Source organism: Triticum aestivum, chromosome 3B (assembly GCF_018294505.1).
Source record: "Triticum aestivum cultivar Chinese Spring chromosome 3B, IWGSC CS RefSeq v2.1, whole genome shotgun sequence".
In the NCBI taxonomy this organism is placed as follows: domain Eukaryota; kingdom Viridiplantae; phylum Streptophyta; class Magnoliopsida; order Poales; family Poaceae; genus Triticum; species Triticum aestivum.
This window is the reverse complement of record NC_057801.1, coordinates 492,618,161-492,690,249: the sequence shown is the minus strand read 5'-3', so window position 1 is coordinate 492,690,249 and position 72,089 is coordinate 492,618,161.

Genomic DNA, 72,089 nt, shown 5'->3' with positions numbered 1-72,089 from the left:
GCTTATATAGGAGGAAGAAGTACGTCGGTGGCCGCCCGAGGGGCCCACGAGATAGGGGCGCGCCCTACCCTCTCGTGGCCGCCTCGGCTGCTTCTTGACTTGCACTCCAAGTCCCCTGGATCACGTTCGTTCCAAAAATCATGCTGCCGAAGGTTTCATTCCGTTTGGACTCTGTTTGATATTCCTTTTCTTCGAAATACTGAAATAGGCAAAAAAACAGCAATACGGGCTGGGCCTCCGGTTAGTAGGTTAGTCCCAAAAATGATAATAATGTGTAAAATAAAGCCCATAAACCTCGAAAAGGGGTAATATAATAGCATGGAACAATCAAAAATTATAGATACATTGGAGACATATCAAGCGTTTGGATGAACAGTGAGCGGTGGGGGTGGATGAACTTGACCCCATGGTGTTGCCCTCAGGATGAACAGGACCCCGATCGATCGAGCCGGTTGGGGTTGGATGAACTTGACCCCGTGGAGGGCTGGATGAACAAGACGACCCCATGGAGGGCTAGATGAACAGTAGATGGTGGAGGGGTGGATGAACAGTAGCCCGTGGAGGGGTGGTTGAACAGGAGCCCGTGGAGAGGGGTGGTTGAGCAGTAGCCGGTGGAGTAGCGCGTGGTGGAGGCTGGATGAACAGGAGCCCATGGATGAACAGTCGCAGGTGGAGGCTGGAGGAGGTCGACGGTGGATGAACAGTAGCCCGTAGAGGCTGGAGGAGGTCGACGGTGGAGATGAACAGTATCCCGTGGAGTCCCGTTTTGCGGTGCGCCACACCCCTCCCGATGAACAGGACCCCCGTTTCGACCGTAGCGCTCCAACAGAAGTCCGTTTTGCGGTACGCCACACCCCTCCGGATCAATAGGACCCCGTTTCGATTGTAGGAGGTCCAACACAAGTCCGTTCCCTCCATTTTGTGGTACGCCACACCCCTCTCGATGAACAGGATCCCGTTTCGAACGTGGCCGATCGAACACAAGGCCGTTTCATCCGTTATGCGATACACCAGGCCTCGTTTCCATCGCCTATTCCATCCAAGCCGGTTGGCTCCCACGCGTTCCGTTGCCTCCCGATGAACACGACACATTCCGTTGCCTCCCGATGAACACGACGCATTCCGTTGCCTCCCCATGAACACGACGATGACGCAATTTCTCCGTTCCGACCCAGCCATGTACATGAGCCCTGGCCGTACATATGCGCGAGTAGGCGTTCGAGACCCCGCCCATATGTACATACGTGGCTGTATTTTCTTTCTTGCACACTGGCCGCTGTACGTACGTGTACATGCTACGTGCGCACCTCTACTACGACATGTGCGCGCCTCTACATCCACCAGTATGTATGTTCACGTTCGCGACCAGAATGACAATGCTATGTACGCTTCGACCAGGTGGGTCCCGACTGTCAGGCACTTCCTTGCGTGCGAAGATGTATCTGGTGGGTCCCAGCAGTCAGGGGACGAATCGTTTTTTTTGCCCGGACGCACTTCCTTGCGTGCGAAGATGTAGCTGGTGGGTCCCAGCAGTCAGGGGGGAAACGTTTTTTTGCGAAAAAGGGTGGACCGTTCGGTGGGCCCCCGCTATCAGGTGGAGGAATAATTATTTTGTGCATAATAAAGAGGCACCTTTTTGCGGCTGTCATGGACCCAACTGTCAGCCTCTCCACGTATAGTACTCTTCCGATGGAAGTCGGTTGTTCACCACATTGACCATGCCACGCCGAGAGCACCATGATGATGGTCGATGACGAGGCCTAGGAAGGGGACGATGCGGAGCTGGGGAAGACACGGTAGTGGATGCCCATGCGGAGAGGAGTACGAGGGTTCACTGGTTCGGCTGCGGTGTGAGGCTGCCATCGCCGCAGAATAACAGGGGGTGTGGGTGAGTAGAGGGATGGCCTGGCCAGCAGTGGGAGTAGTAGGAGGCGGTGAGGCTTCCACGGCATCACAGCCGGCCACGGGAGGTAGGAGCATGTGGCACAACCGGTGCTGCTTTGGGCGGCTGGAGCAAGAAGACCAGAGATTGAAGAAGCACTACGGCCGTTGGATGGACATTGTACGGTCACTGGAGCTAGAATCGTTCATATTGACTAAAGTTGACAAAGGCCTTCGTCCCAGTCAACTTAGTAGGCCCACAAGTCAGCCTCCCACCAAGGTGGGTCCCAGCTAGCGGGGGAGTATTCATTTTTTTGTGTAATAAGGAGGCACTTCTAGTGGGTCCAAGCTGACAACGGGGGGAACATTTTTTTCACGAAATACGGTGGCCCATCTGGTGGGTCCCAGAAGTCAGGGGGAAATGCTTTTTTTCGCGAAATACTGGTGGCCCGTCCGGTGGATCCCTGCTGTCAGGTGGAGGAATAATTATTTTCCGCGTAATAAGGAGGCACTTCCTTGCGGCTGCCATGGACCCAGCTGTCAGCCTCTCAATGTACAGTACTCTTCCGATGGAAGTCGGTCGTTGACCATATTGACCATGCCGCGCCGAGAGAACCACGACGGTGGATGAAGGCGAGGCCTAGGAAGGGGACGACGCGGAGCTGGGGAAGATGCGGCAGTGGATGCCCACGCGGAGAGGAGTACGAGGGTTCACTGTTTCGGCTGCGCTGCCGTTGCTGCAAAATAACAGGGGGTGTGGGTGAGTGGAGTGGAGGGATGGCCTAGCCAGCGGTGGGAGTAGTATGGGAGTGGTGAGGCCTCCACGACAGCACAACCGGCCATGGTAGGCAGGAGCACGCGGCACGATCGACGCTGCTTTGGGCGGCTGGAGCAAGAAGACTAGAGGTTGAAGAAGCACTACGACCGTTGGATGGACATCATACGGTCACTCAAGTTCGAATCGTTCATATTGACTAAGTTAACAAAGCCCTCCGTCCCCGTCAACTTAGTAGGCCCACTATACTGGGTCCTAGCTAGCAGGGGGAGTATTCATTTTTTTGTGCGTAATAAGGAGGCACTTCCTTGCGTGCGAAGATATAGCTCGTGGGTCCGAGCTGTCAGCGGCGGTAACGTTTTTTTCGTGAAATACAGAGGCCCTTTCGATGGGTCCCAGATGTCTGGTGGAGGAATCATTATTTTGCACTTAATAAGGAGGCATTTCCTTGCATGCGGCCGTGGACCCGCTGTCAGCCTCTCCACGTACAGTCCACTTCAGATGCATGTCGGTCGTTGACCATGTTGACCACACCATGCCGAGAGCACCAGGGCGGTGGATGACAGCGAGGCCTAGGAAGGGAACGACACGGAGCCAGGGAAGACTCGGCAGTTGTTTCCCACGCGGAAGGGAGTACGACTGTACGAGGGCTTACTGGTTCGTCTGCCGTCGCCGGATAATAACAACAGGTGTGAGTGAGTAGAGGGATGGCTAGGCCAACAATGGGAGTAGGTGGGGCGGTGAGGCATGCACGGCAGCACAGCCGGCCACGGGGAGGAGGGAGCAGGCAGTCCGCCGGCGCTTGTTTGAGCGGCTGGAGAAGGAAGAGGAGAGATTGAAGAAGCACGATGGCCGTTGGATGGACATCCAATAGTCACTTCTTGTGCATCAACCTTTTTTTGGAAAGCCTCAAATCTGTGGAAAACAACATACATGCCATCTGCCATTATTTCTAATAATTTACAACCCATTTGCTAATTCTTACGGTTTTTTGGAGCCCATATTCTTTTTGTTAGCATTACAGCCCATATTGTGGCCACGGTTAAAAAATTATATGAAATTTTGCATATGTCAGTGCAGTCTGAACTGTTTTTAATCCCGAAATTTCGAGTCACATTCAGACTGATTTTAAAAATAAATGTATATCAATATAAAATCCAATAAAATGTCCACGCATAAAAATCAATGCAATTTAAAATCTCAAAATGAAAAAAGATATTTGAAACTAATTGCCGGTTTGATGTGTTTTAAAAATGTACAACCCATTTCTCATTACTGATAGGCCACTTTCCTGGCCAGCCGAATGAAGCTCTCCCTGTCTTGAAAGATTTGCAGCCCAACATGCCTGACAAAGCGACTTACTTGACAAATCACAAAAAAAACTGGGCTAGCCATTTTCAGAAAGAAAAAAAACCACTGGGCTGGTCTTTGGTAAACATAAAAGAAAAGGTTGTCTAGACAGGCCAGAGTGTCCTGCTCAGCCCAGTTGACACCCTGCTTCTGTCTCAAAAACAAATTAGATAAATGCCACTCCAATTAAGGCCATTCATAAAAATGCCACTGCAATTTTTGCAAACTTTGAAAAAAGCCACTCCAGACTTCGAAAAAATGCCACTAGAAATGGCATTTTTCAAAGTTTTGAAATTGCAGTGGCATTTCTCGGAAACACCAGATTTGGAGTGGCATTTATCAAATTAACCCAAAACAAAAATAACTGGGCGAGCTGCTAGGTCCCTGGTGTCAGCCGCTCGTTGTGCAATTCTCTCGTTTATTGACTACGTTGACAATGGCATGGGACCCAGATGTCAGAAATCCATTAGGAGGAGCCATTTTTTTATTGGCTTGAAATAAGGAGGCACTTGCTTGCGTACTGCCATGACCTTGGCGGGTCCCTGCTGTCATCCTCTCCATGTGCAATCATCTCCTGATTGTGTACGCGTCAACTTGGTAGGCCCACAAGTCAGCCTCTAAACCCGTGGAGGACAAATACAACCCATTTAAAAAAAATAACAGCCCATTCCATACGTTCAAACGGAAAGTTCAACATTCAGAGCAAAGTAACAGGTCTGATCCACATATAGAGTACTGAACTTCCACGTTGACAACCATCATAGCCAAGTTAACTATCTACTCCCACTAATACTCTAGTAGCGTACAAGTACTAACTTACTCTTAGCTAACTAGACGATGCGGTACACGCTAAACGCCGGCACTAGCGTCCTGCGCCTCGCCTCAGACTTACCAGAGGTGCAATAGGGCATGTTGCTCACGCGCGTTGGCCATTTCCATGTCAGCGTGGTCCACCAAAGCTTCGGCTTATAAGCGGGAAACCCACTTCACGAGCTGGTAGTAAAAATCGGTGTCGTGAACGCGTGCGTGCCCGACAGCCTCCAGGGCTATTTTCTGGTTGCCGGCCTCCACGTAGTCAGCCCAGTTGCGGGCGCTCTGCTCGCTACTCAGAGTGTCGGTGCGCTGCTGCTCCATGTCCCACTGGCGGCACAAATCAGCGATACGCTGCTCCTCCGCCAGGCGGTTGCGCTTCAACAACTCCTGCTCCTCCGCCAGGCGGTCGCGCTCCAACAAGTCCTCGATCTCCGCATTGCCATCTAAAGACAGATAGAATGCCTCCTCCCTCCGTCTGCCTTCCGGTGAAAAACCGAACACTAGTTCCGGCGGTGACCGCCTCCGGCCTTGCCTACCACAGACGGGCGGGGGCATGGCGGACGTGGCGAGAGACGTCGGGCCGATGGGGGCTTATGAGGATATGGCGAGTTGGGTCACGGTGACACCAGAGAAGGCCGGGAAACGGTACTTATAGGCAGAAGGTAGTGCGACGGTCATCGGAATTCAATGCATAAGCAGGCATGGCTTAGAGCGCCAGCTTGCCATGGAAAACTAGAGAAACTAAAATTATGACTGGGCCGTCCCGTCCCGTCTGGGTCGCACGCCGACACGACGGTCAAACGAGTGCACTCGAATCATCTCCCTCCTTGTCAATAATGATTCCATAGATTTAAAAAGTCCGCAACAATTAAAGCGCATCTTTTTTGGCATTAGTTAGCTGCCTTAATTATGGTCAGTTGCATGTAGGCACTCAGAATCGCTCGCAGCCAATACGCGGAGCATCATGCAACGAGTCGCAGTCGAGGGCACGCATGCGGCCACTTAAATCGCTGGAATTAATTAGGCTTAAAGTTCTGCATGCCGTTAATTATTGACATGCCTTGGTCTTGCTGCTTTGCTCACGGGACTAATAAACCCGGACAGAGGGAGTACCTTGGTTGGAAAGAGGTTTGAATTAAGCCCTGCAAACCGGAAAGGAGGTACTAGTACGTGCATGATCCGCTATTTATTCGCGTAGGATCGAGTAGGTCGTTTCTTGAATTGAGCCCTGCAAACCGGAAAGGAGGTAGTACGTGCATTATCCGCTATTTATCCATGTAGGATCGAGTAGGTAGGATAGTGTAGCTTGTCAGTTTCTTCAGAGGTAGGCATTTTTATTCAAAAAACTGCCACTTCGTATCTTGCGTCGCAAATAAAACTGCCAGGAGCGCATTAGTAGGCTAGCTAGTGATCGATCAGTAACTTGTAAACACCGAGTGAATAGAAATAAGTAAATGTTAATGCATCTCAATGATTCACAGATCATATACAAATATGTAGCTCCAAAAGCAAAGATCAGCCACTTCGGATCTTGCGTCGCAACTAAAACCAACTAGTACTATTCCCATACATAAGATCAACATGTTAATGCATCTCAATGATTCATAGATCATATACAAATATGTAGCTCCAAAAGCAAAGATCTAGAAAAAACATTTGTTCTTCCTACTAACATGGATGCTTCTCTTGGCCAACATTCAGTACAGACTGAAAGACATTTTTTTTGTGAAGTCTACAATTCCTCTTGCAAACTTAAGTGGTTTCACCAACAGCTGGAACCATGAGAATGAACCACACATGATGGAGGAACATCCACTGCAATATGATTTGGTCTTCTCTCGATCATACGGCGAGACTATTTTCGGAACACAAACTTTAACTTAGGCAAAATGATGCCCATTGTATAATCAGACCAAAGCAATGAAGCACCTACTGTTGGCCAATAAATAGTACAGTACTACTTTTCTGCAGTCCATTAAGTGACTATCCAATCTTTCTGTGTCTATTTTCTAATGGCACTGCATGCAGTGACTATACTATTCTTTTGTGCAGTTCAACCAAAATTGCGGTCACTTTGTTTGTTTGCCAAATAGCAACGGGCAGACATCTCTGTCTGCACAAATATCAAGCAGCTAGTAAACATATACCACACCTTGTATTTTCGGTTTAAACATGTCTCTTCCGCTTAGCATCTGTCATGTTCTGCACTGGACAATTTGATACATTTATGTTTTGCCCTGGACAATTTCATACTGAATTGATTTGCTGGTTCAGAGCAGAAATATAGCGCCTATTCTTCATCAGACCAAGGATATCCATGTTCGCAGTGATGGAAGAGGTGAAATTGATACAACCGAAATTGAGCATCCAATCATGGAATCATGTCCTGCACCTTCAATGTAGGTCCACCCTGTCAATAAATTCACATGCAAACCACTAGTATTACAATCTAATGACAGTACAAAAAGAGTAGCAAGATAGTAGCAAACCATGTCCTTCGTAATGAACAACTCATAGTGCCAACAATTGGATATAAAGGTTTGGAAGAAAACATGCTCCTAATGTTGAACCAGTTGGACTTTTTGTGGAGTTCCACTAAAATTGAGCATCCCTGTTTGCATAGATATTGAAAGTGTAATTACTGTAAAAATGACACTAGTTGAAGCATAGACTCACAAATATAAGCATTGCAATTTCTTAATGGAAAAGGTAGCAAGATTGTTTCTAACCACCTGTTTGAAGGAATAAATAAGGCCAAAGCGGCTGATGTCAGAAAGGCATATATAGTTCTTTTTGAAAGAATGATCGACTCCCGACCTTTCCTCTTCTTTTAAGCATATTTTGTGCAGTTCAACTAAAATAAAATGCTATCACTGTCTTGACAATTCAGTGACACTGTACAAAAGGAAATGACTTAACATTACATCATGATGTCAGGTATGTAGTCGACAGGCATTAGAGACAAACATACAGACCTCCTCCGATAACATAATGAACATTAATTTTAACAAAGGTGTGACTAGCTTTACCGGGATAATTTGAGTGAACTCTACACCCTATGTTCCTTAATATAAGACGTTTTCACAGTTCAATTTAAAGTACCCAAAAGTCTAGTATTTAGAAAACCAGGTAGTAGTTTTCTTAAGCACATATCTGGGAAAGCTTGCCACACTTTATTTATATCCATACACTAATGCAACACCATTCTAATACTACAAATATACACTAATCCAGTGGCTAGTGCAACAGTAGAGTAGTTAGTTTATTACAGGGTTCAGTATAATGGTTTTACTGAACATATTTCAATAAACTCTAGCACTGGAAGATTTCTATAAGAATTAACAATACAAAATGTAAAGGTAACAAGTTTCAGCATTGGTATACTAGCTGTACATGAGCATTAAACCAAATACAAAAGTCTGAAGGTAACTAGCATTATTAACTAATGACATATAAAAAAATTGCAAACCATGTACCTCCAAGGTAAATATCATTTCAAACGCGTGGGGACCTTAAAAATTGTTATCCCAATCTTGATAATCGATCACACATAAAAACTTGATCGAACGAATCAAGAGAACAGCCGGAGGAGGAGGTGCCCACTCTTGACCTTTCCTCTTGTCTTCATAATTTTTTGTGCAGTTTAACCAAAATAAAATGACATTAGTGCCTTGGCATTTTGGTGACACTGTACAAAAAAATTAACTTATCTCATGAAAGTGAGGTATGTAATCTATAAGCATTAACAGTGCAAAAATCTGAAGGTAGTAACAAGTTTCATCGTTGGTATACTGGTTGTGCAATAGCATTAGAATGCCTTAGCTGAAAATTCTTTAATACATCCACAATCAATAGCCAACCCTAAAATAATCCAGTGACATTAAATGGCATTGCTTAAATTTATCGGTGGCATTAGACTGAGTGCAGCACTAGTTAAATGTGGCATCACTTTAGCAGTAGCATTGCTTGACTTGACTGCTGGCGTTATACTAACAGCAAAAAAGTGGCAATAAGAGCATGGGAGGCCCATTCGGATAGTGGGCACACCAGTACGATGTACCTCCACGGACGCAGAGTGGCGAGGAAGGTATGGTTGCCCAGAGCAACAAATATCCAGGCAACATATGTGGATTACGTCCCATTTTTGTTCTCTTTAGCCACCTTTTTCCTATGTGAGGACAACAAACCGATTGACCTGGTCATTCTCTATTGCGTTGTCATGCCTTTCTACCCTTCTTCAACCAAGGGACACGAGACTTGTTCCTTAGCTACTGATTTTCCCCTTTTCAACCTAGATGCGGGTTCGATGCCTACTCTCTTGGACAATACAATCTCCCTTCCTTTCCTTATTCAACCCAGACATGGATTAGTCTACATGAAGTAGGGTTTCCTTTAATAGTGCAAATTAAGGTTTTCGTCTGCGTGGCCAGCAGAGCAGAGGATAGCAAATTGGGAAGATGGTGGAGTGGAAAAAGATCCACATGCAGCGACGTGGCAGATGGGGAAATAGAACAAGGGTATGGTTCGAAAAGAGGTAGCATACCTGAGGGTTAGCGGGAAGTGGCTTCGCTCGTGGTCATCGTCCTCCGCACACACTACGGCAGCGAGCTTGGGGACGGAGGCCATCCCGCACGGGAGCTAGGTCTGAGAGGACGGCCTTGTCGTCAGTGCGTGACCTCGCTCGCCGATGACGAGTGCGTCAATGCTGCACGTCCTTTTCTTCCCGATGGATCTATGACCACCGGTGAGGAGGGAGAGAGAGGCCATCTTTTTTAGATCTGGAGAGAGGGTGATAGTGTGAGAAGCAAGTGGGCAGCCCTTAGCAAGGAAGCGCTGAAGCTGCAGCCTATATATCTTTTTTATACTACTAGTACTAGAGGTGGAGTAGTGGTAGAGTAGTTTATATTTTCTCTACGTACAATACCAGTTAGTCGTGCTTCAAAACTGAACGGCACGCCATTAAAAAAAATAAAGGTCGATAACTAATGTGGCACCTCAGGCCAACGTGACCAGATCGCATTTTGCACGAGAAATTACACACCATGTTTCGTTGACATGTGGTCCTGTTCCAACATATCAGTGAGACGACGGCGAGTCCTTTTCTACTAGTATTTCCGAACGGACGTGTAGGCCGGGGAGCCTCTTCGTGTACCGTGGCAAACTGGCAACTGTCCACTGACTCTCGATTTGGAACTGCTGTCGCACACTCTTCCTCTCTCCTCCATTTGGCTTCACCCTTCCTTCTGCCATTGTTTGATTGTCTTCTCCATGGAGGGAACAGGCCGGAAACAACCTTGTTATTCTTGCCCCCATCTGAAATATGACGTGGTGGAGGAACTCATTGATCGGTGCGACGTCATCACCTCGACTAGCATGGCAGGTTCGTTCAAGACCATTCTCGACTCAACTAATAACATCATTACAAGGAACCCAAGGGTCAAGGAGCGGTTTGATCTCCCCTATCTTCTTCGCCGTGACCCTGATGACTGGCGCGGGGACGACAAAGGCCTCGCCTTGTGCAAATTGATGCCACTTGATAATGATACATGTGATGTTAAGATGCCATCGCTTGAGGGTAAGGCTTGGGCAGGCGCAAATGGAGATTGGTTTGTTTATATTGGGTCCAACTGCGAGTGGGAACTTGTGAATGTGTACACTCGTCACCGGGTTCCACTTCCAAAAATCTCAGCAGACTACCCAGAGGTTGAGCACACCGGTATTCTATGCACGTTCAAATACGATCATGGTGACTGTCTTCTACGGAAGATAGCAATTTGTCGAGTTCCCAACCGCTCTTGGAATTACAAGAACTATGTAGTTGTTGCTATCTTCACCAAGCTTGTTGCCATCCTTCGTGGTTCAACTGGATGGATATTGCTCAAAAATCAGTTTCTGTACACGGATGAGTATTGTGATGCAATTCAATACGAGGGCCTTGTGTTTTCTTCCACCACTCATGGCACTATTTTTGCATGGGATCCTCGTAGTTTCGGTACGTTTGTCTTCCACCGTAATTATAATTGTTTCATCCACATGCATGCGGGTTAGCAAGTTTCCCTTTACTAATTAACCTTCTTCTTGTGTTTCCAAGGTCCTGTGAACATTCCACCACCTATACTTGAAAAATTTTATAACTAAGGGGGAGATGACGATGGTGATGATCACAAGCATGAGGACGAGCAGCGCCCATATACTTAGTGGCGCCTCGCAACTAATTCCGAAGGATCACCTCTTCTTGTCTGTATACAGCCCACTGCTGATGTTACTACTAAGGAAGCAGGTGTAGTCTCCCATGGTCGCACTCTCCGGACCTATTCCAACACCCGTTGCATGGTATTCAGGATGGCTACTAGTGTGGTAGCGCCAACACCTTCTCCCTGGTACAGAATTGATAGTCTTGGAGAAAACTCGCTCTTCCTTGGACAAAACTATCCAATGATGGTGAAAGGCGATCCAACTACTGTTGACACAATGTTACTACCATTTATGAGAAGCAATTGTATCTATACCTCGGACATTTCGGTGGTTCCCTACCCTGGTACTGATATAGTAGGCCGCTTCAGCCTAGATGATCAGTCCTGCGTTGGTCTCGAGATCGACAATGGATGGCCCTTCCCAGAGAATCACTTGTGGTTCAAAGCAAGTGTTTCCAACGCTGAGGATTGGTTGAGTTGAAGTTCATTTCATTGCTTGTTATTTGTTGTGTGATGAAAACTTTAGTATTTATAATGTATCCTCCTTGTCAATGTGGGTTGATGACCTGTTGTATGTAATAAAATGATATGCCTGTGATAAACTTACCAAATTTATGAATGGTTTTCGAGTCGCTTCTCTGAGTGAGTGGTGCGACAAGGCAAAAATATATTTTCCGAATACATAATTGTACGTGCATTGCAACAGGTTATCGGATGAGGCCAATCAACAATAATAGTACACTATTTGTACTAGCTTGACATGCTTCGTGCGTCGGGCGGGTGTTTTTACTGTAGCCATATGTTAATGTGTTCATTGTACGTAACCAGCACCTCGAATCCTCGATACTACTAGTTAGTCCTGGCCATGGGAAGCCCGTCCCGGCCGGCCCGGCCCAAAAAAGCCCAACCCGGCCCGGCCCGATGCATCCCCGGGCCGGGCTCGGGCCTAGTTTTTGAGCCCGAAGGCCCCGTCGTTTTTGCCATTTTCTGAAGGTCGGGCCGGGCCGGCCTGAAGCCCGATGGGCTTTTACGTGCTCGGGCCGGGCTCGGGCCCAGAAACACATGCCCGATGGCCGGGCTGGGCCGGGCCCGGGGCTGAGTTTTTTGTGTCGGGCTTGGCTAGGCCCGACTCGAAGCCCGGCCTAGCCCGAGGTTTGGCCAGGTATACTACTAGTACTATATATAAGTAGTAGGAGTAGTAGGGTGGCATGGGCCAAAACAAGCATTCACGTCCAAGAGTACGACACACTCCACCAGCACGACATCCATCTGACACCATATTTCTTGGAGTCTATGCTAGAGCAATCTCTTCAACCTCGTTGTTTCTCAGCCATCGCACGGCGGGCGAGGTGGGGGTATGCCGATAGTCGGTTTCCTCAACCGCGGTCCCACTTGTAAGGCCAACTCCAACGCACAACCCCAAACGGACCTCCGTTTTACACAAACTCCAACGATAATTTTGACTAGAAAAGCAAGACCAAAGAAAACAAGAACCACAAGAATACATTTTAGAAGATATCCAACTTCCATAACTGCTCCTGAAAGTTGGATTAGTGCCTTCTCGATGCATTCATTGTTGATCTGCGGAGGCTCGATCTTGCGTGCTTCTTTCTTCTTCGAGCGTAAAGAAGCTTCCTCGCATCTAGTCTCATGTCTAGCCTCTATTCTAGTATCAACAAGTGCACTAGTCTCATCTCTAGCCTCTATGCTAGCTAAAAGTGCTAGAACATCTACTAAATTGCGCTCTATCAATATATCGATGTACTCTTCTTCCCAATACCAAAACTTGCACCCATTCTACACACTAATTTTTTTAAGTTAGCACAACTAGTCTAATCCGAGAGCATAAACGAAGATTTGGTCGGGTTCTTCCTCCTTTTGCTAACACGTGGGACATCCAGCATCCAGGTCGTGTCATGCAAGAAAATAGAGTGGTAGTTAAAAGCCACCTGATGTGCATCTTGGGTTAAATTGTAAATAGAATCTTAGTACTCTTGAGTAACTCCAAAAGCGGCCACCGAAGATATTTATTGGATTTGTTTTTCATCACCAGCACATCGAGGTTAAAGATGTGCAGGTTCAGTGGGTCCTCTTGCGTTTTCACTAACATGTGGGACCGCATGTGAGCAAACAGACGATGGGCTCCGCGCGTCCGCTGGCTGGCTGAGAAGAGAGATAGAGGAGGGTTGAGCACGGACTCCAGGAAATTTGTTCTACATAACCAGCACCTCGATATAGGCTCGATATAGTGGGGTGGCATGGGCCATAACTAGCATTCACGTCTAGCAGTACGGCACACACCACCCACACGAGTCCCATCCGACACCAATTTCCTTGGAGTCCGTGCTACAGCCATCTCTTCTCCCTCCTATTTTCTCAGCCATCGCACGGTGGGCGGGGTGGGGGTTTGCCGATAGTCGGTTTGCTCAACTGCGGTCCCACTTGTAAGTGAAAATGCAACACCGCACACATTCCCCCTTGAGTGTCATGCCGGACCAACCGTGTCGGGGTGCGACGCGAAGACGACATGCTTTTCCTTTTGAACTTGTAACTTGTAAAATTTGGTTTTGCTCCATGGCGCGACCGATAGATAGAAAATAACGATTTTGCCTAGAGTAATGAGAAGTTTGGTTCTGGCGCCGTTCATGCATGGAGTACATATGAAAATTATGAAGTTGATTCGAAAGGTAAGATAATTACTAGTAGTACCATACACTACTACATGGATTTGACGCAAAGATAAACATACATATGGATCCATCAACGACATCCTCACGCCCTAGTGCGCCGGGTCACGAACCGACGTGTGAGGAGCAGCGGCGTTGGCGGTGAGCTCAACATGCTTCTGAACAATGCCGTCCAAGGTTGCCTTGTGGTCCAAGAAGGCCAGCGTCCTATCGTCCTCCTCTTGCATATAGTAGTCCTTGTGGACGATTTGCGCATAGACGTGGGTGATTATGTCGATGGTGTCTTGCCGCGCCAGGCGCTACGCGGTGAGCGCGACCTCGAGGTGGACATTCTCCGGCGCGACGGCGGGCAGTCGCAGGGCCACCAGTGCGTCGAAGAGGTTGTCACCATAGTGTCCATTGAGGGTGGCGGGCATCGCAGAGCCTGGGCACATCAGCTGGAGGCATACGTCAAAGTCGTCCGCGAGCTTCTTGACGACGGTGAACTTGTCAAGGAAACCGACGAGGACCTCATCGAACAAGGAGACGAGGCTGTCGTCCAAGCGGCCCCTCGCCCTGGCGGCCTCAAGCAATACCTGGAGACGTTCATCGGTGCCGAGCCGCAGGCCGGCGTCGTGGACCATCTGGCACAGTGATACGTCTCCAACGTATCTATAATTTTTTATTGTTCCATGCTATTATATTAGCCATTTTGGATATTTATGGGCTTTACTTTACACATTTATATCATTTTTGGGACTAACCTACTAACCGGAGGCCCAACCCGTATTGTTGTTTTTTTTTGCCTATTTCAGTGTTTCGAAGAAAAGGAATATCAAACGGAGTCCAAACGGAATGAAACCTTCGGGAGCGTGATTTTTGGAACGAACGTGATCCAGAGGACTTGGAGTGCAAGTCAAGAAGCAATCGAGGAAGCCACGAGGGTGGAGGGCGCGCCCCCCTACTGGGCGCGCCCCCCTATCTCGTGGGCCCCTCGGGCGTCCACCGACCTACTTCTTCCTCCTATATATGCCCACGTACCCCGAGAACATCAAAGGCGACCACGAAAAACTATTTCCACCACCGTAACCTTCTGTATCTGCGAGATCCCATCTTGGAGCCTTCGCCGGCGCTCCGCCGGAGGGGGAATCGACCATGGAGGGCTTCTACATCAACACCATAGCCTCTCCGATGAGTTGTGAGTAGTTTACCACAGACCTTCGGGTCCATAGTTATTAGCTAGATGGCTTCTTCTCTCTTTTTTGGATCTCAATACCATGTTCTCCTCGATCTTCTTGGAGATCTATTCAATGTAACTCTTTTTGTGGCGTGTTTGTCGAGATCAGATGAATTGTGGGTTTATGATCAAGTTTATCTTTGAGAAATATTTGAATCTCCTCTGAATTCTTTTATGTGTGATTAAGTTATCTTTGCAAGTCTCTTCGAATTATCAGTTTGGTTTGGCCTACTAGATTGATCTTTCTTGCAATGGGATAAGTGCTTAGGTGTGGGTTCAATCTTGCAGTGTCCTTTCCCAGTGACAGCAGGGGCAACAAGGCACGTATTGTATTGTTGCCATCGAGGATAAAAAGATGGGGTTTACATCATATTGCATGAGTTTATCCCTCTACATCATGTCATCTTTCTTAATGTGTTACTCCGTTCTTTATGAACTTGATACTCTAGATGCATGCTGGATAGCGGTCGATGTGTGGAGTAATAGTAGTATATGCAGGCAGGAGTCGGTCTACTTGTCAGGACGTGATGCCTATATACATGATCATGCCTAGATAATCTCATAATTATTCGCTTTTCTATCAATTGCTCGACAGTAATTTGTTCACCCACAATAATACTTATGCTATCTTGAGAGAAGCCACTATAGAAACCTATGGGCCCCGGGTCTATCTTTTATCATATAAAACTTTCAATCTACTTTTATTTTCATCTTTACTTTTCCTTTCCTTATCATAGAAATACCAAAAATATATTTATCTTATCATATTATCTCTATCAGATCTCACTTTCGCAAGTGGCCGTGAAGGGATTGACAACCCCTTTATTGTGTTGGTTGCAAGTTCTTGTTTTGTTTGTGTAGGTGCGTGGGACTTTTGAGGAGCCTCCTACTAGATTGATACCTTGGTTCTCAAAAACTGAGGGAAATACTTACGCTACTATTGCTGCATCACCCTTTCCTCTTCAAGCAAAACCAACGCAAGCTCAAGACATAGCAAGAAGGATTTCTGGCGCCGTTGCCGGGGAGGTCTTCGCTCAAGTCAAGACATACAAATTGCCCATCACAAACTCATCTCCCTCGCATTTACATTATTTGCCATTTGCCTCTCGTTTTCCTCTCCCCCACTTCACCCTTGCCATTTTATTCGCCCTCTCTTTCCCAATCTCCTCTCTCTCTTTCACTTGCCTTTTTGTTTGCTTTTGTGTTGGATTACTTGTCGCCATGGCGCAAGATAATACCAAATTGTGTGATTTCTCCAATACCAATAATAATGATTTCCTTAGTACTCTGATTGCTCCTCTTAATGATGTTGAGTCTTGTGAAATCGATACTGCTTTGCTGAATCTTGTTATGAAAGATCAATTCGCCGGCCTTCCTAGTGAAGATGCCGCTACCCATCTAAACAATTTTGTTGATTTGTGTGAGATGCAAAAGAAGAAAGATACGGATAATTATATTGTTAAACTAAAGTTATTTCCGTTTTCAGTTAGAGATCGTGCTAAAGTTTGGTTTTCGTCTTTGCCTAAGAATAGTATTGATTCATGGAATAAGTGCAAAGATGCTTTTATCCCTAAATATTTTCCTCCCGCTAAGATCATCACTCTTAGGAACGATATTATGAATTTTAAACAACTTGATTATGAGCATGTTGCCAAATCTTGGGAAAGAATGAAATTGATGATTCGCAATTGCCCTACTCATGGTTTGAATTTATGGATGATCATACAAAATTTTTATGCCTGAATTTTGCTTCTAGAAATCTTTTAGATTCGGCCGTGGGAGGCACGTTTATGGAAATCACCTTAGGAGAAGCTACAAAACTCCTTGATAACATTATGGATAATTATTCTCAATGGCCCACCGAAAGATCTACCAGTAAAAAAGTGCATGCTATAGAAGAAATAAATGTTTTATGTGGAAAGATGGATGAACTTATGAAATTGTTTGCTACTAAGAGTGCTCCTCTTGATCCCAATGATATGACTTTGTCTACTTTGATTGAGAATAATAATGAATCTATGGATGTGAATTTTGTTGGTAGGAATAGTTTTGGAAACAATGCTTATAGAGGAAACTTTAATCCTAGACCATTCCCTAGTAATTCCTCTAATAATTATGGAAATTCCTACAATAATTCTTATGGTAATTTTAATAAGATGCCCTCTGATTTTGGGAATAGTGTGAAAGAATTTATGATCTCTCAAAAGAATTTTAATGCCTTGCTTGAAGAAAAATTGCTCAAAGTTGATGATTTGGTTAGGAACGTTGATAGACTCTCGCTTGATGTTGATTCTTTGAAATTAAGATCTACTCCTCCTAAGCATGATATCAATGAGTCTCTCAAAGCTATGAGAATTTCCATTGATGAGTGCAAAGAAAGAACCGCTAGATTGCGTGTTGATACGTCTCCAATGTATCTATAATTTATGAAGCATTCATGCCATTTTATTATCTATTTTGAATGTCTATGGGATTTATTATACACTTTTATATTATTTTTGGTACTAACCTATTAACCGGAGGCCCAGCCCATATTGTTGTTTTCTTGCCTATTTCAGTGTTTCAAAGAAAAGGAATATCAAACGGAGTCCAAATGGAATGAAACCTTCGGGAGCGTTATTTTTGGAACGGAAGCAATCCAGGAGACTTGGAGTTGAAGTCAAGGAAGCTTCGAGGTGGCCACGAGGGTGGAGCCCCCCTACTGGGCATGCCCCCCTGTATCATTGGCCCCTCGTGGCTCCCCCGACTGACTTCTTTTGCCTATATATTCCCATATACCCTAAAAACATCGAAGCGAACAATAGATCAGGAGTTCCGCCGCCGCAAGCCTCTGTAGCCACCAAAAACCTCTCGGGAGCCCGTTCCGGCACCCTGCCAGAGGGGGAATCCATCACCGGTGGCCATCTTCATCATCATGGCGGTCTCCATGATGAGGAGGGAGTAGTTCACCCTCGGGGCTGAGGGCATGTACCAGTAGCTATGTGTTTGATCTCTCTCTCTCTCTCGTGTTCTCTCTTTGGCACGATCTTGATGTATCGCGAGCTTTGCTATGATAGTTGGATCTTATGATGTTTCTCCCCCTCTACTCTCTTGTAATGGATTGAGTTTTCCCTTTGAAGTTATCTTATTGGATTGAGTCTTTAAGGATTTGAGAACACTTGATGTATGTCTTGTCGTGCTTATCTGTGGTGACAATGGGATATCACATGATCCACTTGATGTATGTTTTGGTGATCAACTTGCAGGTTCCGCCCATGAACCTGTGCATAGGGGTTGGCACACGTTTTCGTCTTGGCTCTCCGGTAGAAACGTTGGGGCACTCTTTGAAGTACTTTGTGTTGGTTGAATAGATGAATCTAAGATTGTGTGATGCATATCGTATAATCATGCCCACGGATACTTGAGGTGACAATGGAGTATCTAGGTGACATTAGGGTTTTGGTTGATTTGTGTCTGAAGGTGTTATTCTAGCATGAACTCTATGATGGATTGAACAGAAAGAATAGCTTCGTGTTATTTTACTACGTACTCTTGAATAGATCAAGCAGAAAGGATAACTTTGAGGTGGTTTCGTACCCTGCCATAATCTCTTCGCTTGTTCTCCGCTATTAGTGGCTTTGGAGTGACTCTTTGTTGCATGTTGAGGGATAGATATATGATCCAAGTATGTTATTATTGTTGAGAGAACTTGCACTAGTGAAAGTATGAACCCTAGGCCTTGTTTCCTACCATTGCAATACCGTTTACACTCACTTTTATCATTAGTTACCTTGCTGTTTTTATATTTTCAGATTACAAATACCTATATCTACCACCCACATCGCACTTGTATCACCATCTCTTCGCCGAACTAGTGCACCTATACAATTTACCATTGTATTGGGTGTGTTGGGGACACAAGAGACTCTTTGTTATTTGGTTGCAGGGTTGTTTGAGAGAGACCATCTTCATCCTACACCTCCCACGGATTGATAAACCTTAGGTCATCCACTTGAGGGAAATTTGCTACTGTCCTACAAACCTCTACACTTGGAGGCCCAACAACGTCTACAAGAAGAAGGTTGTGTAGTAGACATCAAGCTCTTTTCTGGCGCTGTTGCCGGGGAGGTGAGTGCTTGAAGGTATATCTTTAGATCTTGCAATATAATATTTTTGTTTCTTGTTTTATCACTAGTTTAGTTTATAAAAGAAAACTACAAAAAAAGTGGAATTGAGTGTGTCTCATACGCTTCATCTTTTTAATATCTTTCGTGAGAATGATGGAAAGGAAAATTGTGCTCAATTGCTAGAAGAAGAATGCATTAAAATGCTTGGTACTAAATCTTTGAATAATGAGCATGACTGCAATGTTGTTAGTATGAACTCCTTGAATATCCATAGTACGAATGATGATTGCACTAGTTATGATGAAAATGTCTCTTATAAGCATGTCGATTTTTGTGGAGAGCATTGGGTTTGCATAGATACACCAAATAGAGAAGATAGATATTGCAAGAGGCATAAGCATGTAGAAACTAAATTGTTGCAAGAAAGGCTAAGGGTGAGTGCTGAAGAATTATATTTCCTTCGCCGTACTTGTGAACTTTGCAATGAAAGTGGTCATTTACATCTCCGATGCAAATTGTTTCATGATCGAATTGTGGCCCAAAATTGTGATGATTTGATCTCCCTTGCACATTATAATGAACTTAGTTTGCTTATGGGTTATGAAGAAATGAAAAGTTTAACTAAGTTTCTTCCAGAATTTGCCTGTTATAACCTTCTTGAGTTTGATCTAGAGGAAATTTATATGTATTGTGCAGTGAATTGCATTGAAAATCCTTATATTGCCAATTACATAAAGAAAAAAAGCAAATAGAAGATGAAGAGAATACTAATGAAAGGGAAGAGACTTCCCAATCTCCTCCTATTATTTCTTATGATGAATCAGGTAACGAGGAGGAGCTTTCTATTCAACCAATCTCATCAATAAAGAGCTCAAATAAGAAGGTTGAACCCACACATAATGTGAAGAAGAAAAAGAAAAGAAGGAGCAACAAAGGTAGAAAGGTATCTTTCCCACATGATGTTGCTCCTACTACTCATTGTGATGATAATTGCTATACTGTTGGTGCTATCCATACTATTAATGATGAGAGTGATTATGCTTATGATATGAAAGGGTCCAAGCTTGAGGAAGCTATGTTTGATGAAAATGAAATATTTGAGAATATATTTGTTGAAATTAATGTTTGTCCCAAGCTTGGGGATGCTATGTTTAATGAAGATTATATTTGTAGTCTCCCAAGTTTTGATATGCATAGTTGTTATGACGATAGCATGCCTCTTACCTATGATGATTATATTAATGAAAGTGGGTTTGGAAGAGTGTCAACTTTAGGAATTAGTGATCCCACTGTTTTGGAGGATGTTAAATCTTATTGTGATGAATATGAAAGTGGATTTGGAAGAGTGTCAACTTTATTTAGTGATGATTCCACTATCTTGGAAGAGGTTTCAATCGATTATGATGAGAACGAAGTTGCTACTTATGATGATTATTGTGATGAAACTTATGCTATAAAGAGTAGTGATGATTATTTTTATAAAACTTGTCATGATTATGATTACCCTCTTTCTGAACATTACTCTTTTAATGTGGAAACAATTTATAGTATTCAAGTCTTTTATGATACTCCCACTATTCCGAATGAGAAGAATTTTGCTTATGTGGATAGTAGTAAATTTTCTATGCTTGTAGATCATGAAAAGAAGTGCTGGTTATATTGTTAAATTCATTCATGATGCTACTGAAAATTATTATGAGGGAGGAACATATGCTTGTAGGAATTACAATAATATCAAGTTTCCTCCCTATGTGTTGAAAATCTTGAAGTTATGCTTGTTTTGCCTTCCTATGATAGTTGATTATTGTTCCCATAAGTTGTTTGCTCACAAAATCCCTATGAATAGGAAGTGGGTTAGAATTAAATTTTCTATTCATATGCTTCATGATGCTCTCTTTATGTTTCAATTCTTATCTTTTATGCGAGCATCATTGTCATCATCATGCCTAGCTAGAAAGGCATTAAAGAAAAGCGCTTGTTGGGAGACAACCCAATATTTACCTTTACTGTTTTTGTGTGTTCACATGCTACTGTAGTAATCATGTTTTATAGCTTTTGTTTCAAAAAAGTGCCAAGTAAGACCTTTAGGATAGCGTACGGTGATAATTGTTTTGATCCTGCTGAAAATCGGAAACTTTTGCACCCAGTAAATTAGTTTTGATAATTTACAGAAACTTGCTTATGATATGATTATTTTTGATATTGATTGGTAAACAAATTTATTAGGACTTCCTAGTTTTGTAGGATTTATGGAGTTCCAGAAGTATACGTTTGATACAGATTACTACAGACTATTTTGTTTTTGACAGATTCTGTTTTCTATGTATTGTTTGCTCATTTTGATGAATCTATGAGTAGTATCGGAGGGTATGAACCATAGATAAGTTGGAATACAGTAGATATTACACCAATATGAATTTATAATGAGTTCACAACAGTACCTAAGTGGTGGTTTATTTTCTTATACTAACGGAGCTTACGAGTTTTCTGTTGAGTTTTGTGTTGTGAAGTTTTCAAGTATTGGGTAAAGATTCGATGGACTATGGAATAAGGAGTGCCAAGAGCCTAAGATTGGGGATGCCCAAGGCACCCCAAGGTAATATTCAAGGACAACCAAGAGCCTAAGCTTGGGGATGCCCCGGAAGGCATCCCCTCTTTCGTCTTCGTTCATCGGTAACTTTACTTGGAGCTATATTTTTATTCACCACATGATATGTGTTTTGCTTGGAGCGTCATTTTATTTTGTTAGTTTTGCTTTATGTTATTTAGAATAATATTTTGCATCTTTATTTTCAATAAAAATGTCAAGGATAGCCTTTACCATGCTTATTTGGCAAGTATACATGTTGCTGTTTGAAAACAGAAAGTTTACCGCTGTTGCAAAAATTCCGTAGGAAAATCAGAGAATGATATAATGTTGAAACTTTTTGCATAATTAGTTCTGATAAATCTTCTACAGCGTAGTATTTTTATCATAATTTTTGGATTTAGGGAAGTATGATAAATCTTGCATTCTTTACACACTATACTGTTTTGGCAGATTGCTGTTATGTTTGCATTGTTTGCATATGTTTGCTTGTTTAATGATTCTATTTGAGGATAGGAGTATTAAATATGCAGAGACATTTAGTATGCAATGTTTAATAATAATTTTAGTGATTTGTTACAGTAGAAAATGATAAGGTTTTTGCATTGGTTTATACTAACTTATCTCACGAGTTCTTGTTGAGTTTTATGTGGATGAATTTTTGAAAAATAGAGAAACCATGATATGAGAGGAATTAAGGAGACACAAAAGCTCAATCTTGGGGATGCCCAAGGCACCCCAATATAATATTTCAAGAAGTCTCAAGCATCCAAGCTTGGGGATGCCTCGGTAGGCATCCCACCTTTCTTCTTCAACAATTAGCGGTTAGTATCGGTTGAGCCTAAGTTTTTGCTTCTTCACATGAGTTGTGCTATCCTTGCATTGTGATTTTATTTTTATTTGCTTGCTGTTTGAATAAAATACCAAGATCTTAAATTCTTAAATGAGAGAGAGTCTTCACATAGTTACATAATTATTTAGCTACTCATTGATCTTCACTTATATCTTTTTGGAGTAGTTTGTCATTTACTCGTGTGCTTCACTTACATCCTATGAGTAAATGGTTGAATAAGTTGAATGTCATAAATCTGAAATTATATATGTTTCATTTGCTTATCCCATGGGGAGTAATGACTTCACATCTAAGAAGTAGAGGTTGTAAATTTATTGAAGGTTAGCAAGCATTGTATTGGTCATTTGAACAAGTCATGAAAGAATATTGAAGGAAGAGAAATTTCACATATAAATATACTATCTTGGACATCTTTTATAATTGTGAGCACTCATTAAAGTATGACATGCTAAAGAGTTGATGTTGGACAAGGAAGACAACGTAATGGGTTATGTTTTCTCACATCTCAGTTAAAGTATATTGTCATGGATCGTCTAACACGTTGAGCTTGCCTTTCCCCCTCATGCTAGCCAAAATTCCTTGCACCAAGTAGAGATACTACTTGTGCTTCCAATTATCCTTAAACCCAGTTTTTGCCATAAGAGTCCACCATACCTACCTATGGATAGAGTAAGATCCTTCAAGTAAGTTGTCATCGGTGCAAGCAATAAAAATTGCTCTCTAAATATGTATGATCTATTAGTGTGAAGAAAATAAGGTTTATACGATCTTATTATGGAAGCAATAAAAGCAACGGAATGCATAATAAAGGTCCATATACAAGTGGCAATATAAAGTGACGTTCTTTTGCATTAAGATTTTATGCATCCAACCCTAAAAGCACATGACAACCTCTACTTCCCTCTGCAAAGGGCCTATCTTTTAATTTATGTCTTTTACTTTATGCAAGAGTCGAGGTGATCTTCACCTTTCCCTTTTTCATTTTATCCTTTGGCAAGCACCTCATGTTGGAAAGATCCTGATATATATATATATATATATATATATATATATATATATATCCAATTGGATGTAAGTTAGCATGAACTATTATTGTTGACATCACCCAAAGGTGAATACGTTGGGAGGCAACACTATAAGCCCCTATCTTTCTCAGTGTCCGATTAAAACTCCATAACCATAAGTATTGTGTGAGTGTTAGCAATTGTAGAAGACTATATGATAGTTGAGTATGTGGAGTTTACTAAATCAAAGCTCTGACATAGACCCTTCCTAAAAAATAAGATGAATTGTAATTGTTTGTTGACTAAGAATGAAGTTTGCTAGTTTTTAAGAAAGTTTATGGTCTATGCTTTAACATGTGAATAGCTTGTTACTTGATCTTGAGAAGTTTTATGAGATGAACTACTATTATGACATATAATCATGCTAGAAAAGGTGATTGAAATTATCATTGATCAAAACTTGTGCACCTGCTAGCATTCACACTTCATAAATTCTTTCTTTTATCATTTACCTACTCGAGGACGAGCAGGAATTAAGCTTGGGGATGCTGATACGTCTCCAACGTATCTATATTTTATGAAGCATTCATGCTATTTTATTATCTGTTTTGAATGTTTTATGGGCTTTATTATACACTTTTATACTATTTTTGGGAGTAACCTATTAATCGGAGGCCGAGCCCATATTGTTGTTTTCTTGCCTATTTCAGTGTTTCGAAGAAAAGGAATATCAAACAGAGTCCAAACGGAATGAAACCTTCGGGAGCGTTATTTTTGGAACGGAAGCAATCCAGGAGACTTGGAGTTGAAGTCAAGGAAGCTTCAAGGTGGCCACGAGGGTGGAGGGCGCCCCCCACTACTGGGCGTGCCCCTGTCTCATGGGCCCCTCGTGGCTCCCCCGACCGACTTCTTTCGCCTATATATTCCCATATACCTAAAAACATCGAAGAGAGCAATAGATCGGGAGTTCCGCCGCCGCAAGCCTCTGTAGCCACCAAAAACCTCTCAGGAGCCCATTCCGGCACCCTGCCGGAGGGGGAATCCATCATCGGTGGCCATCTTCATCGTCCCAGCGCTCTCCATGACGAGGAGGGAGTAGTTCACCCTCGGGGCTGAGAGTATGTACCAGTAGCTATGTGTTTGATCTCTCTCTCTCGTGTTCTCTCTTTGGCATGATCTTGATGTATCGCGAGCTTTGCTATTATAGTTGGATCTTATGATGTTTCTCCCCCTCTACTCTCTTGTAATGGATTGAGTTTTCCCTTGCGGATTCCACCATTCAAAAGCCAATGGGAAGGATCAATGATGTTCTCATTGTTGTAAATAGAAATTTGGTGCCCGTAGAAAATTTTATCGTTCTTGATATAGATTGCAAACTTTCTTGCCCTATTATTCTTGGTAGACCTTTCCTTAGAACGATCGATGCGATTACTGATATGAAGGAAGGGAATATTAGATTCCAATTTCCATTAAGGAAAGGCATGGAGCACTTTCCAAGAAAGAAAGTTAAATTACCTTATGAATATATCATGCGAGCTACTTATGAACTGAGTGCCAAAGATGGTACTATTTAGATCTATCCTCGCTTTTATGCCTAGCTAGGGGCGTTAAGCGTTAGCGCTAATTGGGAGGCAACCCAGTTTTATTTGTGTTTTTTATTTTGTTTCTGTTTAGTAATAAATTTTGCATCTACCTTCTGTTTAGATGTGTTTTTATGTTTTAATTAGTGTTTGTGCCAAGTAGAACCTATAGGATAACCTATGGTGATAGTTAATTTGATTCTGCTGAAAAACAGAAACTTTTCACGCACGAAAATAATTTTGTTAATTCACAGAAACGTGATTTTGCGTTGATTCTTTTTTCTGTAGATCTATAAACAAATTTCCCAGGAATTCCTATTTTGGTAGGATTTGTAGAGTTCCATAAGTATTCTAGAGTTGCAGATTGCTACAGACTGTTCTGTTTTTGACAGATTCTGCCTTTCGTGTGTTGTTCGCTTATTTTGATGCATCTATGGCTAATATTAAGTGGTATGAACCATAGAGAACTTGAAATACAGTAGGTTTAACACCTATATAAATAAATAATGAGTTCATTACAGTACCTTATGTGGTGGTTTTTCTTTGTTTCACTAACGGAGCTTATGAGATTTCCTGTTGAGTTTTGTGTTGTGAAGTTTTCAAGTTTTGGGTAAAGATTGATGGACTATGGAATAAGGAGCGGAAAGAGCCTAAGCTTGGGGATGCCTAAGGCACCCCAAGATATTCAATAATATCCAAAAGCCTAAGCTTGGGGATTCCCCGGAAGGCATCCCCTCTTTCGTCTTCGTTTATCGGCAACTTTACTTGGAGCTATACTTTTATTCGCCACATGCTATGTGTTTTGCTTGGAGCGTATTGTATGATATTAGTCTTTGCTTTTTAGTTTACCACAATCATCCTTGTTGTACACACCTTTTCGGAGAAACCCACTTTTTTGGAATTTATTAGAATACTCTATGTGCTTCACTTATATCTTTTGAGCTAGATAGTTTTTGCTCTAGTGCTTCAATTATATCTTTAAGAGCACGGCGGTGGTTTAATTTCGTAGAAATTGTTAGTCTCTCATGCTTCACTTATATTATTTTGAGAGTCTCTTAGAACATCATGGTATTTGCTATGGTTATAAAATTGGTCCTAGAATGGTGGGCATCCTAGTTGGGTATAATAAAAACTATCACAGGAAGTGAATTGGATGCTATGATCAATTTGATACTTGATAATTGTTTTGAGATATGGAGGTAGTGATATTAGAGTAATGCTAGTTGGGTGATACGTCTCCAACGTATCTATAATTTTTTATTGTTCCATGCTATTATATTACCCCTTTTGGATGTTTATGGGCTTTATTTTACACATTATTATCATTTTTGGGACTAACCTACTAACCGGAGGCCCAGCCCGTATTGCTGTTTTTTTTGCCTATTTCAGTATTTCGAAGAAAAGGAATATCAAACGGAGTCCAAACGGAATGAAACCTTCGGAGGCATGATTTTTGGAACGAACGTGATCTAGAGGACTTGGAGTGCAAGTCAAGAAGCAGCCGAAGCTTCCTCGAGATATGAGGGCGCCCCCCCATAGGGCGCGCCCCCTTGTCTCGTGGGCCCCTCGGGTGGCTAACGACGTACTTCTACCTCCTATATAAGCCTACGTAACCCGAAAACATCAAGGGAGCACCCAAAACACAATTTCCACCGCCGTAACCTTCTGTATTTGCGAGATCCCATCTTGGAGCCTTCGCCGGTGTTTTGCTGGAGGGGGAATCGACCACAGAGGGCTTCTACATCAACACCATAGCCCTTCCGATGAGTTGTGAGTAGTTTACCACAGACCTACGGGTCCATAGTTATTATCTAGATGGCTTCTTCTCTCTTTTTAAATCTCAATACAATGTTCTCCCCCTCTCTTGTGGAGATCTATTCGATGTAATCTCTTTTTGCAGTGTGTTTGTCGAGATCCGATGAATTGTGGGTTTATGATCAAGTTTGTCTATGGATAATATTTGAATCTTCTCTGAATTCTTTTATGTATGATTGAGTTATCTTTGCAAGTCTCTTCGAATTATCAATTTGGTTTGGCCTACTAGATTGATCTTTCTTGCCATGGGAGAAGTGCTTAGCTTTGGGTTCAATCTTGCAGTGTCCTTACACAGTGACAGAAAGGGTTGCAAGGCACGTATTGTATTGTTGCCATCGAGGATAAAAAGATGGGGTTTATATCATATTGCATGAGTTTATCCCTCTACATCATGTCATCTTGCTTAAGGCGTTACTCTGTTCTTATGAACTTAATACTCTAGATGCAGCCAGGAGTCGGTCGATGTGTGGAGTAATAGTAGTAGATGCAGGCAGGAGTCGGTCTACTTGTTGCGGACGTGATGCCTATATACATGATCATGCCTAGATAATCTCATAATTATTCGCTTTTCTATCAATTGCTCGACAGTAATTTGTTCACCCACCGTAATACTTATGCTATCTTGAGAGAAGCCTCTAGTGAAACCTATGGCCCCCGGGTCTATCTCTTATCATATTTGCTTCCAATCTACTTTTATTTGCATCTTTACTTTTTGCATCTATATTATAAAATACCAAAAATATATTTATCTTATCGTACTATCAGATCTCACTTTCGCAAGTGGTCGTGAAGGGATTGACAACCCCTTTATTGCGTTGGTTGTGAGTTCTTGGTTTGTCTGTGTAGGTGCGTGGGACTTTTGAGGAGCCTCCTACTGGATTGATACCTTGGTTCTCAAAAACTAAGGGAAATACTTACGCTACTCTGCTGCATCACCCTTTCTTCTTCAAGGAAAACCAATGCAAGCTCAAGACGTAGCAAGAAGGATTTCTAGCACTGTTGCCGGGGAGGTCTTCGCTCAAGTCAAGACATACCAAGTACCCATCACAAACCTATCTCCCTCGCATTTACATCATTTTCCATTTGCCTCTCGTTTTCCTCTCCCCCACTTCACCCTTGCCGTTTTATTCGCCCTCTCTTTCCCAATCTCTTCTCTATTTTGCTTGCCCTTTCGTTTGCTTGTTTGGTTGGAATAGATGCTTATTTATTGCTAAACAGAGAACCTAAGATCTATGGATCCTCATCCGCTTGCTAATCTTTTTAAGATATCCAATTATGATGAACCAATTGCTAGTGAGTTTTGTGCACTAGATTATCTTTATGAAGCTTTGCTCAAAATTTGTGAATCTGAAAATTACGATGAAGAAATTTATGAAGAGATTCATGATAACTCCTTTAATAAAAAGCATGATTGCAATGATTTTCCTATAAATTCCCTTGATGTCAATTGTGCTAATAATACGCAAAACCCTAAGCTTGGGGTTGCTAGTTTTGCTATGTCTACTACTTGTTTCAAAGATCATGATTGGGGTGATTCTTCTTTTGATCTTGAAAATTTATTTAACCCCCATGATGAATATGAGATTGATCGTAGTGTTTGCAATATTATTGAAAGTGGGTTTGGAAGAGTGTCAACTTTAGATCCCACATATTTGGAGTATGTTCAATCTTATGATATTTTTGATAAAAGTGGGTTCGGAAAGGTCATGACTTTAGTTAATGTTAATCCCACTATCTTGGAAGAGTGTCAACTTTGCATGCATGTGGATCATGTTGAGAATATGTTTTGTGATAGCTATTTTGTTGAATTTGCCTATGATCCTACATGTAATTATTATGAGAGAGGAAAATATGGTCGTAGAAATTTTTATCTTATTAAACTACCTCTCGGTATGTTGAGATTGCTATCGTCTCTTTCTTCTTCCTTGCATATGCTAGTTTTTGCTTGCCTTGCAAATTTGTTTGATTATAATATGCCTATGCATAGGAAGTATGTTAGACTTAGATGTGTTTTTCACGTGTTTCATGATGCCCTCTTTGCGCTTCAATTCTTGTCTTTCATGTGAGCATCATTAAAATTATCAATGCCTAGCTAAAAGGCTTTAAAGAAAAGCGCTTGTTGGGAGTCAACCCAATATTTTTTCTTGCTGATATTCAATAAATCTTGCATCTAATTTCTGTTTAGATGTGTTTTTATCTTTTAATTAGTGTTCGTGCCAAGTAGAACCTATAGGATAAACTATGATGATAGTTGATTTGATTCTGCTGAAAAACAGAAACTTTGTGCTCACAAGAAAAAAATTCAATAAATCACAGAAACGTGCTTTTGCATTGATTATTTTTTCTGATGATCAATAAACAAATTGTCCAGTACTTCCTAGTTTGGTAGGATTTTTAGACTTCCAGAAATTTGCGTGAGTTACATATTTCTACAGACTGTTCTGTTTTTGACAGATTCTGTTTTTTGTGTGTTGTTTGCTTATTTTGATGCATCTATGGCTAGTAAAATAGTTTACAAACCATAGAGAAGTTGGAATACAGTAGGTTTAACACCAAAATAAATAAATAATGAGTTCATTACAGTACCTTATGTGGTGGTTTTGTTTTCTTTCACTAACGGAGCTTATAAGATTTCCTGTTGAGTTTTGTGTTGTGAAGTTTTCAAGTTTTGGGTAAAGCTTTTATGGACTATGGAATAAGGAGTGGCAAGAGCCTAAGCTTGGGTATGCCCATGGAACCACAAGATATTCAAGGATAGCCAAAAGCCTAAGCTTGGGGATGCCCCGGGAAGGCATCCCCTCTTTCGTCTTCGTTCATTGGTAACTTTATTTGGAGCTATATTTTTATTTGCCACATGATATGTATTTTGCTTGGAGCGTCGTGTATTATATTAGTCTTTGCCTTTTAGTTTACCACAATCATCCTTGCTGTACACACCTTTTGGGAGAATCCTACTTGATTAGAATTTGCTAGAATACTCTATGTGCTTGACTTATATCTTTTGAGCTTGATAGTTTTTGCTCTAGTGCTTCACTTATATCCTTTAGAGCACGGCGGTGGCTTGATTTTATAGAAATTACTAGTATCTCTTGCTTCACTTATATTATTTTGAGAGTCTTCTAGAACAGCATGGTATTTGCTTTGGTTACAAATTTGGTCCTAGAATAATGAGCATCCAAGTTGGGTATAATAAAAACTATCATAGAAATTGAATTGGATGCTATGATCAATTTGTTGCTTGATAATTGTTTTGAGATATAAAGGTAGTAATGTTAGGGTCATGCTAGTGGATAATTATGAAATTGAGAAATACTTTTTTTTAAGTTGGCAAGTCCCATAGCATGCACGTATGGTAAGAGTTGTGTGACAAATTTGTTGCATGAGGTGCTCTTTTGATTGTCTTCCTTATGAGTGGCAGTCGGGGACGAGCGATGGTCTTTTCCTACCAATCTATACCTCTTGGGGCATGCGTAGTAGTACTTTGCTTCGAGGGCTAAGTAGAGTTTTGCAATAAGTATATGAGTTCTTTATGACTAATGTGAGTCCATGGATATACGCACACTCATCCTTCCACTTTGCTAGCCTTTCTTATTATCGCGCAACTCTCGCCCGTATTGAACCCATTATTTACCTTCCTCAAAACAGACACCATACCTACCTATTGTGGCATTTCCATAGCCATTACGAGATATATTTCCATGCAACTTTCCACCGTCCCGTTTATTATGACACGTTTCATCATTGTCATGTTGCTCTTTGCATGATCATGTAGTTGACATCGTATTTGTGGCAAGGCCACCTTCATAATTTTCATACATGTCGCTCTTGATTCATTGCATATCCCGGTACACCGCCGGAGGCATTCATAGAGAGTCATATCTTGTTCTAGCTCTAAGTTGTAATTCTTGAGTTGTAAATCCATAAAAGTGTGATGATCTTCATTATTAGAGCATTGTCCCAGTGAGGAAAGTATGATGAAGACTATGATTCCCCCACAAGTCGGGATGAGACTTTGGACTTTACAAAAAGAAAAAAAAAGAAAAAGGCCAAAAAAAGAGGCCAAAGCAAGAAAAAAAAATGAGAGAAAAAGAGAGAAGGGACAATGCTACTATCTCTTTTTCCACACTTGTGCTTCAAAGTAGCACCATGATCTTCATGATAGAGAATCTCATATATTGTCACTTTCATATACTAGTGGGAATTTTTCATTATAGAACTTGGCTTGTATATTCCAATGATGGGCTTCCTCAAAATGCCCTAGGTCTTCGTGAGCAAGCAAGTTGGATGCACACCCACTAAGTTTCTTTTTGTTGAGCTTTCATATATTTATAGCTCTAGTGCATCCGTTGCATGGCAATCCCTACTCACTCACATTGATATCTATTGATGGGCATCTCCATAGCCCGTTGATACGCCTAGTTGATGTGAGATTATCTTCTCCCCTTTTGTCCTTACAACCACCACCATTTACCACCATAGTGCTATGTCCATGGCTTGCGCTCATGTATTGCGTAAGAGTTGAAAAAGCTGAAGTGCGTTAAAAAGTATGATACAATTGCTCGGCTCGTCATCGGGGTTGTATATGATGGGAGTATTTTGTGTAATGAAAATGAAGCATGGCCTAACTATATGATTTTGTAGGTGAGGGAGTCCTGGATTAGGGGGTGTCCGGATGGCCGGACTATGACCTTTGGCCGGACTCCCGGACTATGAAGATATAAGATTGAGGACTTCGTCCCGTGTCCGGATGGGACTTTCCTTGGCATGGAAGGCAAGCTTGGCGATACGATATGAAGATCTCCTCCCATTGTAACCGACTGTGTGTAACCCTAGCCCTCTCCCGTGTCTATATAAACCGGAGAGTTTTAGTCCGTAGGACGAACAACAATCATACCATACGCTAGCTTCTAGGGTTTAGCCTCTCTGATCTCGTGGTAGATCAACTCTTGTACTACCCATACCATCAATATTAATCAAGCAGGAGTAGGGTTTTACCTCCATCGAGAGGGCCCAAACCTGGGTAAAAACATCGTGTCCCTTGTCTCCTGTTACCATCCGCCTAGACGCACAGTTCGGGACCCCCTACCCGAGATCCGCCGGTTTTGACACCGACATTGGTGCTTTCATTGAGAGTTCCTCTGTGTCGTCATTAACAGGAAGGATGTCGCACCCCGTCTTTAAAGACGGCACTGTTGCTACATGAGCTTTGGCTGTCGGCCAAACTCTCCGGCTAGGCAGTTTTTTTATGACCGCCTGTCCGGCCGCCGCACCAGCGATGACCTCTCGGGTCATCGAAAGCAATCTCCTGATCAGCTCGGAACTCGCCGAGTAGTTAGATCCGATGGAGCTCTCTTCCCTAAACGAGCTCTTGGATCGCATCGCCGCCCTGGGAGTCGCTACAGATTATGGCCAGATTGGGCTTAAACCCGATCAGAGAGAGATTGGCTCTCCCCATGTCACCCACCATGTTGAAGTGGTGGAAGAACAATGCGGCGAATCCCCACACATCCTAAGGACCAGATGTGTTCGGATTCCCGACCCCTCCAAGCCGGACATCCACAGAGGGGAGGACGTCGCCCAAGCCCTGAACCTAAAGTCAGGCAGCAGGCCGGATTCATTGAACAACGTCCAAGAAAACAAGCTTCCGATTTCGGAATTCTCTTGGCCCCTGAGTCTTAGATCGGGCGAGGTTCCGGATTAAATCCACCCGCCCACCCAAATATAAGGGACTTATCCCAAATACGGCAAGAGCTCGGGGAAACAGTACATCACTACTGGGCCAGATTCCTCCTGGTTATGAACATGATAAAGGACTGCCGTGAGAAGGATGCAATTTCGTTCTTCTATAACAACTGCACGTACATTGGAATCCTCAACACCATAAGTCGCCGCGAAATTACACGCTTCGCCGACTTGACATCCATAGTACAAAAGTACTGTGCGACAGAAAGTGTTCGGAAAACCAAAATGAAATTCTGGGACAATCCGACCCCGAATACAATCCCAGTCCGAAACAAAAGGGCGCATTATCGCCAGGCACCTGAGCCAAACAGCAAAAAACAAAAACCCTCTATAGGGTATGGGACCGTACTGGAGGGATGGCTCAATGGACCCTGTATAATTCATAGTTCAGGGGAAGTCGCACCAACTCATAGCCTTAGAGCATGTTGGATACTCCGGCAGGTGGCCAGGAGTGGCGAGGAGCTTCTAACTCCAGAATCCATAGAGCACCACCCCAGAAACGCCAGTACGGTGTCAACAGTCTTCGAGACTTTCGCATCAAACAATGCGAGGAAGCGAACGCTCCGCAGCCTTGCCGAAGTCTACCAAGTAGCAACAATAAATCCATGGAGTGACACGGCTATTACTTTTAATGCCAGTGACGAACCTAAATTCTGGCCAGCCCGAGCACCAGCTGCATTGGTCCTCAGTCCGATAGTGGACGGCTTCCGGCTTACAAAGGTACTCATGGACGGTGGTAGCGGATTGAACCTCATCTATGAGGAAACACTGCGAAAAATGGAAATAGACTGGAGCCGCATTGAGCGAAGCAACACAACTTTTAGAGGAATAATCCCCAGCCGGGAAGCATGCTGTTCAGGGAAAATCACACTGGACATGGTGTTCGGCATGCCGGATAATTACATATCCGAGGAGGTCACATTTCAAGTGGCCCCGTTCAGCAACGGATACCACGCTCTGTTAGGGCGAGAAGCATTCACAATTTTTCAAGCTATACCCCATTACGGGTACATGAAGCTCAAAATGCCTGGACCCAACAGAATTATCACTCTTGCTAGTGATCCGGACACAGCGCTCCACGCCGAAAACAAGACAGACGCACTGGCCCTCGAGGCATTATCCGAAGCCCTGGAGGCTGAGGAACTAACTGTGTTGCGCTCCACGGTGGACAGGGACGACGTGATACTCGACAAGAGATCCAAGTCCACCTCCTTCAAGCCGACAGACGAAATAGTCAAGTTCCAAGTCCATCCAACGGACACTATGAAAACAGCCTCCATCAGGGCACAACTAAAACCTGATGTAGACGTCGCACTCAGAGAATTCCTACGAGAAAATTGGGACATTTTCACCTAGCACCCTTCAGACATGCCAGGAATCCCACGCAGGCTGGCCGAGCATGCCTGAACATCCTAAAAGGGTTCAAGCCCGTTAAGCAGACTCTTCGGCGTTTCTCCGAACCCAAGAGACAAGCCATGGGAGAGGAGCAAGCAAAACTACTGGAAGCCGGATTCATCAGAGATATAAAACATCCAGACTGGCTAGCAAACCTGGTGATGGTACCAAAGAAGGACAAATCCTGGCGCCTATGCGTCGATTTCAAAGACCTAAATAAGGCCTGCCCAAAGGATCCCTTCCCCCTCCCCCGAATTGATCAAATCATCGACGCCACTGCAAGACACGATTCATTGTGTTTCCTCGATGCATACTCTGGCTACCACCAAATCAAGATGGCAGAGTCAGACCAAGCCGCTACAGCATTCATCACCCCATACGACCCATTCTGCTTCAACACGATGCCCTTCGGGCTCAAAAACACCGACGTGACATATCAGCGCCTGATTCAGACATGTCTGGCCAACCAGATCGGCAAAACAGTTGAAGCGTATGTCGATGACGTGGTCATCAAATCCAAGCATGTCGAAAATCTAGTAGACGACTTGAGGCTCACGTTCGACAATCTCCAAGAATATGACATTAAGCTCAACCCAGAAAAATGCATTTTCGGCGTACCAGCCAGAAAGCTCTTGGGCTTCATTGTATCCTGTAGAGGAATTGAGGCAAACCCAGCCAAGATCCAAGCTCTGTCACAATTGGATATCCCAAAAGACCTCAAGCAAATACAAAAATTGACTGGATGCGTGGCGGCTCTAAGCCGCTTTATCTCCCGCTTAGGAGAAAAGGCATTACCCCTTTATCGCCTCCTGCAGCGCACCGAACACTTCGAGTGGACGGATGCCGCCACGGCCGGACTCGAAGAAATCAAAGCCATACTAGAAACAAATCCGGTCCTGGCCATGCCCAACACGGGCGAACATATGCTATTATACATCGCGGCAACCCATCAAGTTGTAAGCGCGGTGATCGTTGTCGAACGAGAAACGGACGGACACAAGTTCCCTCTCCAAAAACCAGTTTACTACATGTCCACTGTCCTAACTCCATGAAAGTCACGGTACCCGCATTATCAAAAGATAGCATACGCGGTGTTCATGGCATCCCAGAAGCTGCGACACTATTTCCAAGAGTGTTCAATAACAGTGGCATCCGAAGTACCTCTTAATGATATTATAAACAACCGCGATGCAACGGGCCGGATTGCCAAATGGGCCATTGAGTTCCTCCCGTTAGATATAACTTACAAGCCACGGCGAGCTATCAAATCGCAGGTTTTGGCTGACTTCATCGCTGAATGGACCGAAGCCGAGCTCCCTAAAGAGTACGTCGCATTTTCCAACTGGATCATGCACTTGGACGGCTCCAAAATGTTGGCTGGCCTGGGGGCTGGCGTCGTTCTGACGTCCCCTACAGGAGATACAGTCCAATACGTACTTCAGATAATGTACACGAACTCCAACAATGTAGCCGAATACGAGGCCCTTCTACATGGTCTCCGGATGGCAGTCTCCATGGGTATTCAGCGCCTAGAGGTCCGCGGGGATTCAAACCTCGCGGTATCCCAAATAAATGGAGACTTTGACGCCAAGGATCCGAAAATGGAAGCTTATCGCAACACCGTCTTAAAGACGTCAGCTCGGTTTGAGGCGCTCGAATTTCACCATATAGCCCCGGAGAACAACCAGGCAGCAGACGTGTTGGCACGCATCGGCGCAAGGCGCAATGCCCTCCCTCCCAACATCTTCCTAGAGAGGCTTTTCAAGCCATCCGTATCATGGGAGGGAGTGTCCAGAAACAACAGCCTGGACACAACCACACTACCACTCACCGAACATTCTGACACAGTTGGTGGCTCTGCCAACGAAACAACACCGTCAGCCCACACAATAATGGCAGTCATTGCCCCGTGGACAGAACCATTCCTAGCCTACCTAACTAGGCAGGAACTTCCCGAGGACCAAAACGAGGCCCGCTGCATAGTGCGGCGATCTAAAGCCTACAAAGTCCACGAGGGAGAGCTTTATAAGAAGAGCACAACCGGAGTCCTTCAAAGGTGTATCTCCGACGAAGAAGGGCGAAATCTTCTGGCTGAAATTCATGCCGGACTCGGCGGGCACCACGCCGCAGCCCGGGCCCTTGTAAGCAAGGCCTTCCGTACCGGATTTTATTGGCCGACGGCCCGAGCAGACGCTCAGGACTTAGTGCAGCGATGCGTCGGTTGCCAATTATTCGCTAATCAAAGCCACATGCCGCCTACCGCCCTACAAACCATACCAATTACCTAGCCTTTTGCGGTCTGGGGGCTTGCATTGGTTGGACCCCTTAAAGGAGGAACCCACAAGAAAAAATATCTACTGGTCATGGTGGACAAATTCACCAAATGGATAGAGGCCAAGCCTGTAAAGACGGCCAAATCCGGACCGGTGATAGACTTCATATCCGGGGTTGTACACTGTTACGGCGTCCCCCACAACATCATAACTGACAACGACACAAACTTTACGGCCGACGAAGTTAAACTCTGGTGCAAAAACATGGGCATTAAGCTCGACTACGCTTCAGTCTATCACCCACAAACTAACGGTCAAGTCGAACGAGCCAACGGTCTTATCATGAGCGGCATCAAACCCAGACTAGTGCGATCCCTCAAGGAATCCTACATGCACTGGGTAGAGGAGCTTGACTCCGTACTCTGGGGGCTGCGGACCACGCCGAATCGCACTACCGGATTCACACCATTTTTTATGGTATACGGCGCAGAGGCAGTTCTGCCCTGCGACATAATTCATGACTCACCTCGAGTGTGCATGTACGAAGAAAGAGAAGCCGAGCTCGATCGGCAGGACAACTTGGACGCATTGGAGGAGGAGCGCGACATGGCAAAAGCCCGTTCCGCATTCTATCAACACCAGGCTCGAAGATATCAAAGCAGAGAAGTACGGGCCAAAACTTATAACATTGGCGAACTAGTTCTATGCCTGCCGGACAAGAAAAAGGACAAACTAAAGCCCAAATGGGAGGGTCCCTTCACAATCGACCAAGTACTGACTGGTGGAGCGTACCGTCTGCGAAACGCATCGGACAACCGACTCGAGCCGAACCCATGGAACGCAACACGCCTACGAAGATTCTACGCCTAGCGCCGGACTCCGTGTTCGTCTCCTTCCTCTGTCCCTTTTTTATTTTTTTCACATTAGCTGTCTGGCATTTCTCTCCTTCTCCCTACCTTTTTTCTCCCAAGCCCTTAGGGACTTGCCTGCGCATTGTTCGCACATACTTGACGCGCCACCCGCGATCATCATACCTGGGGGCTTCTTTATAAGAAGTTTATATAAACGGGCCTCATGCCCAAAACATGTGTGACACTTCCGCATGAACCTTTTATACACCATTATATGCATCGATATGACTTAAGTTTTGGCCAAGCTGGGTTGCCTGGCTCCTGTGCTTACCCCTACGTTCCCGTTCGTTCGGCTAGGTGGTAAAGGGAGCACCTCTGCGATTGTAACTGCCGGGTCAGCCGGATGTGTACCTCAGACTAGGTGAAGCCGAAAGCTAGCGTTCTTAAGTGAATATTCGGTCGGTGAACTAAAAGATGATTTTACTTGTTTATCTATCTGCCCCCAGATGCTTTTCTGCTCTTTTTAGCAGTTCGGACATGCACTTTAGGGCATGCCTCCCAGGGAAACGAACCCCTAATGGAACTATTTGAAAGTGCAACTAGCCATAGGTGGTTTTGGTAATTCATAACAACATATAGCTCATTGAGCTAATGCTATTCCAAGACTATTATTTCAGGAAAGCTCAATGAATGGCATGGCATGGATGATGAAAGTGGATCCCTCAAAATACGAAGGACAAAGGATTGGCTCAAGCTCAAAAGCTCAAGACTCTTCATTTTACATTTTAGTGATCCAAGATCACATTGAGTCTATAGGAAAAGCCAATACTATCAAGAAGGGATGAGGTGTTGCTTAATGAGCCTCTTGCTTCATGTGCTTGGTGATATGCTCCAAACCCCTCAACTACTTTCCCACATCCACAAATGACCTAAACGTAAAGCCAAAATCGGTCACACCGATTATATCTATCCGGCGCCAACGATTCCAAAAGTCATAGCCACTGTCACAAACCCTAAGAAAATCGGTCTTACCGATAGGGATCTCGGTCTCACCGAGATGGGATTGTAATCTCTCTGTTTCCCTTCGTAACGTTTCGGTCTAACCGAAGTGAGCGATCGGTCCCACCGAGATTGCAATGTAAACTCTCTGTTTCCTTTTTGTAACATTTCGGTCTCACCAAAAAGAGCAAATCGGTCCCACCGAATTTACCTGACCAACTCTCTGGAAAGCTTATTACCAAATCGGTCTCACCGAGTTTGTGTAATCGGTCTCACCGAGATTACGTTATGCCCTAAATCTAACCGAATCGGTCTCACCGAGATGCATGTTAGTCCCACCGAAAATCACTAACGGTCACTAGGTTTACTAAATCAGTCCGACCGAGTTTAACGATTCGGTCCCACCGAGTTTGGTAAATTGTGTGTAACGGTTAGATTTTGTGTGGAGGCTATATATACCCCTCCACCTCCTCTTCATTCGTGGAGAGAGCCATCAGAACGAACCTACACTTCCAACTTACCATTTCTGAGAGAGAACCACCTACTCATGTGTTGAGGCCAAGATATTCCATTCCTACCATATGAATCTTGATCTCTAGCCTTCCCCAAGTTGCTTTCCACTCAAATCCTCTTTCCACCAGATCCAAATCCTATGAGAGAGAGTTGAGTGTTGGGGAGACTATCATTTGAAGCACAAGAGCAAGGAGTTCATCATCAACGCACCATTTGTTACTTCCTAGAGAGTGGTGTCTCCTAGATTGGCTAGGTGTCACTTGGGAGCCTCCGACAAGATTGTGGAGTTGAACCAAGGAGTTTGTAAGGGCAAGGAGATCGCCTACTTCGTGAAGATCTACCGCTAGTGAGGCAAGTCCTTCGTGGGCAACGGCCATGGTGGGATAGACAAGGTTGCTTCTTCGTGGACCCTTCATGGGTGGAGCCCTCCGTGGACTCGCGCAGTCGTTACCCTTCGTGGGTTGAAGTCTCCATCAACGTGGATGTACGATAGCACCACCTATCGGAACCGCGCCAAAAACATCTGTGTCTCCAATTGCGTTTGAATCCTCCAAACCCTTCCCTTTACTTTCTTGCAAGTTGCATGCTTTAATTTCCGCTGCCTATACACTCTTTGCATGCTTGCTTGAATTGTGTGATGATTGCTTGACTTGTCCTAAAGTAGCTAAAATCTGCCAAACTCTAAAATTGGGAAAAGGTTAAGTTTTTATTGGTCAAGTAGTCTAATCACCCCCCCTCTAGACATACTTCAAGGTCCTACAAGTGGTATCAGATCCTTGGTCTCCATTTGCTTTGATTTCCATAGTTTTTGGTGGTCATAGCGTTGGTTTCACAACCTAGGAGAGTATGGCGTCTAGCAAGGGAAATTATCACCGTAGAGGTCATTACTTTGATGGTACTAATTTTGCTAGTTGAAAGCATAAGATGAAAATGCATATTCTTGGACATAACCCCGCCGTTTGGGCATCTATTTGTATTGGCTTGCAAGGTGAATTCTTCGATGGGAGAGAACCGAACCGTGAAGCGAATGCGGAAGAATTGAAGATGCTGTAATACAACGCTCAAGCATGTGACATCATCTTCAACGGATTGTGCCCCGAAGAATTCAACAAAATCAGCCGTCTTGAGAATGCAAAGGAAATTTGGGATACTTTGATTGATATGCATGAAGGTACCGAGTCCGTCAAGGAATCCAAGTTGGATGTGCTCCAAAGTCAGCTTGACAAGTTCAAAATGAAGGATGGTGAAGGTGTCGCTGAAATGTACTCTAGGCTTGCTCTTATCACAAATGAGATTGCCGGCTTAGGGAGTGAAGAGATGACCGACAAATTCATCATCAAGAAAATCCTAAGAGCATTGGATGGAAAGTATGATACATTGATCCAAATGATGCCAAACTACAAAGATCTCAAGCCAATGGAAGTCATTGGAAGGATTGTTGCTCATGAGATGTCACTCAAGGATAAGGAGGAACTTCACAACAAGTCAAGTGGTGCTTACAAAGCCTCAAGTGAAGCCCCCACATCATCAAGTGAGAAACAAACCTTCAATGAAGATTTGAGCTTAATGGTGAAGAACTTCAACAAATTCTACAAGAGTAGAAGCAAAGAAAGTAGCTCCAAGTCAAGGTCTTATCATGACAAGAGATCTTCTAGTCGAGAGCGAAATTGCTACAATTGTGGGAGACCCGGACACTACTCCAATGAGTGTACGACACCCTACAAAACAAGAGAAGATTCTCCAAGAAGAAGGAGCAAAAGAGAAGAATCACCCCCAAGAGAGAGGAGGAGTAGAGATGATCGTTATGAACGAAGACCCTCACGGAGAAGCAAGGATTCAGAAAGAAAGGACAAGTCATCAAGGAGCTACACAAAACGAAGACATCAAGCTCATGTTGGTGAATGGGTTTCTGGCTCCGACTCCGACAATCACTCCGAGAGAAGCTATCACTCCGACTTCGAACATACTCAAGATGAAGGTGTTGCCGGTCTAGCACTTGTGTCAACCAACTCCTACGACATATTTGATTCACCAAATGAAGGTGTTGGAAGATGCTTCATGGCCAAAGGTTCAAAGGTAACACATCCTGAGTATGTTGATTTTAATAGTGATGAAGATTACTTGCTTGTGGATGATGATTTACTTGTTGACAACTCTAGTGATGAATACTATGATGAAACGTCAATTAATCATGCTAATCAAACGAATGACAATGATAAGGAGAAAATTGAGCTTCTAACTAAAGAACTAAACACTCTTAAGTTGGCTCATGAAACTATCTTCAAAGATCATCGAGAACTTTTAAGGGCTCATGAGAAGTTACGCTTTGAAAAGATCAATCTTGAGCAAGAGCATGAGTTCTGAAAGGCAATCAATGATGATCCCCGCAAGAAAAGTTCTTCTTACATTGCCAAGCGTTTACTCTTATCTACTTACATGCCTCAAGTCAAGTCTGGTAACAAGTACAAGAAAGATACTTCCTCTAGTAGTAACAATAATAATGTTAAATCCAATATTGTTGCTTCTAGTAGTTCTCTTGGTTCCACTAATGATTCTCTTAGCCAAGTTACACTTGAGCAAGAAAATAGTTTATTGAAGGGAATTATAGAGAAAGGTGTTTACAAGAGCCTTGCCGGGAGTAAGCAATTCGAGGAAATTGTACGCAAGCAAGGAAGGCACCGGAAGAATCAAGGTGTTGGTTTTGAAAGAAAGTTCAACGCCAATGGAGTTGAGTGGGAAGAAGATCAATACCCCAAGACAAAGTTTGTTCCTCAACAAGAGAAGTATGATCCTACTTCCTTCAAGGGGACACAAGCTCAAGATGATCTTCCACCACAAGACCACAAGAACAAAGGCAAGGACAAGCTTCAAGAAGAGATTGATGCATTTGAAGAAGCACCTAAAGCCTCATTCAAGTGGGTCCCCAAGACTACGTCAAGTTCTACTTCATCAAGTACAACTACAACTCCAAGGATTCCCATTAAGATGATGTGGATCCCGAAGAAGAAGAACTAGAGAGTTCTTGAGGGTGACTCCGCCAACATTCTTCACTCATATCTTTATGGCAAGGACAAGTGCAATCAACTTCCACATCTTGCACTAGTTCAAGGAGTCACAAACCCTCATGTTGGTAAGGCAAGGGACAAGGTAACCTAATGTTTTCATGGACATCATCTTGTGTGTGCATCACTCCATGTCTATGGATATTCTTGTTTGTTCCTTGTGGGACTAACCCATGTAGGCAAGTTGAAAGTGCAACTCACTCCAAATGATTGCTCCAAATGATCTACATCAACATTGAGCATCTACATCTTCAACACCTACATGAAGTCATCATCGACAAAACCCAAGGTTAGTTCATCCCTCTAAGGGGGGATCTCACATCTAGGGGGAGCGTAACTCTAAGAATTGACTCAAAACAACTCTAATGGTGTGAACACATTAATGCATTATGTAAAAGTGGTAACCCCACTTGAGCTTTAAACAATGAGTATGACCTATGATCAAATGTTCTCATTTGACTCCTAAGTCAATATACTCATATATAGATGACCTAGTCATCGCCAATTGCTTGATAGATGCTAGAATTGGTTGTGCATGCTTTGCCACATATTTCAATTGCCATCTTATTGTGTGAGCATGTTGGTGCATATTTTACTCATTGAAGGACATCCACTTGTTGTTTTGATTGTTTGGATTCTTTTCTTTGAGCCAAGTGGATGGACAAGAATGCCTAAGAACCTTCTTTAGCTATCTATGCTTTTCTCGTCTCAAACTCTATTCATGCTACATCACAAAATTTGATCAAGTCAGATTCGAACCACTCTGTGTGAGGAGCACTCGGAGTCCCCGATTCGTCATAGACTTAAACTTCCAAAACCTCTTAGTGATTCTCGGTCTGACCAATTCCTCCATTTCGGTCCTACCGAGATCATCAAGTTGATCTGAGTTTTCAATCTCGGTGCAACCGATTTGAACTTTTCGGTCTCATCGATTTGCTGTAACTGAACACAGTTATGCATCTTGGTGCCACCGAGTTGTTCCACTCGGTCACACCGACAGGGTCGAGCTATATATAGCCACGGGAAATTTTTTGGAAATTTCTCCAAAACCCTTCGCCCGCGCAACAACACGCTCTGCCATCGTGGTCTCCGGATCGTCTCCTCGTCGCCAGCAGCCTCCTGTCGCTGGTCTTTGCCACCGTCAACGGAATTCGTCCCCGCCGTTGCCGCCGTAGCAAGTCCACCGCCAAGTTAGGGTATGGACTTGATCTTTGTGCTATCCACGTCTGATTCCTAGCACATTGTTTTCATATTGAATCTTGCCACGATTGAAACTCTTCTATCCAGCAAAAGTAGTCCATAGATTAGATGTGATTCAAATTTTTAGGTTTAGGTTTCCGCCGAAACCATCTCGGACCCACTGAGTTGAAAAACTCGGTCTCGCCGATTTGGCTTATGCCATTGCACTAGTGACTCTCGGTCTGACCGAGAATTACTAATCGGTGCAACCGATTTGAGGATTCTGTGAAACCCTAACAGTCTCGGTACCACTGAACTGAAACTCGGTCCAACCGAGATCATCAGTTTAGGTTCCAAAACTGCTTTGGTATCACCGAGTTTGAAAATCAGTGGATCCGAAATGCTTTCTGTGGAAAACTAAGACTGAACTTTTGAGTCATTCTTTTGCAAAAACCTCTGCATTTTGTGATGCTCATCTTTTCTATCTCATCTATAACTCTTCACAGGGTCAGCAGTCAGCTTTTGCAGTATGTCGATCAAGAGGACTGCAGCAGATCAGAAGAGGAGCGATGGATATGCACCTCAGATTCAAGAATTGATAAACTCAAAGATGGGAACTGGAAAATATCAGTTGGATAAGGAACACTTTCCACTTTATCCAGACTTTGAGGACAATGAGGTTGTCATGAATGAAGATGATCCACAATCAGTTCAAGCTCAGGAGAAGAAGGAGAAGGCAAGGAAGGAGAAGGCTGCCAAGATGCCAACTCAAGAGGAGGCATCTGAATATTTCTTGAAAACCAAACAGGAGCAGCTTGGTTGCTTGATAGCATCATCTGTGAGGATTGAGAAGGGGTTGGCCACCCTAACTCAAAAACCAGGAGAGCCTGGAAAGAATCATGGAACAAAAATTATATGATCTAGATGTCAAGGTAACTGAGATTCAGTCAGTTGTGGAGCAGCTGCAGGATGACATGCAGGAGAGGAAGGGCAAGACTACCACCAATGTGTTTGCTAGAGTGCCCAGAGCCCAGAGGTCAGTTGCAGTGCCAGTGACAGACACTAGAGCAACAACTTCAGCACCAGCCACTGCCCCTTCAGCTCAAGTGCAACCAGCTTCAGCATCAACTCCAGCACCCTCCACTTCAACTCAAGCCTTCATCCTTGGAGTTATCAGGACACCACCACCAGAAGACCAAGCCTGAGAGTCGATCTAGCACTATGCATTTTCTATGAACTTTTTGGTAACTTGTTGCCAAAGGGGGAGAAAAATGTATAGATCATAAGCTTCGAGAGAGAGAGAGAGTGTTGCTTTTGTTCTCTCTTGCTTTTGGTGTGTTTAAACTTGTTTGTTTGATTGGTTGAGATACTATGCTTGTGAGACATTGATGATCATGTGTTTGATCATAAGCTACACTTATGCATGCTTGATATTATCCTATCTATCTTATGTGATCACTCACTATGCTTGGTGTTGAGTGCATGTATTCATTGTTTATTATTTTGAGTGCTCCACCAAGATGTATGTGACATGGAAGAGTAACCCGTGAGCCTAATCCATTGTGCATTTGCAGTCCAAAGCAAATCTAAAACTAGGCACAAATTTAGGGGGAGCTCTTGCTTATCACATACTTCTCAAAGCGACGATGTTATTTAAATTTTATTATCATTTGTCAAAGCTTTGATCTATATATTGTCATCAATTACCAAAAAGGGGGAGATTGAAAGTGCAACTATCCCTAGGTGGTTTTGGTAATTCATAACAACATATAGCTCATTGAGCTAATGCTATTCCAAGACTATTATTTCAGGAAAGCTCAATGAATGGCATGGCATGGATGATGAAAGTGGATCCCTCAAAATACTAAGGACAAAGGATTGGCTCAAGCTCAAAAGCCCAAGACTCTTCATTTTACATTTTAGTGATCCAAGATCACATTGAGTCTATAGGAAAAGCCAATACTATGAAGAAGGGATGAGGTGTTGCTTAATGAGCCTCTTGCTTCATGTGCTTAGTGATATGCTCCAAAACCCTCAACTACTTTCCCACATCCACAAATGACCTAAACCTAAAGCCAAAATTGGTCACACCGATTATTTCTATCCGGCGCCACCGATTCCAAAAGTCATAGCCACTGCCACAAACCCTAAGCAAATCGGTCTTACCGATAGGGATCTCGGTCTTACCGAGATGGGATTGTAATCTCTCTGTTTCCCTTCGTAACGTTTCGGTCTAACTGAAGTGAGCGATCGGTCCCACCGAGGTTGCAATGTAAACTCTCTGTTTCCTTTTTGTAACATTTCGGTCTCACCAAAAAGAGCAAATCGGTCCCACAGAGTTTACCTGACCAACTCTCTGGAAAGCTTAGTACCAAATCGGTCTCACCGAGTTTGTGTAATCGGTCTCACCGAGATTACGTTATGCCCTAACCCTAACCGAATCGGTCTCACCGAGATGCATGTCAGTCCCACCGAAAATCACTAACGGTCACTAGGTTTACTAAATCGGTCCGACCGAGTTTAACGATTCGGTCCCACCGAGTTTGGTACATTGTGTGTAACGGTTAGATTTTGTGTGGAGGCTATATGTACCCCTCCACCTCCTCTTCATTCGTGGAGAGAGCCATCAGAACAAACCGACACTTCCAACTTACCATTTCTGAGAGAGAACCACCTACTCATGTGTTGAGGCCAAGATATTCCATTCCTACCATATGAATCTTGATCTCTAGCCTTCCCCAAGTTGCTTTCCACTCAAATCCTCTTTCCACCAGATCCAAATCCTATGAGAGAGAGTTGAGTGTTGGGGAGACTATCATTTGAAGCACAAGAGCAAGGAGTTCATCATCAACGCACCATTTGTTACTTCTTGGAGAGTGGTGTCTCCTAGATTGGCTAGGTGTCACTTGGGAGCCTCCGACAAGATTGTGGAGTTGAACCAAGGAGTGTGTAAGGGCAAGGAGATCGCCTACTTTGTTAAGATCTACCGCTAGTGAGGCAAGTCCTTCGTGGGCGACAGCCATGGTGGGATAGACAAGGTTGCTTCTTCGTGGACCCTTCGTGGGTAGAGCCCTCCGTGGACTCGCGCAGCCATTACCCTTCATGGGTTGAAGTCTCCATCAACGTGGATGTATGATAGCACCAACTATCGGAACCACGCCAAAAACATCCGTGTCTCCAATTGCGTTTGAATACTCCAAACCCTTCCCTTTACTTTCTTGCAAGTTGCATGCTTCAATTTCCGCTGCCTATACACTCTTTGCATGCTTGCTTGAATTGTGTGATGATTGCTTGACTTGTCCTAAAGTAGCTAAAATCTGTCAAACTCTAAAATTGGGAAAAGGTTAAGTTTTTATTGGTCAAGTAGTCTAATCACCCCCCTCTAGACATACTTCAAGGTCCTACACTATTCTCCCTGGAAGATGTTTCTTACTAACCATGTAATATAACATAACTAGTTGGGCACTTGTCTACTAAAGCAATTATGACCCCTACGCCTTGTCTCCATGCATGCCCTGGTTCTTACATAATCGAGAGGGTATTCGGACACACTACAGACTATAGGGTCCAGAGGTCGAAGTGAAAAGGTCCACAATGACAAACGATCTACAATCTGGCTAGAAGGCATTTTTCATGTCATTTTAAATTACAGAGTCAATCCGACTCGGTATATTCTTCTTCAATACCATCCAACATGCGGTCTAATTTACAGTCCTGTTGTGAATACTTTGCAGCCATCTCTACCTGGCCATATACTAAGCTGACAGGGATCTCCTTTCCGTCAGGACCCATAGGGCCGACCTCGGCCATGTGGTTCGGGTCAGCCTTCGTGTACCGAGTCTTCACCATGGCCCAGGCCTCCCTGGCACCTTGATAGCAGGCTGATATCTTCCACAACCGGAAGCGCTGCCGCACTCCCTCCAGCTTCTTTGCAAGCTCCCCAAGGCCTTCGGGCATGGAGAGGGATGGCCACATAGCCTGGACGACGCCCTGCATTGCCTGCCGAACTCATTCGTGCAGTTGCAACATCTCGGGAAGAAGGTCCCCTGTTGAACCAGGTATTTCCTCCGCAGGACGACCTGTCAGCAGACCTACAGACATAGCTTTGTCAATCGACTTCCTCGCTGAATTCTTTTTTCGAAGATTCATTCAAGCACTTTCTAAAAATGTCGCGTCAAAGTCGCCGATTCTCCTTTACGGAAGTAGACAGCTGAATACGAACATCCTTTAGTTCCTCGCCCAGCTGGGTATTGGTGTCTTGAAGTTTGTTCTTCTCTTGCCTCACCCTCGTGAGCATGCTCTCGCCAGTCTTTAGTTGGCGTAGGAGTTGTTGCTTGTCTGGATTTACTCCGGATCCATCTGCACTGTTATCGTCAGAATTGCACACATGCCGCACTTCACAACGGAATTATCTTTCGAAGCATATATTACCTGAGGGGGTCCCCTTGGCATTATCTGAAGCGGCCAGTGTGGCCTCGAGTTGGGCCTTGCACTCTTCCAGCTCCTGAGACAGTTGAGTGTTCTTCTTTGTAAGACCCTGCATAACATATGATCCTTAAAACAATTATCTTAACTATTTCAAGTCTCGAGGGCTACTGACATATATAACCATCAGATTTACTCACCCGTATGTCTTTCACATACTGCTCTGTGGCTCTGGCTAGACCATTTTGAGCGGCACGAAGGTACGCATCTCCCGTATTAAAGGCGTTCAATGCCTCTGGGGAAAAACATGCGTCACGAAGTCCGGCGATGCCTGTGGTTCATGGCCCTCTCCACCTCTGAATTGGTGGTAGATAGCCCGTCTGCGTCCTCTATCGGAGGAACGCCCGACGCATGCCCCGTGTCCGCCTCCGCTTCCGGACCCAGCCTTAAAGCTTGGCCGGTGGATATAGTCCGGCGGGCTCTCTTCTTCCTAAGGATGAGCGTTAGCATGACTTGATGGCATAAACCCTAGGCGTTAAATTCGCACGCCGTACCGTTGCACCGGAGTCTCGATCTGGTCTGCACTTCTTTTTGGCCCGCCTGGCTTCAGCGGCCCTTGTTGGCTGCCCACCGCAGGCCCGGCCCTCCGCCTCAAGGATTTCCCCTGCAAAACGAAACACTATTGGTTTACAACATTCAAAATAAGGCATGGATGGATCTCCTTTAAAGTACTGGGACTTCGGTCTCGGTTACCTTTGAGGCTGGAAGTAGTCCGGGATAGTCGGCTGTAATGGCCACCAAGGTGTTGTCCTTACTCAATTGATGAAACACCACATCAATTAACTCCACACATAAGTCTGGGTCCTCTTGGGAATCTGGATCGAGGGACCGTTCTGGGTCCTCGGGTTGCGGAGGAGGGCTGTTGATCTCCTTCACAGTCTGGCGTAGCTCCTGCGTTAACATCGCTAGACTAAGTACTTGATTATGGGGATTTCGAAAGCGGGTAGATAAGTGAAAGTGTTCGCTTACCCAGCTTGGAGGACTATACATAGAGAATCCGCCCCGTGGGTTGACACGGAGGAATTCCTCTTCTTCTCCCTTGTACAAAGTGGATAAGATCTTTGTTAGAGTGGCCGCCGAATCCGCCCCCTTGCGACCGCACCAGGTGGCGTCGTCCTCCCCGTTGAAATACCACATGGGGTGGCCTATGTACTGAAGCGGCTGCACCCCCCGCGTAATGCATGTGGCCATGACCTCGATCATGGTCAATCTGGAATGAGCCAACAATTTTATCCGACTCATCAGGTAAGAACGTCCCTGTCAGTTTCCCTCTGAGGGTTCCGTGGGCGCCAGCTCAGGCGTTTCTTTAACGGAGTGTTATTAAACTCACGGAGGCCGATCCGCACAGGGTCCGGCAGGGGGACGTCGTTAATGTAAAACCATTCCGAGGGCCAGTCCTCGGACACCTTCTTTGGGGTACCGGATAGATATCCGGTCTTGGCGATGCGCCATAGTTCGGCTCCGCCCACTTGATAAATTGACCCCTCCTGAGAGCGGGGCACAAGGCAGAACAACCTCTTCCACAGTGTGAAATGGGCCTCGACGCTCAAGAATAGCTCGCAGAGGGCCACGAAGCCCGCGACATGCAGTATGGAGGCAGGCGTGAGGTTGTGTAGCTGGAGGCCGTAGAACTCAAGTAGACCTCGGAGAAACGGATGAATTGGAAATCTGAGTCCTCTTATTAAATAAGGAACTAGGCACACCCTCTCTCCTTGACAGGGATTGGGGACGCTCTCCGCCTGCTCTCCGCCGCTATAGGTGGCGATCCCGGCTCAAACTGGGACCATATATGCTGGTGGGAGGAGCCCCTTGGATTGAAGCACTACTAGCTTGCTATGCGGGACAGAACACCGCTCCCAATCTCCGGGCCGAGGGCTGGAGAGGCGAGAGGAGGAGCTGCTTCGACCGGCCATGGTGGAATGGATCTCAGTCGAAAGCGCTCTGATGAATACTCGCGGAGGGAAGGAGGTGTGAATTGGATCTAAACCCCCGTCTCTTTTATGGGCTGTTCATTTACACGACTAGGGGGATAAATGAAAAACTCCCTGGCTTTTCGCATTCGTTCGACACGTGGAAGATGGTCATTATGGCGCACAGAAGCTGAGGAGAGCAACACGCACCAGAAGCCGGACACTATCCTACGGGTGCATAGAATTTGGAGAAGAACCCGCCTTGCAATGCCGAAGACAATTTGTGCGCCGGACTCGTCGTCATTGAAGCCTGGTTCAGGGGCTACTAAGGGAGTCCTGGATTAGGGGGTGTCCGGATGGCCGGACTATGACCTTTGGCCGGACTCCCGGACTATGAAGATACAAGATTGAAGACTTCGTCCCGTGTCCGGATGGGACTTTCCTTGGCGTGGAACGCAAGCTTGGCGATACGATATGAAGATCTCCTCCCATTGTAACTGAGGGAGTTCCGGACTAGGGGGTGTCCGGATAGCCGAACTATCATCATCGGCCGGACTCCAAGACTATGAAGATACAAGATTGAAGACTTCGTCCCGTGTCCGGATGGGACTTTCCTTGGCGTGGAAGGCAAGCTTGGCGATACGGATATGTAGATTTCCTACCTTTGTAACCGACTTTGTGTAACCCTAGCCCTCTCCGGTGTCTATATAAACCGGATGGTTGTAGTCCATAGGACGAACAACAATCGTACCATAGGCTAGCTTCTAGGGTTTAGGCTCCTTGATCTCGTGGTAGATCCACTCTTGTAACACACATGATCAATATTAATCAAGCAGGACGTAGGGTTTTACCTCCATCAGGAGGGCCCGAACCTGGGTAAAACATCGTGTCCCTTGTCTCCTGTTACCATCCGCCTAGACGCACAGTTCCGGACCCCCTACCCGAGATCCGCCGGTTTTTACACCGACATTGGTGCTTTCATTGAGAGCTCCTCTGTGTTGTCACCGATAGGCTCGATGGCTTCTTCAATCATCATCGACATAGTCCAGGGTGAGATCTTCCTCCCCGGACAAATCTTCGTATTCGGCGGCTTTGCACTGCGGGCCAATTCGCTTGGCCAACTGGAGCACATCGAAAGCTACGCCCCTGGCCGTCAGGTCAGATTTGGAAGTTTGAACTTCACGGCTGACATCCGCGGGGACTTGATCCTCGATGGATTTGAGCCACAGCCGAGCGTGCCGCACTGTCGCGGCGAGCATGATTTAGCTTTGCAGCCGGACAATACCCTGGAGGCCGCACTCGAAACCGCTCCGATCTTCGATTCGGAGCCAGCTGCGCAGATCGAGGACGGATGCCTAGCCACCGCCTCGGAGACCGCAACCTCTACGGCGATAGAGCCGAACACTGACTTTGTCCCTCATAAAGCTCGTGACTCCGAGGTGCTGGACTCCTCGCCGGACTCCAAACCTCCCCCCCGATTGAATCTGATTGGGCGCCGATCATGGAGTTCACCGCGGCGGACATCTTTCAACACTCACCTTTCAGCGACATCTTGAGTTCGCTAAAGTATCTCTCGTTATTAGGAGAGCCCTGGTCGGACTGCGGTCAGGACGGTTGGGATGCGGACGACGAAGAAATTCAAAGCCCACCCACCACCCACTTGGTAGCCGCTGTCGACGATTTAATCGACATGCTAGACTACGACTCTGAGGACATCGACGATATGGATGACGATGCCGGAGACGACCAAGAACAGCGCCTACGGGGCACTGGACAGTCACCTCATCATATGACATATACATGGTGGATATCCCAAAAGATGGGAATGGCGAAGGAACAGAGGAGGATGACCCCTCCAAAAAGCAGCCCAAGCGCCGGCGTCAGCGGTGCCGCTCCAAATCCCGCCACAGCAAGAATGATGACTCCGGCACCGGAGACAATAATACACCGGAGAGTGCCGAAGACAACCCACTCCAGCAAGATGCAGCGCAGGAGGACGGAGACACCAACCCTTATGAAGGAGCGGCGGAAGAAGAGGCAGAGGATTATACGCCTCCCTCCAGAGACGAAGCGAGCCTCGATGATGACGAATTCGTTGTGCCTGAGGATCCCATCGAACAAGAGAGTTTTAAACGCAGGCTTATGGCCACGGCGAACAACCTCAAGAAAAAGCAGCAACAGCTTCGAGCTGATCAGGATCTGCTAGCCGACAGATGGACTGAAGTCCTCGCGGCCGAAGAGCATGAGCTCGAACGCCCCTCCAAAATCTACCCTAAACGCAAGCTGCTCCCCCGATTAGAGGAGGAGGCTTACGAACCAGCATCACCAGGAGACAATACGGCTGACCGACCACCCCGTGGTCGCGACAGAGAGGCCTCTAGGCCCTTCACTAGACCCGTACCCCGGCATCGCTCAAAAAGCACACGGCCACAGGGGAACACTCCGGACTTGCGAGATATATTGGAGGATAAGGCAAGACAATCAAGATCGATCTATGGATCACGTGGGCGTCCCACGATACGTGACGACAACCGTCGCGCCGGACACAGTAAGTCCGGCCGGGCCGAACAAAAGAGACCAAGCTCCCTTGAGCTCCGTCGTGATATCGCCCAGTACAGAGGCGCCGCACACCCACTATGCTTCACAGATGAAGTAATGGATCATCAAATCCCCGAAGGGTTTAAACCCGTCAATATTGAATCTTATGATGGCACAACAGACCCCGCGGTTTGGATCAAAGATTATCTCCTTCAAATCCACATGGCCCGCGGTGACGATCTTCACGCCATCAAATACCTCTCCCTCAAGCTTAAAGGACCATCCCGGCATTGGCTCAACAGCCTACCAGCAGAGTCAATTGGGAGTTGGTAGGACCTGGAAGCCGCATTCCTCGATAACTTCTAGGGCACTTATGTGCGAACACCAGACGCTGATGACCTAAGCCACATAATTCAGCAGCCAGCCGAATCGGCCAGACAATTCTGGACATGGTTCTTAACCAAGAAAAACCAAATCGTCGACTGTCCGGATGCGGAGGCCCTTGCGGCCTTCAAGCATAACATCCGCGATGAGTGGCTTGCCCGGCACCTGGGATAGGAAAAGCCGAAATCCATGGCAGCCCTCACATCACTCATGACCCGCTTCTGCGCGGGTGAGGACAGCTGGCTAGCACGCAGCAACAACCTTAGCAAAAATTCTGGTAGTCCGGATTTCAAGGACCAAAATGGCAGGCAGCGTCGTAACAAAAACAAATGCCGCATTAATGGCAACAATAGTGAGGATATGGCAGTCAATGCCGAATTCAGAGGCTCTAAACCCGGTCAGCGGAAAAATCCATTCAAACGAACTACTCCGGGTCCGTCCAATTTGGACCGAATACTCAACCGCTTGTGCCAGATACACGACACCCTCGAAAAGCCAGATAACCATACCAACAGGGACTGTTGGGTATTCAAGTAGGCAGGCAAGTTAATTGCCGAAAACAATGACAAGGGGCTGCATAGAGATGACGAGGATGAGACCCAACCGCCGAACAATAGAGGACAGAAGGGTTTCCCCCCACAGGTGCGGACGGTGAACATGATATACGCAACGCACATACCCAAAAGGGAGCGGAAGCGTGCACTCAGGGATGTCTACGCGATGGAGCCAGTTGCCCCGAAGTTCAATCCATGGTCCTCCTGCCCGATCACTTTTGACCGAAGGGACCACCCCACCAGCATCCGCCACGGCGGATTCGCCGCACTAGAGTCTTAGACCCAATCGTCGATGGATTTCACCTAACCAGAGTCCTGATGGACGGCGGCAGCAGCCTGAACCTACTTTACCAGGATACAGTGCGCAAAATGGGCATAGACCCCTCAAGGATTAAACATACCAAAACGACCTTTAAAGGCGTCATACCAGGTGTAGAAGCCAATGTACAGGCTCAATTACACTGGAAGTGGTCTTCGGATCCCCGGATAACTTCCGAATCAAGGAGTTAATCTTTGACATAGCCCTGTTCCGCAGCGGCTATCGTGCCTTGCTCGGACGTACCACGTTTGCAAAGTTCAACGCGGTGCCGCACTACGCATACCTCAAGCTCAAGATGCCAGGCCCTCGAGGAGTCATCACGGTCAACGGAAACACTGAACGTTCTCTCCGCACGGAGGAACATACAGCGGCTCTCGAGGCAGAAGTGCAATGCAGCCTCTTAAGGCAATTCTCGAGTCCGGCCGTTAAGCGGCCGGACACAGCTAAGCGCGCCCGGAGTAACTTACAACAAGACCACCTAGCACGTTCCGAGCACACGTAGTAGTGCGGCCCCAACCCCAGCTCCTGCGAAACGTCAAAGCAGGTCCTTCGCGTACACCATTACGCTCTGAAGATACCATGGGCATGGGGAGTGGGGCACGACCACGATAAACCCAGACTACGGCTCCACCACACCAGGGGCTCTCAAGTGTGTCGTTCTTTTTTCTTTTCTTTTTACCTTTTATTTTTTACCCACAGGACTCCGTTTGTCAGAGGCCCTGTCCGGCAGCAGACCTGCCGAACTCACGATGCAACAGCCAGGGAAGGATAAAGGCTACAACGAATATACAGGTGGTCTCCATTACGAGCATTTTTATACACCAATCTGCAGCCTACCCCCGGAGGGGGACATGTTTAATAGTCCCATACCTTGCTTATCGCACTATTTGTATCGTTCTGCAGCACTTATTGCAGTACCTTATGTGGTGGTTTTGTTTTCTTTCACTAACGGAGCTTATAAGATTTCCTATTGAGTTTTGTGTTGTGAAGTTTTCAAGTTTTGGGTAAAGCTTTTATGGACTATGGAATAATGAGTGGCAAGAGCCTAAGCTTGGGGATGCCCAAGGCACCCCAAGATATTCAAGAATAGCCAAAAGCCTAAGCTTGGGGGTGCCCGGGAAGGCATCCTGTGACGCCCTGATATTTAAGCTACAGTAAACCTCTGCTAATGATGCCACGTCACCTCGATTACTGTTGCTAATCTCGCATTAGTTCGCAACCGGTTCGAATTCAACTTCAAAATCAAGTAAACAATAAAAGTTTTCAAATTAAAACTAAAATGTTCGGAGTGAGCCAAATAATGCATAGGTAATTATGGTGGTGAAACCACACTTTTATAAAATGTTTAAATACTCTAAAATGAATAAAACAGTAGCAAATACAATTATTTAAATGCTTTAAAAATAATAAACATTTTCAAAACTAATTTGTTATAAGTATTAAACTATTGTGGCAGTGGCATAATTTGTAAAATCTATTTAGGTGCCACTTTGGTAATTTACTAAAACTAAAATAAAAGAGAAACTAAAAGTAAAACGGTAAAAGAAAAATTAAGAAAAACAAAATACAAAGAAAAGAGAACACCCCCCCTCGCCGGGCCACAGCCGAGATGGCCTCATGGCTAATCGGGCCGGCCCGGCCGCACCTCTCTGGCCTATATGGCCCCCTCCCTCGTGACCTAACCCCCGAACACCCCATTCCCCTCACGATCCCCACCTCCCCCTCGTCTCCCTCACCCGCCGCCACCACACAACACACACACACACACACATGCACGCACGCATCGTGCCGCCGCTCGGAGCTCGTCTTCCGTCGCCGCCTCCTCCCCACCGGCGTTCGTCCCCATCCTCCTCCTGAACTTGGCTCCTGCGAGCCTCGCCGCCCAGATCCCCTGCAACGGGGGTGAGCAACGAATCCCCCTCCCTCTCCTCCTCCTTCCCCTGTCCCCATGTGCGACGCGCCCGCGCGTCTATCATCGCGACCGTCCGGCCGCCTGATGCATGCTGCTGTCACCGCAGACCGCCGCCCCATCTGCTTCCCGAAGCCACGCCCGTCACGGACCTCTAGCCGCGAACGGCTACGCCTAGCCGCACCTCCAAGCGCGCCCAGGCCGCGTGCCTCGCCCTCCTGTGCTTCTCAGGCTCTGCACGCACCCGCAGTCATCAGCGCGCACGCCACCGAACCTCCTCGTCGCTCGCCGCTTCCCCCGCGGTGTTGTTCGGGTCCGTCCCGCTCGACCTCCGCCTCCCTGCCGCCGGCCCTGCCTCGGGCTGCCGTGCCCGGTGCCGCCCTGGCTCGACCTTCGCTTGGGCGCCCGCACGCCCCAGCCACCGAGCGGGCTGGTGCCCGCACCCGTTTGCGAGCGCCCGTTTGTCCCCTAGGGCCATTGACATGTGGGGCCCGGCCCCAGAACGTTTTTAATAAAATAAAAATAAAATAAGTAAAAATGAATTCATAAAATTTATAATTAATTAATTAATTAGTGAATTTATTAAGTTAATTAATCCTCTTTATTTAATCTAATTAACCTGTTAGTTTAAATAGACAGTAATTAGTTTAACCTAAACCCTAATCAACCTAACAGTGTATGACAGGTGGGTCCCACTAGGCCCACACGTCAGTTTGACCAGTCAACACCTCTGTTGACTGCTTATGTCATGCTGATGTCAGCAAACACTGTTTTCGATAATGTTGAATTAAATTAATTAAATAAATTCTGAAAATGATTTAAAACTTTAGAAAATCATATAAAATAAACGGTAGCTCACATGGAAATACTTTCTACATGAAAGTTGTTCCGAATGGCGAGACGAATCTGGACACGCAACCCTTTTGTCCACCCCACATCCCTAGCATAGCGAACACGCAACTTTCCCCCTCCGGTTCATCTGTCTAAAAACGTGAAACACCGGGGATACTTTCTCGGATGTTCCCCCCTTCACCGGTATCACCTCCTACTATGTTAGGTCACCTCTAGCACCGCGTATTACCATTCTACGCTTTGTGATACTTTGATTGCTCAGTTATTTATTGTGTTCCCCCTCCGTTACTTCTTTCCGGTAAACCCCGAGACTGCCGACGACCCCCCAGTTCGACTACGGAGTTGATGACCCCTCCTTGCCAGAGCAACCAGGCAAGGCCACCCTTTGATCACCAGATATCGCCTATTCTACCCTCTACTGCTTGCATTAGAGTAATGTAGCATGTTACTGTTTCGATTAATTCTATTCTGTTGCATAGCCTGTCATTGTTGCTACATCTGTTGATACCTTACCTGCAATCCTAAATTCTTAGTATAGGATGCTAGTTTACCATTAGTGGCCCTACATTCTTGTCAGTCTGCCATGCTATACTATCGGGCCGTGATCCCTCCGGAGGTGATCACAGGTATATACTATACATACATACATACATACATACATACTATATAGATGGTGACTAAAGTCGGGTCAGCTCGTTGAGTACCCGCAAGTGATCCCGACGGCCCCCGACTGTTACTTTGTGGCGGAGCGACAGGGCAGGTTGAGACCACCTAGGAGAGAGGTGGGCCTGGCCCTGTTAGACATTCGCGGATACTTAACACGCTTAACTAGATCTTTGTATTTGATCTGAGTCTGGCTACTGGCCTATACGCACTAACCAACTACGCGGGAACAGTTATGGGCACTCGACGTCGTGGTATCAGCCGAAGCCTTCGTGACGTCAGCGACTGAGCGGCGCGCGACGGATTGGACCGTAAGCCTGCTCTTGTAATAAGGGGGCTAGGTCTGCTTCCGGCCGCGTACGCAACATGCAGGTGTGCAATGGGCGATGGGCCCAGACCCCTGCGCGCGTAGGATTTAGACCGGCGTACTGACCTCTCTGTTGTGCCTAGGTGGGGCTGCGACGTGTTGATCTTCCGAGGCCGGGCATGACCCAGGAAAGTGTGTCCGGCCAAATGGGATCGAGCGTGTTGGGTTATGTGGTGCACCCCTGCAGGGAAGTTAATCTATTCGAATAGCCGTGATCTTCGGTAACAGGACGACTTGGAGTTGTACCTTGACCTTATGACAACAAGAACTGGATACTTAATAAAACACACCCTTCCAAGTGCCAGATACAACCCAGTGATTGCTCTCTAACAGGGCGACGAGGAGGGGATCGCCGGGTAGGATTATGCTATGCGATGCTACTTGGAGGACTTCAGTCTACTCTCTTCATGCTGCAAGACGGAGGCTGCCAGAAGCGTAGTATTTGACAGGATTAGTTATCCCCCTCTTATTCTGGCATTCTGCAGTTCAGTCCACTGATATGACCCTTTACACATATACCCATGCATATGTAGTGTAGCTCCTTGCTTGCGAGTACTTTGGATGAGTACTCATGGTTGCTTTCTCCCCCCTTCTCCCCCTTTCCTTTCTACCTGGTTGTCGCAACCAGATGCCGGAGCCCAGGAGCTAGACTCTACCGTCGACGACGAATCCTACTGCACCGGAGGTGCCTACTACTACGTGCAGGCCGCAGACGACGACCAGGAGTAGTTTAGGAGGATCCCAGGCAGGAGGCCTGCGCCTCTTTCGATCTGTATCCCAGTTTGTGCTAGCCATCTTATGGCAACTTGTTTAATTTATGTCTGTACTCAGATATTGTTGCTTCCGCTGACTCGTCTATGATCGAGCACTTGTATTCGAGCCCTCGAGGCCCCTGGCTTGTATTATGATGCTTGTATGACTTATTTATGTTTTTAGAGTTGTGTTGTGATATCTTCCCGTGAGTTCCTGATCTTGATCGTACACGTTTGTGTGCATGATTAGTGTATGATTGAATCGGGGGTATCACAAGTTGGTATCAGAGCCGACTACCTATAGGAATCCCCCTTCCACACTCCTTGGCCAAAGTCGAGTCTAGATATTGCAAAACTGTTTTACTAACTTGGATGTGTGCCTTACGGGCCCACGTCGCCATTGGGTGGTATTAGGATCTTTTATTCCCCGACCTATACTCTGGGACAGATCTCTCTTCTATTCGGGTTAAATGAATCTTACTAAATCTAACATCAGGATCTCGTGATCACTTTCACCCGGAGAGCACCTTATTATCGATGATCATTTGCTGCACCAGAAGATTTTGAGGCTACTCTATGATGTTCTCTCGAGACTTTGTGCCATCGCTATTGCAATTCCCTTCCATCGATAAACCCCTATGGATAACCACATGCACTTGCCATCGATACAATCATTCCTCGTTGATCTTGTTATTACAAGATACCCCGAAATTCTCTCTGTTGTTTCGAGAATACTTTCTGCCTACTGCCTTGCAGTTCTTGCCACATGAATACCCCCTACAGATAATTCCTCGCACTTACCGAGTATCCGCTCAACCCCACTGATCAGGTGTTTTGCAAAAGACTTCGAAATACCATTCGATCTTCCGAAAATCCCGAGCAGCCTATTGCTCTTGAAATTCTTGCTTGCTTGCATTATGGTTAATCCCATAAGTCTAGTAATCTTATTGCCATCCTTTGTCACTATCATTTTAAGTACGTTGATTCTATATGTGTGCGAACGCACGCAATCATCAGTTGATCCTGATAAATTACCTTTCCGGCTTAGACGTCTTTCGAACATGAGCTAGTTCTCGGCCAATCAGATTGCCATCGATTGTACCCCTAAGTCTATTCAACTTATCCATCCTTGATCAGAGCATTTGCTCCTGAGACCTTGATTTGAAAATCATAATTCCTTTGCTAATTAAACGTTGAATTATTCAAATGTTCTATAAACCAATGCATTGCATTCTTCTTCCTCTGATTGGGTATCGATACTCACATCAGCTCCATTGTGGATCGCCTTATCCACTGTTGGATTATTATCCGAGAATGTCCTTCATAATTAATCACCTTGTGAGTTCTTTCTCTGATACATAATGCCTTTGGTAAATGGTATCCTCTCCTTTTGTCAACCATGCTCAGCTTTCGAGCTGGTGATATTTACTCTTGAAGCTTGTGGTATATGTTCCTAAGAAGCCTCGATGGGATGAACCAATGCCTTCCCTAATCTATGCAAACCCGAAAGATTTCACAACTCATACTTATCTGGTATTGCACCAAGTAAAACTTTCAACAACTAATGCCATTTCGAAAAGAAACGAGAAGTGAATGAAAGGTTATGCATTGGAGAAGTGGGAGTCGACCTTGAACTTTGTGTTCATGCCCATGGACACGGTGTAGAACTTATCATGGAAGCTGCTCGTAAAAAAATAATAATTACCCCCTTGTTAGAAGTTCATCTTGTATCCGTGGTTCAATCATTTGTGGTTGTGGTTCCGTCCATAATTTCTTCCTTTGATTCCATTTCTCAGACAAGTTAAAGCGCTTGTCTTCTATATATCAATACACCCCACTTCATCCTTTCATTTGATATGCCTTAGAGTATTATCCCCCTGGTATCTCGAGGATATCATGACATTGCACTAGATCTTATGAATTTGTGCCGGAGTAATACCTTTCCCTATCATAGTCACTCCATGAGTTTTGGGTTGTCGTCAACCAAGAACACCGAATAGTGAATCGAGTCCGCACTGCGATTCGACAACTCTTAGTAATCTTCATTGCTTACGAGTTTAAATACTCCATCATGTCATTCCTAGCCTTATCGGCTACATAATTATCGTGCTAAATTTAACTGTGCTATCTGGTTCTTCCCGGAGCACAAATTTCAATGGCGAGCTAATCTTACGTCGATCCTCCTCATCATATCATTTCTCCTTGAACAACAAACTTGATTTCGAGTTTGTGCCGTACCCATGGTTTTAATAACCTTTCGTGTCATCATTCCTTTGACTTGATGTCATCGCCGATTGATTACATCTTCATGAAATCTCTCGACAATTTTTTTGTGATCGTCATCAACATTCCGAGCTCTTATAGGATATCAATTGAATTCATGATGAGAAAGACCATCCTTGCCCTCGATGATTAGTGTTATCATCAACCACTCTACTTCCTTCCCTCCAACACAAACTTGTTCGTGTTTTTGTGTTATACCTTGAGTTCCTTGCTATCCAGCGTTTGTTCTTCTTTACCTTGGAGTATTACCATCTTTTATGTCAAGGATGTTGTGTGGACTGCTCCACCTCTTAAGGAATTCTTGTTATTATGATACTTCTCACCCTCACCATTCTTTCTTGGTCCCCGTGTTGATTCTAACCGAGATACCAACACGTGAACCATGCTGCTTGGATTCTGTACTTCTAGCAACCCTATTGCTTTGAAGTTAATGGTCGACATTTCATTCTTAGACCATTGGTTATCGAATCACCATTCTAACATTGATCCTGCAACCTAAGCCCATATTTCGGGTGCACCTTTCAACCAGTGATTAATTGTGTATGTTTCCCTCAGGCATACATCATTATATCATTTGATCTGTTAAATGTTATCTCCTTGTTCACATAATTGTGGAAATCCACCTTTTTGTAAATCTCAATGAATTGTCGCTGAGCCCATCAGCCACCTCCTCACCCTCCCCTTGATTTAAGGATGAACTCCTTCTTTGGAACTCGCTTCCATAGTACATTTCCCGAGAATCTTACAATGTCGTCTCGCCAAATTGTGTTGCACCCCTTCCTTCTCAGGCATCCTGAGTCTGAGGTATCATGACCCGAACCAGATCTGAAACTCGGTCAGATATGATGGTTCGGATATTTTCCAAGAGTCATAACATTGGTCTTTATATCACCCGGTAATGTGATGTCATGCCAAGCACACCTGACCGAAGGACCTAGTGTTATAGTTTCCTTCTTAACAAGGTTAACCATTTTTTTCCGTGAGGAAATTGAATGCCTTGTTTAATAAGTTTATCCCGATGGATCCTTTGTGTATCCAAAGTCTGACCTTTGCTTGAAGACCTTGTCAATGCTATCTCGAAACATGTTTGTGGTGCTCCGATTTTCAACAAGAACATTTAAAGCCTAATGCTAAATGTTACTTGCTCCATTATCCAAACACCGTTGCATGGGTAATGTCATGAACTTTCTCTCCCTTTTTCTAAAGAGTTTTCTACATTACATCCTGCCAAGGATATCATGCTCTGCTTGTCCTTGGGAAGGATATACCCTTGAAATATGTATTTAAACACATTTTCCTTTCCGTTGTTCTATTTAATCTGATAATCATATTTTCCTTTCCATTGGTTGGTTTAACGTTGCTTGTGATCTATATGGTCTAAGCAGTAATATTCTCCTACTTATGTAAACATCTCGATGTACAATTTTATCAGCAAGACCATGTTACTATTGTTGATGACATTCCGGTAGCCACCGATGGACGGGAACTTCGCCTATTGGTCCGCCTCATTTAACGAGCAGGAAAATGGTTCTCTTTGTCCCTCGCCCTTGGCACCAACGATGCTGCCAACATAACTAATCGATTATTCTCTAACATGCCTCACTTACATGATCGTGCAAGACGTCACCCCTCTTCCTACTTTTACCCACATGGTGGGCCCATAACCCACAGTTCCACAGGATCGAAACCTGACTCTCCTGTACACCCCTGTTTCTAAAGTTATTACTCACGCTTGTCTTGAAATCACAAGACCCCTTGCTAGAGATGATCTAATCTAGTATCAGACACAATACTTATTCTCGTTGCTCTGGAACCCTTTCACCTTCTGATTAGGCATGAAACGATTGCCTATTCATTTGAAACTTCTCATGGTACCTTCTTACTTTGCTCTCGATATCTTCTTAAGTTTCCATTTGAGAGATACTTATGCTTCTTCCCCTGAGTTAACCGTCTGATGCTCGGTCTTGTTAGAATCCGTCCTTATTGAGTTTTCCCTTCTTACCCTTTCGAAAGTACGATGAAGATCCCGAAGAAAGGATGCCTACTTCATCATGATGACCTGAAGCAGAGAAATGAAGACATCAATGTAATGGATCGACCGCTTCGGAAAGAGCAACCAAGATCGAGAAGACTCGTTAGAATTTCGTAACCTAGTCTTTCCCCTTACTCCGCCTCTTAAATCTTGGGACGAGATTTCTTGTAGTGGAGGAGAATTGTGACGCCCGCATATTTAAGCTACAGTAAACCTCTGCTAATGATGCCACGTCACCTCGATTACTGTTGCTAATCTCACGTTAGTTCACAACCGGTTCGAATTCAAATTCAAAATCAAGCAAACAATAAAAGTTTTCAAATATTAAAACTAAAATGTTCGGAGTGAGCCAAATAATGCATAGGTAATTATGGTGGTGAAACCACACTTTTATAAAATGTTTAAATACTCTAAAATGAATAAAACAGTAGCAAATACAATTATTTAAATGCTTTAAAAATAACAAACATTTTCAAAACTAATTTGTTATAAGTATTAAACTATTGTGGCAGTGGCATAATTTGTAAAATCTATTTAGGTGCCACTTTGGTAATTTACTAAAACTAAAATAAAAGAGAAACTAAAAGTAAAACAGTAGAAGAAAAATTAAGAAAAACAAAATACAAAGAAAAGAGAACACCCCCCCTCGCTGGGCCACGGCCCAGATGGCCTCGTGGCCAATCGGGCCGGCCCGGCCGCACCTCTCCTGGCCTATATGGCCCCCTCCCTCGTGACCTAACCCCCGAACACCCCATTCCCCTCACGATCCCCACCTCCCCCTCATCTCCCTCACCCGCCGCCACCACACAACACACACACACACACACACGCATGCACGCATGCATCGTGCCGGGGAGACGAGCTCCCCGCACCCGATCCCCTCGCGTGCATCGGTGCCCCGCCTCCCTCCGTCACCGGCGACCACCAGCAGGCCACCGCCCCGCTCCGCCGCCGCCAACGGCCCCATGTTGGTTGCAGCTTCATCGCCAACGTCGCCTGGAGGCCTCCAGCGCCCACTGCCGCCGCTCGGAGCTCGTCTTCCGTCGCCGCCTCCTCCCAACCGGCGCTCGTCCCCATCCTCCTCAACTCGGCAACTGCGAGCCTCACCGCCCCAGATCCCCTGCAACGGGGGTGACCAACGAATCCTCCCCCTTGTCCTCCTCCTTCCCCTGTTCTCGTGTGCAACGCGCCCGCGCGTCTGTCGTCGCGACCGTCCGGCCGCCTGATGCATGCTGCTGTCACCGTAGACCGCCACTTCATCTGCTTCCCGAAGCCACGCCCGTCGCGGACCTCTGGCCGCGAACAGCTACGCCTAGCAGCGCCTCCACGCGCGCCCTGGCCGCGTGCCTCGCCCGCCTGTGCTTCTCCGGCTCTACACGCACCCGCAGTCATCAGCGCGCATGCCAACGAACCTCCTCGTCGCTCGCCGCTTCCCCCGCGGTGCCGTTTGGGTCCGTCCCGCTCGACCTCCGCCTCCCTGCCGCCGGCCCCGCCTCGGGCTGCCGAGCCCGCTGCCGCCCTGGCTCGACCTTCGCTTGGGCGCCCGCACGCCCCAGCCACCGAGCGGGCTAGTGCCCGCACTCGTTTGCGAGCGCCCGTTTGGCCCCTAGGGCCATTGACATGTGGGGCCTGGCCCCAGAACGTTTTTATTTAATCTAATTAACCTGTTAGTTTAAATAGACAGTAATTAGTTTAACCTAAACCCTAATCAACCTAACAGTGTATGACAGGTGGGTCCCACTGGGCCCACATGTCAGTTTGACCAGTCAACACCTCTGTTGACTGCTTATGTCATGCTGACGTCATGATGACGTCAGCAAACACTATTTTGGATAATGTTGAATTAAATTAATTAAATAAATTCTAAAAATGTTTTAAAACTTTAGAAAATCATATAAAATAAACCTTAGCTCAGATGAAAATACTTTCTACATGAAAGTTGTTCAGAACGGCGAGACGAATCTGGATACGCAACCCTTTTGTCCACCCCACATCCCTAGCATAGCGAACACACAACTTTCCCCCTCTGGTTCATCTGTCTAAAAACGTGAAACACCGGGGATACTTTCCCGGATGTTCCCCCCTTCACCGGTATCACCTCCTACTGCGTTAGGTCACCTCTAGCACCGCGTATTACCATGCTACGCTTTGTGATACTTTGATTGCTCAGTTATTTATTGTGTTCCCCCTCCGTTATTTCTTTCTGGTAAACCCCGAGACTGCCAACGACCCACCAGTTCGACTACGGAGTTGATGACCCCTCCTTTCCAGAGCAACCAGGCAAGCCCCCCTTTGATCACCAGATATAGCCTATTATACCCTCTACTGCCTGCATTAGAGTAATGTAGCATGTTACTGTTTCAATTAATCCTATTCTGTTGCACAGCCTGTCATTGTTGCTACATCTGTTGATACCTTACCTGCAATCCTAAATGCTTAGTATAGGATGCTAGTTTACCATTAGTGGCCCTACATTCTTGTCAGTATGCCATGCTATACTATCGGGCCGTGATCCCTCGGGAGGTGATCATGGGTATATACTATACATACATACATACATACTATATAGATGGTGACTAAAGTCGGGTCAGCTCGTTGAGTACCCGCAAGTGATTCCGATGTGGGGGCTGGAAGGACAGGTGGCTCCTTCCCGGTAGAGGTGGGCCTGGGTTCCCGACGGCCCCCGACTATTACTTTGTGGCGGAGCGACAGGGCAGGTTGAGACCACCTAGGAGAGAGGTGGGCCTGGCCCTGTTTGACGTTCGCGGATACTTAACACGCTTAACGAGATCTTGGTATTTGATGTGATTCTGGCTACTGGCCTATACGCACTAACCAACTATGCGGGAACAGTTATGGGCACTCGACGTCGTGGTATCAGCCGAAGCCTTCGTGACGTCAGCGACTGAGCGGCGCGCGACGGATTGGACCGTAAGCCTGCTCTTGTATTAAGGTGGCTAGGTCTGCTTCCGGCCGCGTATGCAACGTGCAGGTGTGCAATGGGCGATGGGCCCAGACCCCTGCGCGCGTAGGATTTAGACCGGCGTGCTGACCTCTCTGTTGTGCCTATGTGGGGCTGCGACGTGTTGATCTTCCGAGGTCGGGCATGACCCAGGAAAGTGTGTCCGGCCAAATGGGATCGAGCGTGTTGGGTTATGTGGTGCACCCCTGCAGGGAAGTTACTCTATTCGAATAGCCGTGATCTTCGGTAACAGGACGACTTGGAGTTGTACCTTGACCTTATGACAACTAGAATCGGATACTTAAGAAAACACACCCTTCCAAGTGCCACATACAACCCGGTGATCGCTCTCTAACAAGGCAACGAGGAGGGGATCGCCGGGTAGGATTATGCTATGCGATGCTACTTGGAGGACTTCAGTCTACTCTCTTCATGCTGCAAGATGGAGGCTGCCAGAAGCGTAGTCTTCGATAGGATTAGTTATCCCCCTCTTATTCTGGCATTCTGCAGTTCAGTCCACTGATATGGCCCTTTACACATATACCCATGAATATGTAGTGTAGCTCCTTGCTTGCGAGTACTTTGGATGAGTACTCACGGTTGCTTTCTCCCCCCTTCTCCCCCCTTTCCTTTCTATTTGGTTGTCGCAACCAGATGCTGGAGCCTAGGAGCCAGACGCTACCGTCGACGATGAATCCTACTACACCGGAGGTGCCTACTACTACGTGCAGGCCGCAGACAACGTCCAGGAGTAGTTTAGGAGGACCCCAGGCAGGAGGCCTGCGCCTCTTTCGATCTGTATACCAGTTTGTGCTAGCCATCTTATGGCAACTTGTTTAAGTTATGTCTGTACTCAGATATTGTTGCTTCCGCTGACTCGTCTATGATCGAGCACTTGTATTCGAGCCCTCAAGGCCCCTGGCTTGTATTATGATGCTTGTATGACTTATTTATGTTTTTAGAGTTGTGTTGTGATATCTTCCCGTGAGTTCCTGATCTTGATCGTACACGTTTGCGTGCATGATTAGTGTACGATTGAATCGGGGGCGTCACACATCCCCTCTTTCGTCTTCGTTCATTGGTAACTTTACTTGGAGCTATATTTTTATTCGCTACATGATATGTGTTTTGCTTGGAGCGTCGTGTATTATATTAGTCGTTGCTTTTTAGTTTACCACAATCATCCTTGTTGTACACACCTTTTGGGAGAAGCCTACTTGATTAGAATTTTCTAGAATACTCTATGTGCTTAACTTATATCTTCTGAGCTTGATAGTTATTGCTCTAGTGCTTCACTTATGTCTTTTAGAGCACGGTGGTGTCTTAATTTTGAAGAAATTTTTAGTCGCTCATGCTTCACTTATATCTTTTTGAGAGTCTTTTAGAACAGCATGGTATTTGCTATGGTCACAAAGTTGGTCCTAGAGTGATGAGCATCTAAGTTGGGTATAATAAAAAACTATCATAGAAAAAGAATTGGATGCTATGATCAACTTGATGCTTGATAATTGTTTTGAGATATAAAGGTAGTAATGTTAGGGTCATGCTAGTGGGTAATTATGAAATTGAGAAATACTTTTGTTGAAGTTGGCAAGTCCCGTAGCATGCACGTATGGTAAAAGTTGTGTGACAAATTTGTTGCATGAGGTTCTCTTTTGATTGTCTTCCTTATGAGTGGCAGTCGGGGACGAGCGATGGTCTTTTCCTACCAATCTATCCCTCTTGGGGCATGCGTAGTAGTACTTTGCTTCGAGGGCTAAGTAGACTTTTGCAATAAGTATATGAGTTCTTTTTTAACTAATGTGAGTCCATGGATATATGCACACCCACTTTTGCTAGCCTTTTTTTTACCGCGCAACTTTGGTCGATATCATAAACCCGTTATTTACCTTCCTCGAAACAGCCACCATACCTACCTATTATGGCATTTCCATATCCATTCCGAGATATATTGCCATGCAACTTTCCACCGTTCCGTTTATTATGACACACCATCATTGTCATATTGCTCTTTGGCATGATCATGTAGTTGACATCGTATTTGTGGCAAGGCCACCTTCATAATTTTCATACATGTCACTCTTGATTCATTGCATATCACGGTACACCGCCGGAGGCATTCATATAGAGTCATATCTTGTTCTAGCTTTGAGTTGTAATTCTTGAATTGTAAATCCATAAAAGTGTGATGATCTTCATTATTAGAGCATTGTCCTAGTGAGGAAAGGATGATGAAGGCTATGATTCCCCCACAAGTCGGGATGAGACTTCGGACTTTACAAAAAGAAAAAGAAATGTATGAGAAAGAAAAAATAGAAAGGCCAAAAAAGGCCAAAGAAGAAAAAACAAGAAAAAAAAGAAAAAGAAAAGAAAATAAAATGAGAGAAAAAGAGAGAAGGGACAATGCTACTATCTCTTTTTCCACACTTGTGCTTCAAAGTAGCACCATGATCCTCATGATAGAGAGTGTCCTATGTTGTCACTTACATATACTAAGTGTGAATTATTCATTATAAAACTTGGCTTGTATATTCCAATGATGGGCTTCCTCAAAATGCCCTAGGTCTTCGTGTGCAAGAAACTTGGATGCACACCCACTTAATTTCTTTTGTTGAGCTTTCATATATTTATAGCTCTAGTGCATCAGTTGCATGGCAATCACTACTCACTCACATTGATATCTATTAATGGGCATCTCTTTATAGCCCGTTAATTTGCCTAGTTGATGTGAGACTATCTTCTCCCTTTTTGTCCTCACAACCACCACCATATACCACCATAGTGCTATGTCCATGGCTTACGCTCATGTATTGCGTAAGAGTTGAAAAAGTTGAAGCGCGTTAAAAAGTATGAAACAATTGCTCAACTCGTCATCGGGGTTGTGCATGATGGGAGTATTTTGTGTAATGAAAATGAAGCATGGCCTAACTATATGATCTTTTAGGGATAAGCTTTCTTTGGCTATGTTATTTTGATAGGACATGATTATTTGTTAGTATGCTTTGAAGCATTATTATTTTTATGTTTTATAAGCTTTTATTTTGAATCATTTGGATCTGAACATTTATGCCACAATAAAGAAAATTACTTGAGAATTATGCTAGGTAGCTTTCCACATCAAAAATTTCTTTTTTATCATTTACCTACTCGTGGACGAGCAGGAATTAAGCTTGGGGATGCTTGATATGTCTCCAACGTATCTATAATTTTTGATGGTTCCATGCTATTATATTACCCCTTTTGGATGTTTATGGGCTTTATTTTACACATTTATTTCATTTTTGGGACTAACCTACTAACCGGAGGCCCAGCCCATATTGCTGTTTTTTTGCCTATTTCAGTATTTCGAAGAAAAGGAATATCAAACGGAGTCCAAACGGAATGAAACCTTCGGGAGCGTGAATTTTGGAACGAACGTGATCCGGAGAGCTTGGAGTGCAAGTCAAGAAGCAGCCGAGGCCCCCACGAGATAGGAGGCCGCGCCCCCCTGTAGGGCGCGCCCCCTGTCTCGTGGGCCCCTCAGGCGGCCACCAACGTACTTTTTCCTCCCATATATACCTATGCACCCCGAAAACATCTAGGGGCACCACGAAACACAATCTCCACCACCGTAACCTTTTGTATCCGCGAGATCCCATCTTGGAGCCTTTGCCGACACTCTGCCGGAGGGGCTTCTACATCAACATCCTTGCCCCTCCGATGAGTTGTGAGTAGTTTACCACAGACCTACGGGTCCATAGTTATTAGCTAGATGGCTTCTTCTGTCTTTTTGGATCTCAGTACAATGTTATCCCCCTCTCTTGTAGAGATCTATTCGATGTAAACTCTTTTTGCGTTGTGTTTTTTGAGATCCGATGGATTGTGGGTTTATGATCAAGTTTATCTATGAATAATATTTGAATCTTCTCTGAATTCTTTTATGTATGATTGAGTTATCTTTGCAAGTCTCTTCGAATTATCAGTTTGGTTTGGCCTACTAGATTGATCTTTCTTGCCATGGGAGAAGTGCTTAGCTTTGGGTTCAATCTTGCGGTGTCCTTACCCAGTGACAGAATGGGTTGCAAGGCACGTATTGTATTGTTGCCATCGAGGATAACAAGATGGGGTTTATATCATATTGCTTGAGTTTATCCCTCTACATCATGTCATCTTGCTTAATGCGTTACTCTGTTCTTATGAACTTAATACTCTAGGTGCAGGCAGGAGTCGGTCGATGTGTCGAGTAATAGTAGTAGATGCAGGCAGGAGTCGGTCTACTTGTTGTGGACGTGATTCCTATATACATGATCATGCCTAGATAATCTCATAACTATGCACTTTTCTATCAATTGCTCGACAGTAATTTGTTCACCCACCGTAATACTTATGCTATCTTGAGAGAAGCCTCTAGTGAAACCTATGGCCCCCGGGTCTATCTCTTATCATATTTGCTTTCAATCTACTTTTATTTGCATCTTTACTTTTTGCATCTATATTATAAAATACCAAATATATATTTATCTTATCACACTACCTTTATTAGATCTCACTTTTGCAAGTGGCCGTGAAGGGATTGACAACCCCTTTATCGCGTTGGTTGCGAGTTCTCAGTTTGTTTGTGTAGGTGCGCGGGACTTTTGAGGACCCTCCTACTGGATTGATACCTTGGTCCTGAAAAACCGAGGGAAATACTTACGCTACTATTTCTGCATCACCCTCTCCTCTTCAAGGAGAACCAACGCAAGATCAAGACGTAGTAGTCATCTCGGAAAGAGCGCGCTCCAAGACATCAAGGGAGGCAGAAGGACCTGGAATCAGTGGTGCAGTACGAGGAGGGAGAGGTGATGTCGTCACCATGGCCTGGGAAACTAGGGGCTCCTGAGCTTTGGATACCTCAATGGCCAAGCCGGGCGTTGATACGTCTCCAACGTATCTATTATTTTTGATTGTTCCATGCTATTATATTACCTGTTTTGGATGTTTATGGGCTTTACTCTACACTTTTATATCATTTTTGGGACTAACCTACTAATCGGAGGCCCAACCCAAATTGTTATTTTTTGCCTATTTCAGTATATCGAAGGAAAGGAATATCAAACGGAGTCCAAACGGAATGAAACCTTCGAGAGCGATCTTTTTGTAACAAACACAATCCAGGAGACTTGGAGTGGACGTCAAGAAGCAGCCGAGGAGGCCACGAGGGTGGCCGGTGTGCCCAGTAAGGGTGGGCGCGCCCCTTGCCTCGTGGGCCCCACGTGGCTCCACCGACCTATTTCTTCCTCCTATATATATCCACGGACCCCGAAAACATCCAGGAGCACCACAAGAAATTATTTCCACCACCGCAACCTTCTGTATCCGCGAGATCCCATCTTGGAGCCTTCGTTGGTGCTCTGCCGGAGGGGGAATCGACCAGGGAGGGCCTCTCCATCACCACCAAGGCCTCTTCGATGAGTTGTGAGTAGTTTACCATAGACCTCCGGGTCCATAGTTATTAGCTAGATGGCTTCTTCTCTACCTTTGAATCTCAATACAAAGTTGTCCTTCCTCCTCTTGGAGATCTATTTGATGTAACTCTTTTTACGGTGTGTTTGTCGAGATGCGATGAATTGTGGGTTTGTGATCAAGTTTATCTATGAGAAATATTTGAATCTCCTCTGAATTCTTTTATGTATGATTGGTTATCTTTGCAAGTTTCTTCGAATTATCAGTTTGGTTTGGCATACTAGATTGATCTTTCTTGCCATGGGAAAAGGGCTTAGCTTTGGGTTCAATCTTGCAGTGTCCTTTCCCAGTGACAGCAGGGGAAGCAAGGCATGTATTATATTGTTGCCATCGAGTATAAAAAGATGGGGTTTATATCATATTGCATGAGTTTATCCTTCTACATCATGTCATCTTTCTTAATGCGTTACTCTGTTCTTATGAACTTAATACTCTAGATGCAGGCAGGAGTCGGTCGATGTGTGGAGTAATAGTAGTAGATGCAGAATTGCTTTGGTCTACTTGTTACGGACGTGATGCCTATATACATGATCATGCCTAGATATTCTCATAACTATGCACTTTTCTATCAATTGTTCGACATAGATTTGGTCACCCACCGTAATAATTATGCTATCTTGAGAGAAGCCACTAGTGAAACCTATGGCCCCCGGGTCTATCTTTTATCATATCAGTTTTCCATCTACTTTTATTTCCATCTTTTACTTTCCAATCTATATCATAAAAATACCAAAATTATTTATCTTATCATATTATCTCTATCAGATCTCACTTTGGCAAGTTTCCGTGAAGGGAATGCCAACCCCTTTATCGCGTTGGTTGCGAGGTTCTTGTTTGTTTGTGTAGGCGCGTGGGACTTGTGAGGAGCCTCCTATTGGATTGATACCTTGGTTCTCAAAACTGAGGGAAATACTTACGCTACTTTGCTGCATCACCATTTCCTCTTCAAGGTAAAAACCAACGCATGCTCAAGAGGTAGCAAGAAGGATTTCTGGCGCCGTTGCCGGGGAGGTCTTCGCTCAAGTCAAGACATACCAAGTACCCATCACAAACTCATCTCCCTCGCATTACATTATTTGCCATTTGCCTCTCATTTTCGTCTCCCCCACTTCACCCTTGCCATTTCATTCGCCCTCTCTTTTTCGTTCGCCTTCCTTTCGCCATGGCTGAGTCAAAAAGAACTTAGGGTCCTCTCCCGAGTTATAGTACTTTGGATAGTCCCTCTGTCCTCACTAAGCTCCTAAATAATGATGCTATGGAAAGGCCTACCGGGGTTATCAATTAGAATTTAAATAATTTTGATGAAGAGGACTCCGGAATTTTTCGTTATTTACTTGATGAGTCTTTAAAAGATGCTTTGGATAGGCTATTAAGGATTAGAGCTAGCTATGTGCCACAAAATCAAATTGAGATTTATCTAAGAAGCTTTTATGTTGGGTTACCACCTTCATTTAACAAGTTTTAGATTCTATTTTTGAAGAAGGTTTTCTCAAAGGGGATGCTATAGACACCTATGAGAAAATGAAAACTATATTTGGGCACCCCATGAATGATAAGGTTGAATCCACCACTCTCTTATGCTTTTATCAAAACGAAATTATTAAAGAGATAAAAGCTATCCTAGATGCAAATTTCTGTAACATGCTTAATATTTCTTCCTCCATTAATAGCCATGTGCTTTTCCAAAATAGAAGGATAAATGCTACAGATAAGATGTTTT